The sequence below is a fragment of the Ammospiza caudacuta genome, chromosome 2 (assembly GCF_027887145.1).
Source record: "Ammospiza caudacuta isolate bAmmCau1 chromosome 2, bAmmCau1.pri, whole genome shotgun sequence".
NCBI classification, from domain to species: Eukaryota; Metazoa; Chordata; class Aves; order Passeriformes; family Passerellidae; genus Ammospiza; species Ammospiza caudacuta.
Window position 1 is genome coordinate 32,439,805 of NC_080594.1, and position 68,018 is coordinate 32,507,822.

Consider the following 68,018-nt stretch of genomic DNA (forward strand, 5'->3'; position numbering starts at 1 on the left):
TGTAAGCTGAGCCTAGCTCTGGGTCCTGGTGTAAGCTGAGTCTAGCTCTGGGTCCTGGTGTAAGCCCAAGCCCGGCTCTGGGTCTGGGTGTAAACTGAGCTTAGCTCTGGGTCTGGGTGTGAGTCCGAGCCCAGCTCTGGGTCTGGGTGTAAGCTGAGCTTAGCTCTGGGTCTGGGTGTGAGTCCAAGCCCAGCTCTGGGTCTGGATGTAAGCCCGGCTCTGGGTCTGGGTGTGAGCCCGAGCCCAGCTCTGAGTCTGAGTGTAAACCTGAGCCTAACTCTGAGTCTGGGTGTAAGCCTGAGGCTAACTCTGAGTCTAGCTCTGCTGCATGGCTCTGGCTCCTGGGTACTGGCTGTGGCTTTGGCCCCGACCTCAGTCGTGGCCTTGGCCACAGCCCTGTCCTTGGCCTCAGCCTCTGCCTCAGCTTCATCTTCAGCGCTGCTGGAGCTCCCCCGCCCTGCCAGGTCCCGCTGCCCCAGGAGCTCCCACAGGACACATCCCCGCTCCTTGGCTCCCGTGGCCCAGCAGGACCTGCTTCCCTCACGGGCATTATGGCAGCAGCCGTGCAGTGCCCTGCGCCTCAGTGTGCCACAGCAGCAGGCACCGTGTCAGTGGTGCTCAGCGGCCATGAACTAAACTAGAAAAAGTTCTGCCTCCATGATGGAGAACTTCTTTACACTGAGGGTGACAGAGTGCTGAACGTGCTGCCCAGGGAGGTTGTGGAGTCTCCCTCTCTGGAGACCTTCAAAGCCTTTGTGGATGCATTCCTGTGTCATGTGCTCTAAGTGACCCTGACTGGATAACCAGAGGTTCCTCCCAGCCCTAGTAATTCTGGGATTCTGTGACTCTCTGGTCACACAAGAGCTGGGCCCACACAAACTCCCCATAACTCAGCTGCTGGATGGTCTTTTCTGAGGTGTGTCCCCTCATGCAGCTGTCCATGTGTGCACCCCAAGTTCTCCCCAGCTGAAGTGTCAGGTGCAATGGATGTGATCCTCTTCCCTTGCTTGTGTTCCCATTTTCCTGCTGGGTCACTTGGATGTACAAATACAGCTGAGGGGCAAACACAGGCTCGCACAAAGGTTTGCATGAAAAGAGACCTCTGGAGTTCTCTGATCCAAACTGCAGCTCGCAAGCAGAACTCAAGGCTGGAGCCATTTGCTCAGGGCAGTGCCTGGGTAATTGCTGTACATTTTCATGGTTGGAAAGCTCCCAGCCTGTCTGGGCTCCTGAACCAATGCTGAATCATCCTCTATCCTGGTCCATTCTCCTTATCACCACCCTTTAGGTAGCAGCACCAGCACCTGCTAGATGCCATTTCTTATCAAATCTGGCTGGGAAAGGGACTGACTGGCAGCACGGCCACATAGACCTCATTTACTCAGGAGACCAGGCTAAAGACCTTGCCTCACCTTGCCCTTCTCTTTTCCAGGCTAACCAAATCCAGGTTTCTGAATAATGAAGTTCTAGTCACCTATCCACAGGGCTCTTTCCATTTGGTTCACACCTCTCTTGCACTGGGGAGTGAGGAAGTGTGTGAAAAAGGGGAGAGCCTGGCCTTCTCCTCCAGAAGTCCCCTGAAGGCAGAGTAAGGCGCAGAGTAGCAGGACAAGATGAATAACAAGGGTTTAAAAACCCTCCTGGGTAGCTGACTCCGTCAGGTTAGACTCTACAAACAGGTTGCTGTATTTGTCCACCCTAACTAGTGGACAAATTTGCCAAATTTTTTGCAAAGCCTGAGGACTGGCTTGTCAAGGCATGTCTGTCTCTCACTTCTACACTCAGTTGTGTGTTTATGGTGTTTAGGCCACTTTCCCAAGTAAATCAGTTCTATGTGAGCGTGACGGCTGTCTGACCCTGCTCAAGGCACGTTTGACAAGAAATGATCTGCTTAGTCCTGTAATTTACTGTTGTCAAAGAGTTTCAGAAGCAGCATCTGTTCCTGAGGTTGCCCAACAATTTCCATTGCAAGATTGTTTCCAGTTGCTTGAAATGTTGCTATATTTGACCTGTTTAGATTAAACTCTTGATAGTCACTCGGAGGCCCAGCACAGTAGCTCTGAGAGTAGGTTTTAAGTGTCAGAACACGATGAGTGCACCAGTACTTTTCAGCAGTATTATTATTATTATTTTAATAATCAAGGCAGTGTTGTCCTTGGGAGGAGGGGTTGCAGCCATAACTCTTGATTTACTGTCCTTTAGATATACCATAATTTCGTAACATGACACGGGCATTAATGTGAAGCTCGAGGTTCACATGAGCTCCATGAGGCACAGTGGGAATGCAGCTGCTGAAGCTTCTGAAAATCCAGTTCCACTGACTGTGTTCCAGTGGCTCCATGCAGCTTTCCCACGCACCAGAGCCACAAGACCCCAGATGCTTGTTCAAGACTTTCCTTCCAGGACCATTTCTTCCTTCCAGGACCATTTTTTGTGTGCTGAGGAGCTGGAACAGGAATGTTGTGCCCTGCCTTGACAGTGCCTCTTCTCCCAGCAGGCACGGGAGCCTATCCTGATCGAAACGGCCATGGGAGAGGAGCTGGCTACTTGGGGCAAGGTGTCTGTCTGGGCAGTGGGATTAGGGCTGAACACTGATGGGGAGGAGGAAGATGCTGGAAAAGCCAGAGTCAGAATAAAATTAAATATGACAGAAGTCTGCTGTTGTCAACAACCACATCAAGGGAAAAGCACAGAGAGGGTGCGGAGAGAAATAACCATTAGGAAGAGATGAAGTATAGAGGGAGAAGAGAGATTCCTTGGAATAACAGGCAGGGAAGGACATGAAAATAAGCTTTCATTAGAAGGATGGAATTGGAATTGGTGGCTGTGGAGCCAGAGGGGGAAAAAAGCTAGGAATGGGTGAATGATAAACCAGAGAGATGGAGAAACTGGAATTTGGTGGATGTTGGAGGCAGGAAAGGAATAGTATACTTGAAATCATGTCACCTTTTCAGTGTGAAGATTACTGAACAAATAAATCATAGAATCATTAGGGCTGGAAAAAGCCTCTAGGAACATTGAGTCCAGCCATTAACCTGTCACTGCCAGGTGCACTGCTAAACCATGTCCCTAAGCACCACACCTACACATTTTCTGCACACTTCCAGGGATGGTGATCCCAGTATTTCCCTGGGCAGCCTGTTCCAATGTTCGATCACTCTTTCAGAGAAGAAATTCCTCCTAGTATCCAGCCTAAACCTTGGCGAGCCTGAGGCCGCCTTCTCTTGTCCTGTGCGCCGCCAGACCCCGTTTCTCGGGCGCCGCGGGCTCCGTTCCCCAGCCCCGCTCCGCTGATCCGCAGCTCGTGTCCCCGGTCACGGCGGGTGGGCTCGGACACTCCGTGCGGGGACCAGGATTTGTCACCCAGGCCGGGTCCGGGGAATTCCCCCCCCGACACCCGTTCTGCGGCCGGGCGGGGCGCTCCGGGGCCGGGACTCCGCGGGGCCCGCCGGTCTCTGCTGCCGCCTCTCGGTGCCGCCGGGACCGGCGAGGCGGGATTCAGTCCGGGAGAACCGGCGGCTTCTCCTGACGCGGGAATGTCGCCACGGCAGTTCACAGTCAAGCGGTATCGAGGCTGAGAGAATTGAGGTTGCCCAGCCTGAAGAAGAGAAGGGTCCTTCCTCGCCATAGTACCTTACAGCCCCTAAATAGGCTACAGGGGAGCTGGAAAGGGCAAATAGTGATAGGACGAGGCGGAATGGCCTTAACCTGAACAAAAATAGGTTTAGAATGGATATTAGGAGAAAATTCTTTGCTGTGACAATAGTGAAGCACTGGCACAGGTTGCCCAGAGAAGCTGTGGACGCCCCATCCCTGGGAGTGCTCAAGGATAGGCTGGATGGAGCTCTGAGCCCCTCCGTGGTCTGTGGAAATATCCCTGCCTATAGCAGGGGGGTTGGAACTAGATGACCTTGAAGGTCACCTCCAATCCAAACCATTTCATAATTCAGTGAAAGAAAGCACAAGTATTTAGGAATATTTTACTGTAATGGATGAAACACCCAGGGGTGTAGAGGAAGGAAGTCAGAAGGCAGCAGGCATCTCAGTGCACTGAGCAAAGTGTTCCCAAGCCCCAGATTTTACTGGGAGATGGTGGAAGCTTTGCAATGAGACTCAGTGATGGAGGGAATAAAAGAGGTGAACAGACTCTGGTGAAAATCCCCCTGGTACAATTTGCAGAGGTGGAAATCAGGGAATTGTATTGAACGGTTCAGAACACACCTGCACTGCCACGTTTTCCTGGGGTTTATCAAAGGCTCCCAGTTTAATGACTGGCAAAAATGCTGGCCTGGGTCTCAAGAGGGAGGTGGGAAGTGCAGGGTGCAGGAAACCCACAAAACTCTCTTATTACCAGAATGGGAAACAGGCAAATTACTGCTAAGGTTTTGGTAAATTGAGGATATTTTACCTCTTACTTCTATTTCCTTGATTCCCTGCCACTTATATTCCCTCGGTTCACTTCGTTAGTGTTGTTTTCTCTTTTGATGTTTATGCCCTTTTTTTCAATGCTCTGACTCAGTGTTTCCAGATGGAGATGTGTGGCTTTTCTTAAGAACTTGGGAAAAAAAGTTTTTCCCCAACTTCCTGGGGGAAGACAAGCCAGTCAAGCCCGTTTTAAATGGTAATTTTATGAAACCTGGAACACTGCTGTGCTTCATAACATCTGGCAGAAAGGTTACAGCTCCACAACTCTGAGTCATTTTAAGGAAAGGGTTGTCTTATGCAATTTGGGAAAAGTGGTACATGGTCGTGTAATTTAGGAATTTAAGAGAATGTGTGTGCCTCTGAGCAGAGTTATATTGCATTGGTGAATTTAATGTTATCACTTATTAACCTTAATGACATGACTTTGCCTCCTTTAAACTGTTATCTGACATAGCTGTAGCAAATTGTGAAATATATTACCTAACTGTTTCATCTTAAGAGTTAAAAAAATACAGATTTAAGAAAATGCAATCAAATGTTGTATATATATTCAGTGTAAATATATCAATATTACTAGTCTTCTGCACAAATAGTTAGCATTATACAGATATGTGACCAGATAAAATGCAGCTACTTCTTTATTTAACTATCTTCAGCAATCTTTTTCTTAATTAATAGAAATTAATTGATTAATAATACATATATCTTAATTTCTAAAGAATTATGAATATTCATACACATATGAATCAACGACTGCTACAGATTAGTTGAGTCAGATTTATATGAAAATACAGAATTCCCTTGTGATAAATGACATGCATAATATATCAGTTCACACTCATTTTATTTCCACCATACCCTTTTTCAAATGTGATTGTGGCTTGAAGAGTCACTCACAGGGTTTTTACGTTGCACAGCTCAGAGGAGAAAACATCTTCCTGAGATTTATTGTGTATCTTTCATCCCTGTTTTCCTGTTCTCAAAATTCCAGTTCAAAACATTGAGCTGTGCTCCCAAGAGACATCAGAGGGGAGATGACACTCTGTTTTCTTTCTCTTTCCATTTTCATTTTGACAAAGAAAACAGACTAGGCATGTTCTTCCAGCAAAGCCTTTATCCTGACTACAATGAAGTCATTTATGATTCATCTGGAGGTGTTTCTCTCCCTTGACATTAAAAAGGACTCTTTCAGATAGGCTGTGCTAATGCACTTTGCCTATGGCCTGTTGAAACTTGAAGCACTTTTTTTTCCTATCTAAAACAAGCTCTGGAGTGTGCTGTGCTGGCAGTAAAGGGTAGAGGCTGTAATGGAATTTTAGATTTTCATTTATAGTCCAGTTCCTGTGCAGCTGGTTTGGGAGGAGGGGGTTTCTAGAGTATTAGTGACAGATAATTTTGCTTGCATTTTGGCCTTGGCTTGTGGGCAGTGGCTGGGCTGGTCCTACCTGGTGTAAGTCTTTGAACTCCTTTCCGCAAAGGTCTTGCATCTAACTTGCTGCAGGGCATGTCTGATGAACATGAACATGATGAACGTGCTCTTTCTTACACAAAGCTCATTTGGAAAATAAAAATGTAGTTATGTGTTACTAGTCCTAAATGTGTCCCCATACTGAACCCAGCAAAACCATGTGTCCTCCTGCTGGTAGCCTCAGAGAGGCTCAACATGGAATAGGCCACTATTTTTTCCTTATTTTTTCCCAAAAAAAGGGTCTCTGAAGCATCCCATGAGGAGCAGTAGCAGCAGCCCTGTGGCCATCAGGTTGCAGTAAGACTGAACTGCACCAATCTCTGGACATGATGATCAAACAGGGTTTTCTGTGCAGAAACATTGGACTCTCCCTTTTCTACACCCTTTGGATGTTGTTCCCAACTTTAAAAAGGGAGGGGAACAAAGAGGAGAGGGAAGGCAGTCGAAAACTCTATTCCCCTCCCTTTTCCCCAAAGTCACCTGATTTCCCGAAAATACAGCCAGACTGGTGCGCTCCCTACGGCAACTTCAGCCAAGAGGATTGTGCAAGTCTTTCTGGAATTCCCCTTCCTGCCGAGAGCTTTCGAAGCCAGCATCTCACGCTAGAGGGGAGGCTGGAAGCCGCATCCCACAGACAGAGGGTGCTGCGATATTGGGAATTAGAGCTCCCTTCCCAAAACTCGGCTTTGGGCGCGTTTGGAGGAGGGTGTGCACAGGAAGAAAAAGCAGAGAAAGAAAAGAGAAGAGACAAGGAAACCAGACGTGAACTATGGAGAAAAGGTAAATTTTGCAGGCATTATAAATGAGAGAGGAGGATATTCCCCAGTGTCGTTTTCTGACAGCTAGAAGAGTGGGGATAAGGTTCTTCCCAGCCTCAGGGTCTCAGCATGATTTTTGAGGTGCTGGGAAGAATGGACTGGGTACTCCTGGGGGATGTGTTCTCTGTCTTAATTTGCTGTGCACCAGAGTGCTGTCTAGATTCACTGGTGGTCACAATGGGAGAGCACTGGTGAGTATCAAGAGAGAGATTTTGTCCTTATGGATCTCAGCCTCCCTTCTTGATGCTTGGGTTTGCTCTGTGCAGGAAGGACCAGAGATATAAAGTTGCTTTTCAGGCAAAACCTTAACCTAGTCTCTCCAGGGTGGGGGTTCAGGGTTTTCAACCTGCTTAGCAGACACACAAACATACAGGCAACATTAACCAATCACAGTTTTTTGTCCCAGAGCATAACTCCAAAGTCCAATTCCTGAAGGTTTTCAGAAAGGAAGAACTGCTTTTCCAAGATGTGGTGAGTTATTAAACTGCAAGGTTTATTAGTAATTGTATTCTATAAATCATGTGCTTGCCCTATAAGACTCTATTGATTTTCAAATCTGAATGTATCTATAGTCCAAATAGCTTCCAGAGCAGGGCAATGAGTAAGGAAGAGCACTTATGATCCCTGTGTTCAGCTCCTGCAGCTTTACCAGATCCTGCAGAGGTTGAGACAAGCAGAGAGCACGACTGAGGTTGTACTCCTGTGTGAAAAGCTGCAGGAAAAGGACAAGCCCCATACAGCCACAGCACTGGCCTTTGAAACTCGGGAGCCAGGAACTCTGCTGCATGCCATGTGCAGCCAAAGTCTGGCTGTTCACTGGGGCTCTGCACACATGAAAATGGAGAACACTGCTGCCATGTCACCTTCCCTTCTCTTTCCTCAGGTCCCTGATCCTCTTCTGTCTCCCTGTCTGGGCTGAGGCAGCCTCCATGTATGGAGAGATCTTGTCACCCAATTATCCTCAGGTGTATCCCAATTATGCCAACGAAACCTGGCACATCCAGGTCCCTTTGGGATATGGCATTCACCTCTATTTCACACATCTGGATCTCGAACCATCACAGGACTGCGAATATGACTTTGTGAAGGTACTGTCTGTGTTCTTGAGTGAGAAAAAGACAAGAAAGCAGCTTAGAGTACAGAACAGCAAAGCTGTGCACACAGCTCAGAGCTGGGAGAGGAGTTATGCACAGCCTTCCTGTTCTGAGCTCCAAGAAGTCCAAATGGCTGGTTGTGTCTCCACTAGCAGCCATGAAATCAGCTCAAGTTTGTTTTATAACCACATGAGTGTTGGCTGCCAACTGAGTGTCCCATTTCTGCCCCCCATCCCATGTTTCTCCATATTCTTAGGAAAAGTCTTCTTAGCCATCACTGACACATCTCTGTGTGGCAGTGCATATTCCTTGCCATTGAAGAGTAGGTGTAAAAAGACCATTTTCTTAGGGCAATAGTTGTCTGTGCCTGAAATTATTTGGAATTAATCAATGAGTGGATATAGATGATTTATTGCAAACAGAAATTGATTGGAAAGGATGGAGGTTAAAAACAATCTATCTGTGTAGGGATAGTGGCCACACAGTTTTTTTATGATCCATGCACCACAGATTTCTTAGAGCCAGCTCTGCTCTATGTTGCCCCACAAGGCACAAAAGATCAAGCACTTCCACACAAATAGACAGAAACACGACCATCCTGTCCTGCCATAGCTCAGTGTGAACAGGGGCAGTAAGGTCAAGTGCAGCACCAAGACACCTTTGAGGAGGATGAAGGTGGGACAGGAGGATGAGTGTGCTCTGTAGTAACCCCTGTGCCCTTTTGCAGCAAACCAATGAGCCTGTTAGGCTGCTCTGTGGACTGTCATGGTTGGTTTTACTGCTTTGAAATAGTGTTTTGGTGATTTTTTTTTGACAAGTGGGCCTGAAGAAGAGATGTTAACAGCAAACAGTGTGGATTAATTTGTATCTGAGAAATTAAGGCAAGTATTTCACTAGGAAGATAGTAGGAGGAACACTCTTCAAGTGTCTTATGAACATCATGAAACTGGCTGTCCAGGGGCTCCACTTGGCTGCACCTGAGCACTAAAAGCTGAAAGACTCAAGTGCTGATAATTCCAGATGTTGCAGTAGTGAGGTGAGCTGTCTCTCAATTCTTCTGCAGATCCTGTCTGGTGGCTATGTCGAAGGCGTGCTTTGTGGGCAGAAGAAACCGCGTGCCCCTGACTCCAGGATTGTGGAGGAATTTCGTGTCCCTTACAACAGCCTCACTATGAGATTCCAATCAGACTTTTCCAATGAGGAGCGTTTCACTGGTTTTGCTGCCTACTATGTGGCAGTGGGTAAGGTTAAAACAGCCTCCTCTGAATCTCTGTAGTTTCTAGGCTGGGAGGAAAGGTGACAGGAAGGGTTTTTCTTACAGAAATGCCTTATTTAAAGAGATCCTAGCAGAGAGAGCTGCATTCCAGTATGGCCAGTATAAATACTGTTCCTTGTTGTCCACTAGTGTTTGCTTCAATATCTCCTTCCCTCAGGGCCCTCTCCTAATTTGGCTGATTCATCTTTTCACACTTACAGATTTGGATGAGTGCATGGATTTTGTGGATGAACCCTGCAGTCATTACTGTAATAATTATATTGGAGGTTACTTCTGCAGCTGTCCACCAGATTATTTCCTCTATGAAGATAACAAAACTTGTGGAGGTAAGAGATGTACAAGACCTGTGATCAACAGCAAGAATTCATTTAGACCAAGTGAGATATTGCACTTGGAAGACTTTATCAATCTTCTCAGGCATTTGTGATGGTATATTTTGGGAGAAAAAACCTATCCCAGTGCAAATCTGAGCTGCAGTAGACAGTGGTTTGAGGAATTTCTATTAATATATTCTTAACAATTCTATTTCTATTTCTGTGTCAGGAGAAATAAGAAACTATTGAACGACCTTCTTTAAAGACTATGATGGAAACCCTTCTACTGCTATCTGTGAATCTTTAAATCTCTGACAAAACAGGGAAGTTCCATAAGGACAAAAAAATCACCAAGGGCCTGCTTGGCTTGAACCAAAAAGTTGCAAGATCACAAACGGTGCATGTTGAAAGGAGTGTAATATGAGAACCTGAGAATGAGGAAAGGAAGCCTAAATCTCCCTGGCTAACTGGATAGAGAGTGGCCCTAGCTTCAGTTCCTGGGCTAGATACAATGTTGTGCCATGGTTATTGCAGGTAGCTGAGCATACTAGGAATGTAGTAGAAGAGGGAGAGCTTGTCATGTGCACACATGGACATCCTTTCTGAATCCTACTCGTGTTCCTTCCTCAATCCTAGTGAACTGCAGTGGGAATGTCTTCACTGAGCCAACAGGGGAGATTGCCAGCCCCAACTATCCCAGCCAGTACCCGGAGAACTCTCGCTGTGACTACCGAGTGGCTCTGAGCCCAGGCTACTCCGTGGTGCTGAACATTCGCAGCAGCGACTTCGACCTGGAGCCCGCCGACTCCAACGGGATCTGCCACGACAGCCTCACTGTAGGTGTGCAGCCCAGGGAGCTTAGGGGTCAGGGTGCTCTGTCTCCCATCCATCTCCTCATATTCAGAACACTTTGGTGCTGCTTAACTTTATTTTCAGTTATGTTGTCTTTTGGAGTTTGTGGGAATACATTTGCATATGTATGCATTGAGTGTGTGTTTTAATTGCTCTCTCAATACATTTGGCATTTCTCATTTAATCTTGTTTGGTATCTTCACAGATTGTCTCTGGAAAACAGCGTTTTGGTCCCTATTGTGGCAGCAAATTCCCAGGTCCTTCTGAAATCAAAACCAGGAACAACATTCTTGACATAATCTTCCAGACAGACCAGGGCATACAACACAAAGGCTGGAAAATACGCTACTATGGGGACCGTGAGTACACCCTTGGGAATGTGATCACTGCTGATGAGTTAGGGACAGGATTTGTCCCATGTCACATTTGTGGCACAACAACATGTTAACATGTTCACAGCTGCTGGTACTGAGTAAGGGTATGCCTGCTTACTGGGGGAAAAACATCACTGGGGAGAAAGAGCTTGGGAGCTTGGAAGGAGAGTGAATCTTGAACCAGTTCACCACTGACTTCCATCTATCTTTTCAAAGCTGTAACCTGTCCCATGAGTGTCATCTCCAACTCTGTTCTTGACCCAAAGAAGGACAGATATATCTTAAAGGACATTGTGAAGGTGACCTGTGTGGAAGGCTACGAAATAGTGATGGTAAGTGAAATAAAAAACCATATGTCCTCTCTGGCCTGCTCGGCAACATCTGGAGGCCATTCCCATCAGGGGTCCCGAGTACTTTTGGGAACCCAAGGTTTTCAACATAGCAGTAGTAAGAGGAATCCTCTTCCAGCCACTGCAGCATTTTGAGGCCCCTCCACTGGAGCACCTGTGTCAGAGGTATTTCATGTCCAGAGACTTACATGGATCATATGTTTTATTTCCTAGCAACGAGATAGCATCACAAGTTTTCTCTCCAGCTGTGAGGAAAATGGTGAATGGAGCAACTCCCACTTGAGCTGTGTTCGTAAGTGACCTGTGTCTGTATTGTGGGAAGGGAATTGGAATGAGTGTTTAGGCTCTAGATCCACTGTATCTCCAGATTAGGAGGATGCTGAAATACCGGGATGTGAGCATGCTGAAAGGACAGAGAAAGTGAGCTCCCATGACTGTACAGGGATTAGAGAAGCTGAGTTGTTCCCTGTCATACAAAATAATCACATTGTTGAGTGAGGGTGCTCCTTTGATTGGGTTTGATCCTTTTTTTTCTCTACAGCTGTGAACTGTGGTGATCCCCCTAATGTTGACAATGCCCAAGCCTCATACATCTCCGAACTCCAGGAGCCTCTGTACACAGCTGCTGTCCGCTATGAGTGTGAGGCACCCTACTACACCCTGGAAAACAAAGGGCATGGTGAGCATTGCCTCTGCTGCACAGTCATATTCCTTGGGTTAAAGGCCCAAGAAGTGCTTCTGGCACTGTCATGGGGCTGGGATTTTGTGCTATCAGGTCAAGACTGGTTTGGGGTCGCAGGCAGTAGTTTAGTTTTGCCTCTCTGTGTAATACACTCCAACAGTGCCTGGGCTGTTGACCTTAAATTCATTAGCAAGTCCTCTCTCTGTTTGCCATGTGAGTGAACCATGCAGGTTTTTGTCACATGTAACACAGAGTTCTTGTAGAAAAGTAAAGGACTCAAGAAATCTGTTAAATGAGGTTTCTCCCAAAAAGGCATAGAAGCACCCTGGTAGGGAGATAACAGCAATGTTTACCAAGCTGTGCTTGCTTTGGAAATAAGAATGTTGATATATCATGTACAGTAGTGTTATTTATCCTGTGTTTATCTTGACTGTGTCCTTACGGAATTCTTTTTCCTCTCATGTTTTCCCAGCGGTATATCGGTGCTCAGCCAGTGGAGAATGGGTCAATGAAGAGATGGGAACAAATCTACCAAAATGTGTCCCAGGTACTACCAAATACTCTATGTGCATGCAGCATATGAAGAACACTGCTTATTTCACCTCTGTATTTTTCTTTTCTTAACTTCCAGCTGATAGAGAGAATTTTAAACCCTGTGTACTGCTCAGTTTACCCTCATAGAGGAGGCAGCATGACTTGTCCTAGCTGTACATGATGCCTGTTCACCCCTTCAAAGCGCCAGATCCTCACTGGCAAAGTACAAGATCCAGGTGGAGGAGATTCAACCCTCTTAAAAGTCCAGTCACAGCTTAGACAGTGGTTTGGATTATACAAGTACACAGTAAGAAAGGCAAACTGAAAGATAAAGCTCAGGGAATTTACTACCCAAGAGGAGGCTACAAAGCATATGAAGCGAAATTCTTCTCAGTGGGACACAGCAATAAAAGGCAATGACAGGCTCAGGTTGCAACAAAGAAAATTCTGATTGTATCTAAGGAAAAATGCTCCCCCAGAGCACTGGAACTGCTGTCCAGAGAGGCTGGCTAATCACTACCCTGGGAGATGAGCAGAAGTTACCTGTCAAAGCCCCTGAGTAGCCTGGCTTTGGAGTTAGAAGGCAGGGGGAGGGCAGTTAGGGAGGAACAGGTTGAGCTAAATGCACTGAGAAGTACCTTCCAGCATAAATCTCCCCATGATTATGTGAAATTCTTTAACAAATTCTGCTTCATGCAAATTAAAAGTTATCTGCTGGCTATAGTTCCTTATTCTGTGATTTTCTGACTAAGGATTCAATAAAAACAAGACAGTGTGATAAGAAACTGATTTCTTAGCAATGTCAGAATGACCAGTCTTATTTATATCCTTATTTTTAACATTCTGCAAAATATTACTGAGCATTTTGTTCAAAAAAACATGGAATATCTTTGCACTCAGAAGACCCACAGATAAGATCCCCTACTGCTTAAGATTTTACATACTTATAGAATGGAGAGGCAAAATGGTAAAACATCAGTGACAAACCTGACCTCTTAACCTGAGAGTATCTGGAGTTCACAAAAGAAAAACCAAAACCAAAACCAAGCAAACAAAAAAAGGCAACAAAAAACCACCACCACCACCAAAAAATCAACAACAAAAAACCCCAACCAAACCAAAAAGATATATATTTTAAGAGCAGTGTCATATTTATAAGAAGTAAGTATTTTTTCAAAGACTTAATCTAAAGAGCATAATTCAGCAAAGAAAAAAAACTAGAAGGCGAATAAATTGCAAGCTTTGATGTACCTAACACTGTCAAGGTGACAGCTGCTTTCCAGAAAACTGAATTTGAGAATGAGCATTTTAAATCTAAATTGAGTGCTGATGGCATTTATTCTAGAATTTTCTTTGATTTCTCTGTAAATATTATTTGCAAGCTCTGTGGCATAAAATATAAACATGGTTACTCAGATTCCAAAGTTATTTCGAGGACACAGGAAGGAGGAGACCATGGGCTTTTTAGCAGTACTAAAGAACCCCCACTTTGTAACTGCTAATTCTCCCATCTTTCTCCCGTTTTTCTTTCTCTTCTTTCTAGTCTGTGGGGTGCCTAGCAATCCCATCCAAGACACAGGGAGGATTTTTGGAGGCACCCGTGCAGAAAAGGGGAACTTTCCGTGGCAGGTGTATTTCAATAACCCCAGAGCCAGTGGAGTGCTCATCTCTGACAGATGGGTGATGACTGCAGCTCACGTGCTGGAGGGGTACGACAAGCCCACCATGTATGCTGGGGTAATCAATGTTCGTAGAGATTTCCTGACGCAGGAAGCTGAAAAGCTTATCCCAGAAGCTTCTTTCATCCATCCCGGTTGGAAGGAGGAGCCTGCAGAAAGCAGGGTCGATTTTGATAATGATATTGCACTGCTGAAGCTGAGGAATCCTGTGAAGATGGGTCCAGACATCTCACCCATCTGCCTTCCTGGTAAATCTCCTGAATACGAGCTGGAAGAAGGGACTCTGGGCTACATTGCTGGATGGGGCCGGAGGGAGAAAGGAAAGCTCCCTGCTGATCTTTTGAAGGCCCAGATTCCCGTGGTGAGCATGGACAAGTGCCGGTCTGTGAAACCAGACGGCTTCGATGGCTCCGTCGTTTATGTATTCACGGACAATATGATCTGTGCTGGCGGTGGCAAGGACAGCTGCCAGGGGGACAGTGGTGGAGCCTATGCCATCCAGGACCCTCTGAATGCCACCCGGTACTACGTGGCAGGGCTCATCTCCTGGGGGCCAAAGTGTGGCACCTTTGGCCTCTACACCAAGGTGGTGCGGTACCTGGACTGGATCAGAGAGACCATGCGCCAGCACGAGGGCGAGGAAGCCTGGCAGGAATAGCTGCTGGTCCTCTCAGCACCGTCACCCTTTCCAAACGTGAGGGCTGCGTGTCTGGGCTGGCTGTGACACTGTGCACTCTGTGTATCCAATGGGCAATATGTAACACATTGTAACTCATCCTGTCTAGGCTGAGCGGAGAGCCAGGGGTATGGACCTGCTTCTCCCACTGTCATCATGTCTGGGAAGGGAAATTCTCCTTCTTCCACTCATAGTAGTGTAAAAAGGAGACATTATTCTGAATAAAAGAGACTTCTTCTGCTTCCTTTCATTTTTTTCTGTCCTATTTTTTCTCACTTGGAAAAGACCTAGCTGTGCCCCATTGAAACCTGACAGGGAGGTTTCAATGAAGACGAGAGAGAATAATGGTTGGTTCCCATGGAAGGTTCAGAGCCTAGTTTCTGATTTATATATTTCCTGACCAGTTCAGAATATCTAACAGCATTAAAGAATGTCCAAATTGCCTTTTGTGCAATGCGCTATTGTGTCTGTAATGCCTTTCTTCTTCTCCGCCTAGACCTGGTTCTCCTTGAAACTCCCTAAATCAAATGTCTAATCATATTCTGACACTGCTAGCTTTCATCAAGCTGGAACTTGTAGTACCTCACTCTCTACCAGAGTCTTTATAAAATTCTTCTGAGATAGTTTCATCTCACTCATCAACCATTACCAGCAATGAGGATTCAGACTTCTGAATTAGGCTGCAGAGAACAAACATTCAAAAGAATTTCATTCACCTGTTCTCAGGCTTTTTAAAATTTTTTTTTTAATTTAGAAAATAAATAAAACTTGATTTTCTCCCAAAACACTGCATTCTCTTGATTTAGGGAACAAATATTTCCTGACATGTGTTAGAGGTATTTTCTGCTCTGAAAAGTCCTATATCATTCACAGACTCCTTCCACTGAGCTGATCAGGGACCTGGTACAGATGGCACATACTGAAAGACTGTGGTTTGTTCAGCTTGAGGAGGAGAAAGCTAAGAGGGATATCTAACTGCTGTATTTAGACACTTTAATTTCCAGCTGGGCTTTTTCCTAGCATGCGGGTCAGCACTGGAAATGTGCCGCAACAAACTGTCCCCAGATCTCAAAAACTTTCCCTGAAGCTCTGTCAGCAGTGGAGTGAACAGAGATATCTTCTTCCTGCCTAAGTTTTTATAGGAATTTAAGAAATGGTGAGGAGGATGTGTACAGCTCTTGGGAGATTTCATATGGAATCCTGCACCCAGCTGAAGTGTCCTGGATTGCCAGGCAAATTCTATTTTATTTGCCATCTGTGTGGCAGTGGTCTTCTCTTAAGTGGGCAGTTTTCCTCATCTCTTCCACATCCAATCCTCTCTCAGGGGGGGACATCTGCTGATAAAGGCTATTGAATGTCACTGCATGACTGATAAGAACTATAACATCCCATTGTGAGATGCTCTGCATGGAGGGAGGAGCCAAGCATTCCTACCCAGATATAATCTGGAGATTCTGGAACACCAGCACGGCTTCTCCACTGGATTTCCCAGAGCAACAGCTGCCTCTTCCACTGGATCTTCAGAGGAAGACTACACCGTTTCTACAGGATCCCTGCTCCAACAGAACCACACCTGACACTCCAGGAGAGCTGCAGCCACAATCCCAATTGGACTGCTACCAACATCCTGACCAACAGGGCGTCAGGTTGTGCTCTGACTCTGTCAGTGTTGTTTTAGTTTATTGCATTGTTTATTTTATTCTTTCATTTTCTTCCCTAGTAAAGAACTGTTATTCCTGCTCCCGTATTTTTTGCCTGAGAGCTTTTAAATTTAAAATTTTATAGCAACTCGGAGGGAAGGGGTTTACATTTTCCATTTTAGGGGAGCTCCTGCCTTCCTTAGTAGACACCTGTCTCTTGAAACCAAGACATGAAGCACCTTCAGTTTTGTGTAACAAGCAAAACATTATTGGATTGTTGGACTAGTAACCAAGTATCTTATATCTTGTTTCTCTCAGTGAGTCATAAGAACACAGTAGGGCATTTTGCAGTAGAAAAAGTAGTTAAGAAGACAACTCCAGAGAATACCCACAACACAAGAGCGGTTGGCTTTACTCTGAGTGAGCATCATTTTAGAGCTGCTGTCCTGCAGCTAAAGCTTTATTTCATATAGTATAAAAAAAAAAAAAATCCATCCTCAACTTCTGATCAGTAAAGTTTCCTGAGCTCCCTTCTCCATGAGATTGGTTGTTGCCTTCCCTGGTTTTGGAATGTGGCATCACACAGGCAAGTTATTTTTGCCTCCCTTGAAGCCACCTGGGATTTCAGGCCGTGTAATCCAATGATTGTTTTGGGACAGATAAGCAGCTGCCATATGCCATTGCAGAACTGGAAACACTTTAGTGGTAGGTAAAGCAATCCCTATACAAAGTCCAAAAGTCCAGGTCAATCTTACACAAAAGTTGCTACCAGTGCTGAAAAGTATTCAGTTGTTAAAAACATAGACAAAAAAAACGTGAAACACCTGGTTTATTCAGCAAGTATTTTAATATTCAGACTCATACTGATGCCAATGGGCTTACGCACACTGTACTCAGCAGAAACTACCCCATCCTTCAAGGAAGTCTTCTCCCCTGCAACCTTCCCACAAAAGAGAGTACAAAAGTAGACTGCAGTTGTCTCATGATATCATCAGCATTTCAAACCTTAACATGTTTGCTGCCATGAGATTTCCTGAGACAATTAAGGCTTCATCCGGTTATATGATTTGTATGAGGCAGAACACCCACAAAGGCGTCTCCCAAGCTGCCAGTGGTACAACCAAACAGGATGGCAGCTTTCAGAAGTGCTCATGATGAAGGTTACATGCTTTGCACATTCAAAAAGCCTTTGGGACATCATGAAAAGCTTTGGCTATGACTTGCTGTGTCTGGAAATTGATATGCTAGTGGTGCTCAGGTAGTAGGACAGCAATACCTAGGGCCTGTCCTCCTTTACTATCCCATTGATCCAGTCCAGATAGCTGAGGATCTTGGTGTAGAAGCCGTAGCCCGTGCCACAGCCGATTCCCCATGAAACGATGCCGGTAGCCACCCAGCGACTGCTTTCCCTGTCCAACACCGTGAGGACACTCCCGCTGTCCCCCTGGCAGGTATCCTTCTTGCCTTCCAGGAAGCCAGCACAGAACATGTTCTCAGAGAAAACCATTGGGATACCTTTCTTATTACTGTCTAGCCAACTCTGACACTTCTCTTGAGCCACTGCTGGTAGGCTCACGTACTTCAAATCGCTCGAGATGCGGTTCTTGTCCACACCAAAGCCGCTCACGTAGCCCATGTGCCCGTGCGTGTAGAACGAGGTGTTGGTGGCATCTGGGAGACAGATGGGCAGCAGTGTAGGGCCCAGGGTTACTGGGTTTTTCAGCTCCAGCAGGGCTATGTCCCCGTTGAAGTTGTGCTCATCTTTAGGGTTGAAATCCGGGTGGACAAAGATCCTGCGCACAGGGTGGTTACCCATCTTGTGGAGCTCGTCTACGTTGGTGTGGCCGAGGAAAATGTCAGCCTCCTCTGCCAGCTGCTCCAGGCTCACATTGTTCTGTACTCCTCCTTTGGGGAAGATGGTGTGGGCAGCAGTCAGGATCCAGCGATCGCCCAGGAGCGCACCACCCCCTCGTCCATTGATGCCAGTCAGAGCCTGCCAAGGAAAATTGCCTCTCTTTGCTGCTTTGCCACCCAAGATCCGCTGGAGTTCAAAAACGGGATGGACTGGCTTCCCACACACTGTGGAGAAACACAAGAACATGACACCTACCCTCTGTTGTCCTGGCTTTTCTCTCTCTTTCCTCACCATCACTGTTTGATTTCACTTTATTTTGGCTTTCTGGACAGTTTTACCTTTTCCCTGCCAGATACCGCTATTCTCACCCCCCTACCTGCATGCTGTCCCACTTTTGTACTGATTGTAAGCATGAGTCAGAAAATACCAGGTGAAGTCAGAGTTTTTACTGACCTGGCAAGCAGGATGGAATTCTCTTCTGGCCATCTTGATCCAGCCAGGTTCCCTCATGAGAACAGGTGAATCTTTCTGTAGGATGAGAGGGAAGGGAATGAGATCCAGGCCTGCAGGCATGGGGTGAGAAAATGGAATGGAATGGAATGGAATGGAATGGAATGGAATAGAATAGAATAGAATAGAATAGAATAGAATAGAATAGAATAGAATAGAATAGAATAGAATAGAATAGAATAGAATAGAATAGAATAGAATAGGAATATTTTCAAGAGGTTCCTTAGCCCTTCCATCCCAAAGCATCTTTCCTGGGAGAAGCTGCCTGTGGTAGGGTGTGAGATGTTTCTGTCTGTACATTTTGAAGCAGGACCTCAGTTCCAGGGGAGCAGTAAAGCTGCAGTAAAGCAGTAAAGCAGGCACTATAGAAGAAAACGTTGAAGGGCCATCTGCTTGAAGTCTTATCTCCACTGGGTCCACAGGTGTACAGAGCACTGTTTAACCTTATTTAGCACAAAGAAGAGAGAGAAGTAGTAAAAGCATGGGTTTTAGATTCAAACTTCTGGTATCGGTAGTTTGCAGAGTAGGACAAGGTGGTTTGTCCCAGAAATGGGAACCAGATAAGTCAGGTGCTGTACATGATAGGTATCTATTTCTGAGCCTAAGTTGCAGGTCAGCTAAACTTCACATGTCACCTCTCAACACAAACTCCACTACCTCCAACACTCTTGCTTTTCTTAGAAAGTTTGTGCTGGTGACCAAAAATAATTTTTGTACAATTTGTCTTAACGCTGAAGTAAATGTTTCTAAGAAAGTGTTTGTTGTTCTCTTTCAAAATTGATTAAATTAGAATGACTCCCCACAGGAATTTGGCTGCAGCTGATATTTGCTTGCTCCTGATTTTTCTTCTGATGAGACTGATTTCTGAATTTATATGAAGGAGTTAAACTCAGATGCAAGAATAATCAAATTCAACATTAATACCAACTTAAAGAACTCTTGAGTAGCATGTCACCTCTCTCCAGCACAACCGTGTATCTATGCTGGTAACTGTATCCAGGAACTGATTCAGATTAATTTTTTTTTCCTTGTGGAGGCTAAATGAGCAACCAAGGCAAGGAAATCATGATCTCCTTATGCTGTTCTTGGAATCAAAGGTCCTGCGTCATCAAGCAATGTCTCAGGTGTAAAAAGAAGGAATGTGAATGGTTTGGAATGATGACTTAAGTTTTCTGAGGTGCTGCATTAAAATAGCTTTTTCTGCAAGTATGTTATTTAGCTGTTAGATATCTCTGAAGCTGAACAATATTCCAAAGAGCTAAACAGCACTGCACTGGAGCAGAATGTGTGTTTATTTATTTGCCTCTGTAACAACTCAGACTGATGCAGTGAGCTTTGTGAATTTTGGTGATTCCCAGGCACCATGCCCTGAATTTCAGTGAAAGAATGCAATCCACCAGAAAAGAATGAAATCAACTAGGAAAAGAATGAAATCCAATAGAAAAAAAAAAAAATCACAACTGTAACTGAGAGAATAAGACCTTTGGCAAAAGTTAAGGGGAGCATGGAAGAGGGATGTGATGGGCTCTGGGCTCTGGGAATGAAGTGGGGTGGGAATAGGCTGAGACAAGAAGACTCCAGAGATATGCTGCAGGGTCAAGAAAAGACTGGAGAGTCTTCACAGGAGGCAAGCATGAGCCCTAAACCTGGGGAGAAGAGCCGATTCTAACTGGAAATGTGGGAGGGCTTTCCAGGCACAGGTGTCCGTGGTGTCCGTGTGGGATCAGGACTCACCGCCGCCCGTCCCGGTGACGATGTGGTAATAGGGCTCATTGCACCGGTATGCGATCACCGACTGGTACTCATTGTTTGCAGGCTCCTTCAGGTAGCTGAATGCACCATTGGTCATGTTTTTGGGGCTGCCACAGTTCACAACTACAACAAAGGGGAAAAAATAAAACATGAATCAACAGGAGACTGACTGCAAGTCTGGGCATTGGGGCCAGGATGTGAAGGACCAGTTAGGACAGTGGGCAAAGAGAGGTTGTCCCAAAAGAGATCCCAGATTAGGATCTTTTGCTTTTAGATATTGCAATATCATAGTAATTTGTGAGTGATATTTAGGTATTTTTGTAAGGGAGGAAAAACATTTGAATTTTTGCAAGCAGAAAAATGTGAATCAATGGTGGACCTTCATAGGTTCTTCAGACAGCACCTCCATGAGGCTATGGATTAAGTGAGTCAGAGAGGCTGAATTTCCCAGGTTCCTGGAGGAGGAAAGCCACAGCAGAGGATGTTATTCCCGTTCTCAGATCACTCACCTTCACAGCGGGGCATGGGTTGATGCCATGTGCCATCAGCCTGGCAGACAGCCGTGAAGGACATCAGCTTTTTGTCACCCTACATGGGAGAGAAAAACATCTGTTGGTTGTACAGATTCCTTCCCCACATCTAAATATTATTCTGTGTGCCCATCTTTTCACTGCTGTCCAATATTTGCCCCTCTGCAGTCTGTTCCAGTTGCTGTCTCCTCTTTGCCCTCTATACTGTAATTGCCACGGGCTACACATTCTTCATAGCAGGCCAAGATGCCAGCAGCCAGCAGCTATAAACCCACAATGAGTCAGAGGTGCTACCCAGCCCTGGCAATAGGATGGCAAGGGAGGCAGGTAACATCTGCTTTCATCTTCTGGTTTCATATACTTCCAAAGGGGTGTTCCTGTCTACCAACTTTTCCTGGGATCTTTGTCTTTAGTTTTCTACCAGGGCTTCATGAAAGAGTAACTGCATAAGGAAGAGAGCTGGGGAAAGAGAAAGCACTGGAAGAAAGCTGAGAGAAGCAAAGAAGAAACAGAAATGACAAGAGGTTGCCATGAGTGAAATCTCCAGAGGAAGTTCAACCAAAAGTGAAAGGCATGAACTGAAAACAAAAGAGAATACGGCTGAAGGGAGTGGAGAAGGGATCTCACCTCCATCAGGTGATACCCAGTCTTGCAGCTGACAACAACATAGTCCTGAAATTGGTACACAGGCTGCAGGTCTCTGATGATGGTGAACTGATCCCGTGGGACAGGCTGTGGGCACCGTATTTCTGTGAGACAGTGGGACAGGTTAGGCTGGGATTAGCAAACAGTGTCAGTGGGCTGTAGTAGCCTCTGGGGGAGAAATCCCTTACTCTCTGAGGTGTAGTGGATCTTCCAGCCACGGCTGAACCCTGAGTCATCAGTGAGGAAGAGTATATCCACCTCATTGCTGTTGGTTTCAATGACGCCAGGTGGTTCCCTGCCACAGAATTCACCAATCTCTCTCCCTCGGGCTTGGATCTGATGAGGAAAAGATGTATCACAGGGACAGAAACAGAAGCACACATGCCTTTCTGCCTCAGTATGCCTGTTTCAACCCAGAGCAAATTTACCAACGCCTGTGATGGTGAATAGGTCTGGTTGTCAGACCCGTCTTTGCTGATGCCTTCACTGACAGATCAGAACTACAGACTGATCCAGCACAAGCTCTGCTTCTCCCTTATCTGGGAATCAGACCTATCAGTCCCTGAGATTAAATCAAAGGGAAATTAAACTGGAAGAAGGATGGGTTCTTTTCCTTCACTCACAGGGGCCTATGACCCAGAGCCTCTGACCTCAGGACAGTGGTAATTAAATACACTGAGGGGGAGACAGTGCTGGGGCATTCGTGCTGGGGCATTCTGCTTGCACTGATCCCATATTTCTCGTCTTAATAGTGCTGTCCCCACAACTCCTGTCCGGGTCTGGCAGCAGGGTTGGGAGGAGAATTTGCTAATCTCAGTACCTTGAGCTGGTCATAAGGACAGTGGACTTGCTGGTGATCATCAATCTCAAAGGGTTCCAAGAACCTGAGGGCGATGGACAGGCCCTCCTGCAGACGGATGCTGTAGTTACACCGCAGGGACTCGGGGTAGGGCTGCGGGTACTCGGGGCTGCTCAGGTACCCAGAGGCCTCCGTGAACAACTCAGTGCTGCACTCCACTGTGAAGAGGAGGAAAGGACAGGTCACATCGTGGGGATGTGCCTTCTGCAGCCCCGCCATCTGCTTCCTAAGTCACTTCTCCCAACCCGCCTGCTCCTCTGATCTTACAAAATTTCTCTTTACCTTTGCAGGAGTGCTGGTCACTCTGAAGCTGGTAGCCAATCCGGCAAGAACAGAAGTAGCCACCCACATAGTTGTGACAGAAGTGCTGGCATTGAGGCCTTTCATTGTTCTCGGGAGCATTGTTAGGATCACATTCATCCAGATCTGAAGACACAGGAAGTCAAGGGGCAAGGGGAAGAAAGTGTTAAACCTCCCTGCTCTACAGTACTTAGAGATCCATATCCTTGGCTGAAGCATCTCTATTTGCCTGGCAAGGAGGGAAATTGGTTGGAGCCACACAGGCTTTTCCTTCTGCATGCCGAGGGTATTTCCTACTCACCCACAGCTCTATAGGATGCCAGGAAGCCCCTGTAAGGAATCACTGTGCCGTTGTCTTCATTGGAGAAATCAGAGTGAAATTGCAGGTGCATCTTTCTCCCCTTAGATACAAACTCCTTTCTTCCCGGGTGATTGCCTGTGGTCGACCCAAGCCGGCCACAAAACCTGCCCAAGTCCTTCTTGTCTGCTTTGATCTGTCAAAGTTAAGGTGAAATCAGTGCAGCCTCAAAAAATTGAGCCTGCTCCACACACTGATATTACCCAACCATGAGTTGTCAGTGTTTGCTCCTCCCATTTCTATCATTAACTCCTTCCCTTTCCTTTGTGGGAAGCATCAGATGAGGCCTGGTGGAAGAGGAGCCATTGCACGTGGTGGCCCCCGGGCTGCCATCTCCAGGCACCCCCTGGCCCAGGAGTCTGTGCACGTACCTTAACATAGTCATAGAAGCAGGACTCAGATGGCTCCAGGTCAAAGTATTTGAAGGTCAGCTTCACCACATAGCCTTTTGGGACCTGGATATCCCAGCTGCTGATGTTATCGTTGGGATATGGCTTGGGATAATTGGGGGATTTGATCTCCCCAAAAAAGGGAGAACCTCTTGGGACAGGACTGGAACCGATCACTCCAAAAAAGAGGAAGACCCATGGGAGACAAGGAACATGCCTGTGAATACAACAAATAAACGATGACATTGCACAAAATTAGGTCATTCAAAATCAGGAGAGACCTCACAACTGATTTGTGCACTGTCCAGAGGAATGCAAACACAGGAAGCCTGATTGCAGGACCAGCTCTTGGCTTGGATCACTCAGGAACAAGAAGGGCAGCTGAAATGAAGACACCAGCACTAGCAAGGTTCCAGCAAGCCACTGTACTAGCCTCTACAGAGAAATTCATTAACCCAGGAAGCAGCGTGGAGGAGCATGGGTGAATTCCCTGAGTAAGGTCTGCATGTCCCCAGAAGCTGTAGGGCTGATTCTTATAGAAACAGGAGAAGGTTGGTCGCCCTTGACCCCGGACCAGTGAGTTGTTTTGGGTTATCACTAGTTTAGGATCCTTGGCGAGGATCTGAAGATCTCAAGCTCCGTTTGCTGTGGAGCAATCCTGCCAGTGTCTCCTGGGCAGCCCTCTCGCACTCATGCCTCTAAAAGTTGGCACTCACATTTTTTATCTCTCATTCTGCGCATCTCCCCCCTCGCCCTCCGTGTTCCTCCGGGACAAGCTCATTGCCCAGCGCAGCAGCTCAGCCCCGTTGTCCTGTTCTCCTCCCTGGAAAGGTCTGAGCCCCAGGACCCCCACCCTCCCCCAGGGCTGTGCCCCTGCCCGGAGCCCGACTCACATCTCCGTGCGCTCCCGCTGCCCGTGCAGCCCGGCGGAGCTCGGAGCGGCGGCCGGCGGGGAGCCGGGGCGGTACCGGGGGAGGAGGAGGAGGAGGAGGAGGGAGCTCGGGAGGCAGGAGCGGGGAATAGAAAGCAGGACTGCGAGCAGCCTGGCCCCGGACCAGGCCGGTCCCAGCGCCGGCTCTGCTGCCCTCTGCTGCCGAGCGCCCCGGGCCCGGGCCGCCAACACCGAGCCGGGGGAGCCCCGGGGGAGTCCCGACCTGGCCACGCAGAGCCGAGAGACCTCTCCTGGCCCTGGAGGCAGGAAAACGATTGCCTGAGACCCCTCCGAGAGCTTGGTCTTCAATCCACGAGCTGCTCCGAGTTTGTTCCCGCAGAAAATGTCCTCCTCGAAAGACCCTCCCAGTCCCCCCGGGCTCTTTTCTGATTTAGAAAGATGAGAAAATTTATAGTCTTCACAAGTTAATTCAAACTTTAAAAAAATCAAGCCGAAATGAAGCTGTCAAAAAAGATAAGTTTTCTCAATTCTGACCTGCTGAAGAACACTTCTGAGATTTCTGGGGGGTGGGAACTGGGATCATCCTCAAGGAAAGCAAGAAGCATCAGGCACTTGAGTTAAAAAGATATTAAGAAAAATGAAAGTCTACAGAATTAAAGGCATTCTGAGAACAAATCCCTTTTCAAGGACCCCTCTTGATGTTTCTTCTGCAAGCATTTTTAGGAGAACCAAGATAGATAGATAAGGCCCTCTATTTAATGGGGAAATGAGAAAATATAGAAACTTGAAAACCCCTTTCAGGCTTTTAACAACATAGTGCCCAAGACATGTATTTATGTCCCCAGTTTTATGAAGTTTAAAATTTCTTGGCTTTCAGGCTTTGGTGGAAGAGATAAAACACAATTTTAGTGTTTTTCCTTGGAATTATGAGTGGCTTCAGAGAGGTTAGGAAGTGTCTTGCATTGAAATCAGAGGAAGCAATTCACAGCCACAAAAACATGTTGAATGAAGATGAAAATAGTGTTAAAAAGAATGAAGCAAGCAGCTTTGGGATATTTATGGAAGTGTACTAGAGAACCTGTTCATCAAACCTCTTTGAATTATTATCCCAAAAAGATGACATAAACACATAATTAATGCCACTGCTATAATACCATATGGCCCCACATATCAGATTTAAGATTAAAGATGGAACATTATCCCAGTACTTCCTGATGTGCTCTGCATGATGAACACACTTGGGCAGGCTCACTGCTGTGCTGTGCCATGCTGGAGCGGTTTCTTACTCAGAAACCACACCTGGAAAGCAGTGGGAAGAGTGTTCTCTGGGAAAGCACGGACAGACAGACAGCCCTGGGGATCCTTTGTGGAAGCAGATAATTTCGCTGTGTCCTTGACAAGCAATCCTCTATCCAGGGGGCACTTACTGGGAGTGCCCCGTGACACTTTCAAAGCACATCTGCCATGTCATCAATGCCTTTTCCCGTCCCGACAGCACCATCTGGGATGACAGGAGACGAGTTCAGCCGGTGAAGCAGGGGTGGTTGGCTGGGGACACATCCAGCCCGAGCAGCTCTCCCCTAACACACATCCCAAAGCCGCCTGGCTGGGACAGCACAGCGGCACCCTCAGCGCAGCTCCAGCACTCCCACTGCTGGCCTGCCCTTCAGGGGCTCCGGGCAATCCTCTTCCTCCTGCTGGGCTGGGCCAAGAAATAGCATGGTTTTTCCTTGGAAGGACGTATGTGCCCATCTTTGCTTAGGGGCAGAATTCCTGTATGACCACGGAATATATGTAGGACCACAGAATGCCAAAACTGGCCCCTGTATGCTGCCTGTGGGCCTCAGCTGCATCACAAGTGCTCTGGACAATGAATACAGACAATATCAGAGAAAAGTAAAAAAACTGTAGATCTTCAGCATGGTCAAAAATGACAACATCCTCTTATAGAGCAAGAGCCCTGCTTTGAATACAGTGTCTTGCAGGAGGTCGTTGGAAAGAAATCTGCTTTACAGACTCAGAAACCATGAAAATATCTTCTGGCATGTGGACTAGATCCTCTTGTCCACAGTGAAGAAGGAGCTGGATACTTTATCCTCAAGCCTGAGTAAAGGAGGACAGAGAACTACCTCTGTTTGGTCTCTTACAGCTATACCACCTACCCTACAGCACAGCAGGGCTGCAGACCCAGGCTCACCTATAAACACTGAGCTGCTTCCCCAGGGCACTCTACATTCAACCCCATAGGTTTGACTACCCAAAGTACCCAAAGGCTTGGTTGGAGCCTTCTGGGGACACTGCCATTGGGCTTGGCCTTCACACAGTCAGGCCTGTGAGAGAGTGGCTCTTTCAGACAAATCATGCTGCTTCTGCAGCTCTGGCCGGTAGGGAGAGGATGATCAAGACCAAAAGAAGGTTCAGGACTCAAACAGTGGGTCTTTCCCCTGATATGAGATGGTGAGCAGCAGCAACAGCACCTTGGCAGTCTATTTCTGTGTCTTCTAAATCAAGGAGCAGAACCAAGTGTAATACCCTGAGGGGTACACAGTTCTGCAGCACCAGCCACTCACCAATATCACACCTCCTCCCACCTAAGTCCTCCCAATATCACAACTTTCCCCTGCTTTACAGTGGCATCCTCACTTCCCATAGCCTCATGTCTCAGCAATGCAGTTCTGTGGGGTAAAGTCACCATCTGACTTAGGCATCACACCTTTCATGATTATGAAAGGAAAAACTGGATTATTAATGCAGGTAGTTACTACCTGAAGGCCTAGAATATGTTGCAGTACTATCCCCTATGATTATCATTAGTGTGGGGACCACATCAAGTGAGTAATGACTCTTATCCGTGGTTCTGGCCCAATCAGATGATTCCTGAAGAAGAGAGGCTGTCATGGATACATGATGGCTGGCAGTGAGTCAGAAGCAATCTACTTGGCCTATCACCTCACAGGCTGACGGGAAAATTACGTGGATGGCAGAAAAGTCTGGCTAATCACCTGAAGGCAATAGTGTCTGCCATCCAACCAGAATGAAGGCTCAGAAGAGGAGAGTTTGTACCAGCTTGTGGTGCAAGGCCTGGAATGAGCAGATTAGTTGTTGATCACACAGTCTGGAAGATGCCGGTCTGGACATGGTGAGGTGGGCTCAGTGCTGGGCATCAGGAGCAGCTCTGAGGGTGTTCTTGTGGCATGGAAGAGTGCAAAGAGGGCAGCAGTGGAACCAGCTCCAGCTGCTCTGCCTTCTGCAGCTTCATGATACAACAAAGGTCATGTAGAGGTTCCCTGTGGTAGAAGGAGTGATGGGCTGAGGAGGTCTGCACACAGCAGATGTGCTGGATGGCCTCCTCTGACTGCTCACTGGCTTTGATTGTGGCACCCAAATTGTGGATTGTGGATACTGACAGGGTGCTCCTGTCTCATATGTTTCTAGATACAACCATAAAGAGTCAGAGGTTGACACTGTAGGCACAGCTGCAGCTCCCCAAGCCTTTGCCTATCACATGTTCTGAAGTAATGCTTTTCTCATGGCTCTCATCTTCGCAGTTTCCTGAAAAGAAGTTCTCCAGAAAACACTATTTTTAAATGATTGCCGGCAGAAAAAATAAAGGGCTTATATTTTAAAAATCTGCCAATCTCTTGGCTCTTTGTGGTGTCAGCAGTTGTACATTTTTGTGTACCCTGTCTTTCAACCTTCTGTTGGGGGGCAACAGAAGGTTATTTTTCAGGAATAACTGCCTGTGGACTTGTGCCCAACGCGTAAAGTGTCATAATTAAAGAAGAGCTCTCTTTGTGGCATGGGTCTGGATTTTCAGGGGACCTCACCTCCTCTGGTTGTGCCCCTTGGTCTCCAGATGCAGAAAGCTGTGAACCAGCGGATGGTTGTGAGGAGGCCCCACCAAGAATGCCAGAAGGAATGCTGGGGCTAGAGAGGTGGCTGTGGTTTCTGACCCCACAAAGAGATCCTGACCCTTCCTCACCCATGGGACCTCCTCAGGAAGGTGGTGAACATGGGGCTGAGTACTCCAGCCCTCCCCTTCACACCACCAGGTGAGAATCCTAGACTCTGAAGGACAAGTTCTGATCCTACCCATCCTGCTCGAGGACCCCAAGAAGCTGTGGCTGCCCCATCCCTGGAAGTGCTCAAGTTCAGACTGGACAAGGCTTTAAGCCACATGATCTAAGTGAAATGTCACACAATCACAGAATCACTTAGGTTGGAAAAGACCTCCAAGAGCATCAAATCCAACCTTTGACCGATCATCAACCTTTTCAAAGAGACCATGGCAGCAAGGGTCGCATCCAATCATTTTGTGAACGCCTCTGGGGATGGTGACTCCACCACCTCCTTGGGTAGTCCATTTCAATGAAGAAGAATTTCTTCTGAATTCCAGGGGAGGCCTGGAACTAAATGATCTTTAACATCCTTACAACCCAAGCCATTCCATGATTCTATGATCCTACAATCCCGGGAAGAATGCATCATCCCAGAGGACCAGAGAAGACGGCAGGTGATGCCTGCAGAAGCAGCCTAAGCTACCCCTGCCCACTCGGGCACAGATCCCCCAATCCCGGCGGGCACGGCGGGGTCCGGCCGCGGTGGGGCGGCGGGAGGAGCGCGGGAGCTGCGGGGCCGGGCCGATGCCGGGGCAGCCCCCGCCCCGCTCCTCCCCGAGCGCTCTTATTCTGAAAGGAGCCTCCGCGCCGCCGGCGGCCCAGCGGTCCCGCCCCGGCCCGTCCCGCTGCCCGCCCCGGCCCGTCCCGCTGCCCGCCTCCCGCTGCCGCCGGCCCGGCCCAGCCGTGACCCCCGGCCGGCCCGGCCGCCGCTGGCCGGTGGGCGAGGCTCAAGAAAACACGCTGCTACGGGAGGGCTCGGCTCGATCTGGTCGTGTTTCTTTTTCTTTCTCGCACTGGGGAGCGCGGGTCCCGCCCGGGCATCTCTGCGGGGAGCGCTCACTTCACCTTCTGGAAAACCTGGACGCAGACCTCGTCTTCGGCAGTCATGCGCTGGGAAAGGGGAAGCAAGAGAGGAGTTGAGGTTGGATCCCCTCCTGCCTCTCCCCAGTTCTGCCAGCCCTCCCGCTGCTGGCTGGAGCCCTCCCAAAGCCCCTGCGGGTCTGGCTGCAGGGCAGGGAAGGGACATCGCCTTTGTGGAGCTGTTGAACGTTTAACTTTTAAACCCTGAAGGCGGATGTTTGTGTGCAGCGGTGGCTGCCCCCCGCAGAGCCGGGGATGAAGTCTCAGAGAAGGGGGAAGGAAACTGCAGGGCCGGCTCAGAGCCAACACTGTGTCCCCCCACTCGCTGTGACCGGGATTTTGCAAGCTGCACCGGATCCCTCCTCACCAGATGCAGCTGGTCCCCCTCCAACCAGTGCCTCCAGCCGCGGTTCCTCTTCTCTCCGAGCTGCTCGCACACCAGCTGATCCCCCTCCCAGGACACGGTTGTCTGAAGGGAAGGAGAGGGGAGACATGGTCCTGAGACAAATGGATCAGCGTGATACATGTTTCCAGCGCTGACACTGGCTGTTCGTCTCCGATACAATATCAAATGCAGTCCCTGATCTGGTGTCTCTTCAGTGGTTCCTTGGGACAGATGGTCTTTGTTGGAGGTGAATGACCCTCTGGCTTCCAAGTGCAACAACAGAGTTCTTGCCAAGTGGCCCAACATTCTATCTTTTCAGGGCTTTGCTCCAGAGGATAATATCCTCCGGATCCCAGAGAACTGGTTTCTGGCTCTCTGCTGCTCATTCTCTTGGCAGTGAGTGATTTACTCATAGAACCACTTACTCCTGGACCTGCAGGGGCATGCCAGCTCTGGGCTTGGTTCTCACCTGGGTATTGAGTCGAAAAGCTGAGCAAGTCCCTGAACTCTTTAGCACACCCCAGTCCCCTGTGAAACTGCACTGCTCGGCTTTCTCACCTGGCACTTGCGTCCATCCACGGGTCCCAAGTCTTCCTCAAACTGGACTCCCACGTCGAAATCCATAACATAGTCCCGCAGGGAGGTGATGGTGCGGATGACCATGTGATCTCCCGTGTGGATAATCTCTTTGTCCGGCTTCAGTAGGCAGACCAGCTTTCGCAGGACCACGTTGATATCTAGAGGATGAGAAAGAGGGGAGATGTGTGGACGACCCAGGTCGCTCCTCCAGCAGAGCTCCTCCACTCTTTTAGCCAAGGAGCATCAGCCATAGTACCTCTTTTCCTCTCCTACCACAGCGCAAAAGTGGTGGTAGGAGACGAAGGACCAGAAGGTTCCCAATTCCCTTCCTCTTTCCCCTTTCCGACTCCTAACTTTTTGGAGATACGGAACTAAAGGGGAGGAGGAAGCGCGATGGGGAGGGGAGCGTTACCTAAAGCGCGCAGGTAATTGTCCATGTTCTCTTGGGAGACGAAGCGGTAATAGCCGGTGAGGTTGGGAGGCATGCCGGGGCACAGGGACGCGGCGGACGGTGCGGAGGAAGGAGCACAAGCAGCCGGGCAGCAGCGGCGCCGGGACCAGGCTGGCTCTCCGGGCGGGCCGGTGGCTGTCCCGCGGCGCGGAGCGGCCCGGTCCCCGCGCCCCCCGCCGCAGTAAGAGTCCCCGCGCCGGGGGGCGCGGAAAGGCCCGGGACGGCCCCTGCTCCAGCATCTCCGCCTCGCCTGGGCAGGACGTAGGGACGGCGGGTTGCCTCCTCACCCTCCGCCCTCCTCGGGGGCTGCTCGTGTTAAACTCTGGACTTCCAACCAGCGGCAAGGAGCCCTCCCTCTCCGGACCCTCCACACACCGTGGCGCCGGTGGCTGCGAGCTTCGTCGGAGCAGCGCCCCGGCCTGCGCTCCCCACGGTGCGGACACTCCGTCGAGGAGAGGCGGCGACAGGCTGGCAGCTCCGCCCTGCCCAGCCCGAGCCGGGGCTCCGGGTGCGCTCTGCGGCCCCTCGCCCCCGCATCCCCCCCGACCTCCACGCCCTCCTCGTCCCGGTGTCAAAGCTTCCCCCCTCCCCGGACAGGCGCCCGCAGCCGTCGCCGCGCTCCGCGGACAGCCCGGCCCGCAGTGGGGAGGCGAGGAGCGGCCGGCGCGCCCCGCCTGCATCCCGGTCCCGCATCCCCGTCCCGCATCCCCGTCCCGCATCCCGGTCCCGCATCCCCATCCCGCATCCCGGTCCGCATCCCGATCCCGCATCCCCATCCCGCATCCCCATCCCGCATCCCGGTCCCGCGGCACCTGGCGGGCGGCCGCGCGCATTGGCTGCGCCCCCCGCCGCCCGTGACGTCATGCTGCAGTGCGGGGCGGGGCCGGGCGGGGCGCGGAGCCGCTGCCGGAGGTGCCGCCGTCCCTGCGCGCCGCCGCCGCCGCGGGAGCGAGGGCGTGGGTCCTGCCGGGACCCGCCGCCGCCGCCGCGATGGGGGACCCTCGGCCCCGCGCCGCCGTCCTCCTCCCTCTGCTCTGCCTCTGCGCCGCGCTGCCCGGCAGCTCCTCCAACAAAGGTGAGCGGCGGAGCGCCGCGGGCACGGTCCGGGCGGCGGCGGGAGCTCCGCTGGGACCCACCAGCAGCCCCCGCCGAGGGGCTCTGGAGGGACACGCTGGCCGGGGCACGTCCATCCGCCCCCGCGGTGGTGGTGCGGCTCCGCGCTACCCGCCGCCTTCGCCCGACACGTTTTTGTCGGGGCATCTCCGCGGTCCCCGGCGGCCCCGGCTTTCTTCGCCCCTTCGGGCGCTCTCATGCCACCCCATCTCCATTCTCTACTTTGTCCATCTGTTATCCTACCACCGCTTTTTTCTCCATTCTTTCGTCTCTTGGCGCTCCCCTCGCGTTTTCCCCTTTTCCACCCACTTGTCATGCTTTTGTTTAGTTATCGCTGGGCGGATTTAGATTCCCATCCCTTCCCTAGCATGCTGAGAGAGAATATGTTGTTTTTCCACAAACCCCTGCAGTTCATAAAACTCGTTCCCCGGCTCCATCTTCCAGTCCTAGTTCATCCATCTACAATCTGTCAATAGGAACTGTTTATGCATAGTTATGCGTTAGCGATGCAGGCTGATTTTATGTATTTCATGTGACAAAGATGAAAGACCCCCAAACCACCCCAGCACTACAGCTGTAACCTTCTGAATGCAGATGTTCTTTGAGCACACAGAGTGATGGAGAAAGGTGTAGGTTTCTGGTAGATACAAGCCTGGGAGATTAATCTGAGGGCAGTGAGCGTGTTGGTAATCTGACAGGGTGGGAAAATCTGTGAACATTTGAGGGACGCTGGGCTCATCGGGGAATGTGACACCTTTGGGTGCTTTCCGTGCCTTGGAAGAGCCAGGGCTACGGGGCGGGTGCGCCGCAGAGCTGTGTGCACCCTGACATTGGCAGGGGCATTTGTTTGTTCTGATCTGCTTCCATGGGGCTCGGTGGCAAGGAAAGGCCCCTCACGCTCTGGATTCTCCCTCTCCTTTGTGAATTTGCACTCGGAAACACCTACTCACCTTTGGCAAATTATATTAGATTGACGGGAGCTTTCTTGAAGCTGGTAGGAGTCTGTATCCTGGTAGGAGTCTGTATCCTAAAAATATTCCTAAAATGTTTTTCTGTTCTCCAACAACTCATTTCCCGAGAAATCAGATTGGTGATCCCCAAGTTGCAGGTGGATGCAGCAAAGGATTTATCTCTGTACCATCAGCTTGTTACCCCAGCAACAGGGCACATTTGGCATTTATAGCTCTGGATCCCCACCTCAGTGGTGTGGCGCATGGATAGAGCCGGAGCAGAATGGAATCCAGTGGGGACAATGGGCGGGCAGGGGGAGCCGCGGGCATTTGCACACAGGGAGGATTCCACCTGCATACTGAGCAGGATGGATGTTGCTCTGGATTTCCTACGCAATGCTTTATAATCTCAGTCGATACGGTGGTGGTGAAGTGCCAACCCATGCTCTTCGCTGCCACTCCAGGCTGGATCTGCCCACTCTGCCCTGCTGGGACATCCCTTCGCTGACCTGTCACCCTGCCTGCTGCCCCCCTGCCACCCCTGGCAGCCCCTCCTGGCCCCAAAATGCACAAGTGCTTGGTTGGTTGCACAGGATGCCTCCTGTTTTGAGCCAACACACGAGGCCATGCCAGTATGGCCTTTCAGAGGACACTGTGCTGCAGAGGATGGATTCAACATATTGGAAGTAGTGCCCTTGAGGGGAATGGCTCAGTATCCTACTCCCCACCAGCTCTGAGCCATGCTGTGCTCAAAGTGTTGCTGGTTGTAATAAATCTTGGTCTCCAGGGGGTGGGAGAGTGGGGGATTATCTGGGAATGGGGGTTGTAACTAGGCCATGTAATATAATCTCTGAGGCCCATTTGGCAGGGAGTGGGCATGGGGGAGGGGTTTGTAATTTGTAATGATTTTTTTTCCTCTCTCCCCTCCGATCCCCTCCCCTTCCCTCCCCCCCACCCCTTTATTTCTCCCTTTCCCTGCCCCGGAGCCTGTGTGATAAAGATTAATTTGCTATTTCTGGGCCTGTGACATTTTTCAGAGCCTCCTGCTGGCTGCTGCCTCCATGCCAAGCCTGGCTGGGCTCCAGCCAACAGGATTAGCAAGGAGGGCCCAAAGGAATATGGTGCTCACCATTGGAGTGGGGAAGGAAAGAGCAAAGGTCTCTCAGAATAGGCTGCTATTTGCATAGGATGGCTGACTGAAGGTGTGCCTGGGCATGTCTGTGTAGGTCCTGGGCCTTAGTCTAGAGGGTGCTAGGCAGAAGTGATAATGGCTGCATTGTCCCCTGGGGTTACTCCAAGGGAAGATGTAGCCTGGGTCCTTCCATTATGGCTTCATTGAGCTTAAAGGATGTAGTATTTGGAATCTGTCTCCAGGCTGAGGCTGCTTCTGCCTCTTGACTTCACTTTTTTTTTAGCTGCTCCAGCTTTTCTGGGCAACCCAGGTGTCTCTCCACCTATTTCTAATAAGATAGTAACGAGGACACAAGAAGGAACACATTGTTTCTGAAGAGGTCTCCCATGAGTAGAGCTAAATAAAGATAACTTTTTTCTCCCAGCCTATTTTAGATGTCTTTATTTCTAGTGAAGAAGGTAGTTGTTACTTGCCAGGGGATGAAATTCTTCTCTTTTCCTACTGAATCTGCAGTTGTTGGCTAATACATTCCTGTCCTCCAATCCCTTCCCCCAAATCTGCCTCAGCAAACAAGCACAAACCATGGATTGAAGCCGAGTACCAGGGCATCGTCATGGAGAATGACAACACCGTCCTGCTCAACCCGCCGCTGTTTGCTCTGGACAAAGATGCCCCACTGCGCTATGCAGGTAGGTGGGGAACAGCTCTGGCAAGGGTGCAAGGCAGGGACACACCTATGGAGAGGCAGGGACACAGTGACATTCATCCCTATACTGGATCCTACCCCTCTTCAGGAAACAGTCACCTCCAAACCTTGTTCCGGAGGAGGTCCCTAGTGAAGTCGGGAGGCAATTTGGGCACAGCTTGATTTAGGATGCTGTGAGCTGTTTCCTCGGGGAGAGGAACTGAGGGTGGAGCCAGCTACTTTTTGACGCAGTTCTGCTATTTCCAAAGATCACATGCACAGTGCTGAGTCTGTGAGCCCTGGAGAAAGCTGGTAGGGCACCCTTCCTTGGCAGTGCTACATCCCCTCACAGTGAGCACAAATCCCGGGAGCAACAGTCCAGGCTCTCAGTGGTTGTATTTCTAGTGCTTGCTTAGGCCACACCTGGGGTTTCCTCACATGTTCTTCCTCAGCTTTGGGAGAGTAAATGTGGTGCCTGGGAACTGAATTTTAGGGTTTAGGTGACCCTATCTGCAGTTCCCTGCGGTACTCTGCGCATCCTGCACGTGTGGGTGGATGAGACATCGTGGATCTTCATGCTCTGGCTATCTGCAGTGTCTGGCCCGTTTTGCCTCCCTGAGGGATGCAGAGGAGAAATAAGGTGCTCCCCCAGGTCTGTGTAGCACTAATAAATGTAGCTTGAGCCTTGTAACCTTCAATCTTTCCTGATGCTGGCCAGGACTCCTTGCCGTGGGAGTATTCTCCAGTAGATGGCAATCTGCACCGTTAATGGCTGTAAGGGATAGCAGGAGGAAATCCTAGGGAGCCAAAAACTGCTCAAAATGAAGGATTATAGTGGGGGAGAATGGAAAGTGTAAGTTAGAAAGGAAGAAAATATGGGAAAGGAAAGAAAGGGATGTAATGTGTTCTCCTCAGTCCTTTTCTTTCTTCCCTTCCTCTCTGTTTTTGTGTGTACCAGGTGAAATCTGTGGGTTCAGGATCCATGGGTCAGGGGTACCTTTTGAAGCTGTGATCCTGGACAAAGCTACAGGAGAGGGGCTGATCCGGGCCAAGGAACCAGTGGATTGTGAAGCGCATAAGGAGCACACATTTACCATCCAGGCCTATGACTGTGGAGAGGGACCTGATGGAGCAAATACCAAAAAATCACACAAGTATGTTCATGTAGACATTGCTGCATGGTACAAAATGTGATCTGTGACAAAAATGCACAGGAAAGTTGCTGTGGAAACACTTCCTTTAGCCAGAAGTATTTTTCTCTGGCCATGACATTGTAACTCAACATGCTGAGAAGACCCAAAGAGAAATGTTCACTGGCTGTCACATGAGTGAATGCAGAAAGGAGGGCTGTTTGACAGCAGCTTCTGAAAGTGCTGTTTTACATTGCTGCATATTGGTAGGAGGTCCAGATTGCATTATTATTACTTTTGCTCTTTCTGAGTGCTTGGAAACCATTGTCCAAGCACCTGTGTGACGGCATCGCTGCACTGAAATCAAGGTGTCTTTCCTTGTCCTTGCTTTTGACAGCTGGGAATCAGAGTGGTGCATTTTAAAAGAGTGACTTACTCTGAAATTTAGGTGGTGCGTGGCTCATAATCAGCCCATCAGTTCTTACCGATGTCTCTCTGCATCAGGGCCACAGTGCACGTCCGAGTGAACGACGTGAATGAGTTTGCCCCAGTCTTTGTGGAGAAGCTGTACCGCGTGGCAGTGACCGAGGGAAAGCTCTACGACCGCATCTTGCGTGTGGAGGCCATCGACGGCGACTGCTCCCCGCAGTACAGCCAGATCTGCTACTACGAGATCCTCACCCCCAATATTCCCTTCCTCATTGACAACGATGGTAAGAATCCTCACCCACCACGTGCACATCACTCCTGTTCTCCTGCTCTGCTCCTTCTCTGCCAGCCCCATCTGAAGGCAGAGCAGTGCTGTATAAATTTTCCAGTGCTGCTGATCTGTCCTGGTGAGAGCAGCAGCATCCATTTTGTGGGATGCTATAACTTTTTACAAAGTGACACTGGGCAGAGTGACTCAACTCTTTTTTGGTTGTTTTTGTCATTGATCAAAGATATGAGTGATTTTTAGAAGGAACGTCTTTGAGGAGACTGCGTGTCCTCTACCTTGATCTCTTTGTTTTGCAAACCAGGGAACATCGAGAACACGGAGAAGCTGCAGTACAGTGCGGATCGTGTCTACAAATTCACAGTGACAGCCTATGACTGTGGAAAGAAGAGGGCTTCTGATGATGCTGAAGTGGAAATCCAGGTGAAACCCACCTGCAAGCCCAGCTGGCAGGGTATGAAACCTCCAAACACATTTATCTCTTCTCTTCGCTTTTCCTCAGCTACTACTCAGTCCTGCTTATCACAAATGTTTGTATATAAAAATATAAATTTGTGTGCCCACATATATGGTTCAGTTCTGGCACCAGCTCATCTCCATCAGGGGACACAGTAAATGTCTAAGTCTGTTGCAAAGCCACTGGAAAATCATTCCTTGGATTACTGTGAGCTGCCATGTGTTTGATAATGCTCATAGACTGTATTTAGCAAAGATTGTTTTTGGGGCTGCTCTTCTGGAAGATATTTGTCTTTTCCAGTGGTGGCGTGTTCCTGCAGGTTCACCTTATTCTATTAGAATTAAGGGGAAATCAATGCAACTAAACACCTGCTCTGCCTGATAAGAGAGGCTGACCAACCACAGAGTGATGACACACCAGTATTAGCTGTGGAAGCTGGGGCCTGGGACTCTGTGATTCTAGGAAATCTTCCCATGCGTTGATGCCAGCTGCATAAAGCTGTGTTTCCAATGTGGAAAGGGCCAAAAATTTGGACTAATCCATAGATGCCACTTGTGTGTATGCCAGGTGTTCTGGCCCTGTGTCCTTGGCAGATCCTAATCCCTCACTTTCACTCCTTTCCATTAGGCTGGAACAAGAGGATTGAGTACACCCCCGGTGCAGGCAGCCTGGCACTATTCCCCACCATTCACCTGGAGACCTGTGATGAGCCTCTGTGGAACATCCAGGCCACGGTGGAGCTGCAGACCAACCACGTGGCCAAGGGCTGTGACCGGGACAACTACTCGGAGAAGTCCCTGCGCAAACTCTGTGGTGAATTGGTTCTTTCCTGGACTGAGGGAGGCTGTGGCACAGCACCCTGCCCCTCACACAGCAGAGGTGCTGGGGAACACATTTCTCATGTCTGCTTGTGTGTTGCACTGAGGGGCAATGGGTGTTCCTGCCCATATCACGTGGAATTTGGAATGGTTTGGAATGGAAGGTACTTTAACGATCCTCTAGTTCCATCATCCCTGCCAGAGACAGAGAGACCTTGCACAAGGCCAGGTTGCTCAGAGTCTCATCCAACCTGGCACTGAACACTTCCACAACTTGCTAGTTTTATAAGGGACTACCTGTGCTTTCCTTGCTGGGAATCCAGAGATTTCTGTGCATTTTCCCAGTATGCAGAGTCTGTGGGACTTCCCTCAGCACTTAACAGAAAGTTACCGTTCTTCTCCAGATAGGAGAAGGCCTTTAGGCAACTCCGCATCTCCCTGTGCACTGAGACATTACAGTGAGGTTTCCAGTGCCCACTTAATCTGATCCCCAGTTCTCAAGCTCCTTATTCTCCCGTGCCAACATTCCTGACTCCCTCCCTTCTTGGTAGGTGCTGCCTCAGGAGAGATTGACCTGCTGCCAGTGCCTAGCCCCACAGCAAACTGGACGGCGCGGCTCTCGGTGCACTACAGCCAGGACAGCAGCCTTATCTACTGGTTCAATGGCAGCCAGGCTGCCCAGGTGCCTGTGGTGAATGGCCCGAATGGCCACGAGGGGCTGAGTGACCACTTCACCCTGTCCCTGTGGATGAAGCATGCTGTGGTGGCAAGCAAAGGCAGGCGGGAAGAGGAGACGGTGATCTGCAGTACAGTGCGGAGCGGTGAGACTTCTCCTGGGGTGGTGACACTTCTGCCCGCTGCCTCTTAGCTCCTTAGAAGGCATTGTCCCTGCAGGGGTGAATCTCTGCTGTTCCAGAGCAGGACTGGGGCAGGGGTTCCTCCTTAGGAACATGGCTTCTTTAGGTGTCCCTTTTCCTCGGAGCGCTCAAGTGTCTTTTGAGCACACGGTGCTGAGTGCCAGTCATGCATGGCATGGTGGGATTCTGGGTTCTGGCTAGTGGGACTGCTTGGAGTGTGACATGTAATTCCTGTGCTTGTCCCCGGCAGAGGATGGCTACTCTCACTACTCTCTGGCTGTGCATGGCTGCCGGATTTCTTTCCTCTACTGGCCGTTGCTGGAAAGCGCGAGGCCTGTGAAATTCCTCTGGAAGCTTGAGCAGGTGAGGAAGGGTTTGCATCCTCCCCACATCCCTTCTCCTTCTGCCCTTTGCCGATGCCGTGCTCTGCTGTCTGCTGCAGGTCTGCGATGATGAGTGGCACCACTACGCCCTCAACCTGGAGTTCCCCACGGTGACGCTGTATGTGGATGGCGTCTCCTACGACCCTGCCCTGATCCACGACAACGGCCTCATCCACCCGCCGTGGCCCGAGCCTTCCCTCATGATCGGGGCCTGCTGGGCCGGTGAGTGCCCGCTCCCCAGGCCGTGCCTCTCCCACGAGGGAAAAAGGGGTGGAGGGAGACCCAGGAGAGGGGAGAGAACCACCACCCAGTACTAAATGATGCAGACCATGCTGCAGCCATCTTGCCCGCTTGGCACCAAAGCTAGTGTGGCTCCTTCCTTCCTCATGGACCAAGGTAGTAACAGCTCAGGGGAAAGTGTCACTGGCAGCTTCCTGGAGAGCAGGCACAGAATATGCAATGGATAACCAGCTTTCAGGCAGAGGAGAGTTGAAATCTGTACCTCATTCAGGCACTGGCGTTTCTATCAGTACTTTCAACAGGCAGCCCTATTTGTGCTGCTGATTGTGTTGATGGGGATTTCTGTGTCTTGACGGTCTATATGAAAAATTCATAAATCCTTCTGTACAGGAATTGGGTTGAAAGACAAAAATCGGGTAAGGAACAAAGTTAGATCACTACTAGATTAAAACCTGTTCTATGGAGATGCGAGGCTGCACTTCTCGGATCCTTCAGTTCTCCTGCTAGACTGAAGCAGGACAGAACTAAAGGAATTTTCCTACTGCTTGCCTTCACTCCAGCGGAAGTTTCTAGCAAGATCAAATCTTTGCTGTACTGCTGCTTCTCTGAGGTCAGAGATCTTCCCGCAGCTCTGTGCTCTCTTGACTCGCGTTTTGCAAACAACCAATATTGATCAGCTTGGGACCATTTCCTGGAGCTATCTGTGTCTCTAAGGAATATTGAGAACATAGCTGGCTGTGAACATGGCTAATTTCAAAAAGAGATAACATTGGGAAAGGATTGAAAACTGCAAATATTGTAGTTTATCCCTTAAGTCAGTTACTTGTCCTGTGGTGTCACTATCAGCCTCATGAGAGGAACTCTGCCCTCTGTCATCTGTGATGTGCTGCCTCTAGGGCTGAAGTGCGCACTGCCTGGCACAGAGCTGTTCGTGGGCACCGGCCAATACAGGCCCTTGTAGAGATACTTGCCTGACCCTGTAACTACCATCTTCCAATGCCTTATTGCTCATCCAGATGTTCTCCTTTTGCAGAGGAGAAAACCAAAGAGAAAACCAAAGGAAGCGAAAATGCCACTGATTCTGTGCAAGGTAGGGAAAAGAAAGAAGATGGATCTCTTCCCCTCTTGACTGTGCATGACTATCACTTTTTGCATGGTGCCTTCCTCATACAGCTTCCCCAGTCCTGTCCTGCCACCTCCCTCCACTGTGGGAGGAAACCCCCTATTTGGCAGGTTGGTCCTTGATACTTTGCTACCCGTGGAGCATGAAGAGGCTGATGGAAGGACTGCAGCCTGCTTTGAGAGTTGGAGAATGCTTTTTGTGTGGATAAAGAGTACTCATGCCTGATCATTAAAGCTGGTCTCTGAAGAACACAATAGCCATTAGAGACATCAGGAGATGTCACCTCATCCCTAACTATCTGTGGAATGTGTAGTTTCTTTTACAAGCCCTCACAGGAAGCAGAGTGAGAAGGGGACAAGAAATTGTTTCCATCTGGCATTCAGCAGTTTGACAGAAACTTCTCTATGCTACCCACCATTCGCTGTCCTTGTCTTTTTGTTGGTCTGTTTTTCTCGCTTTCCCCCATCTGGAATTTCAAAAATGTTCATCTTCTTTCTTCAGCATCCCCTGTCTTCTTGTTGTCTTTGCTTTTCCATATCCTGTTCAATCCTCTGTCCCCCTCTACCTCTGTTAATATCTTATGTCCCTCACATTGTTGCTTTTGTTGTCTGGGCTTTTCCATGCCCCATGCCCCCTTGTGTGTCCCTCCACATCCCTTAGCTCTGCATGGCCCTCACACTGTTGCTGCTGTGGTTTTGCTCTCTTCCTCGCCATGTCTCTCACACCCTCCGCCTGCCATGTTTCCCTCAGGAGATCCTCTGTCGATCCACCACTACTTCCATGGTTACTTGGCTGGCTTCACTGTGCGCCCTGGTAGCTTGGAGAGCCGGGAGGTTATTGAATGCCTGTATGCCTGCCGTGAGGGGCTTGATTACAGTGACTTCGACAGTCTGGGCAAAGGGATGAAGGTATGCCCATCTGCCCAGCTTGCATGGGTCTCCTCCACTCTCCTCCCCAGCCTTGCTTCCCAGGACTTTGCCTGCTCCCCCACCTCAGACAGCTCCCCACCTTTCTCCTATGTGTCTCTCTCAGCCTGGATTCCTGTCATTTGCCAAGGAGCCATGAGTATTTTCTTCTCTTCCACCTCTAGGTTCATGTGAACCCCTCTCAGTCCCTGCTCACCTTGGAGGGTGATGATGTGGAAACCTTCAACCACGCGATCCAGCACGTGGCTTACATGAATTCACTGCGCTTTGCTACCCCTGGGGTCCGGCCACTCAGGCTCACCACTGCTGTCAAGTGAGTGGGCAAACCAGCACCTCTGGCTCAGTTCAGCAAGAGGGTTGCCTCTCTTTTGACTTAAGTTACATTGACTCACTTTGTATTTTAAATAATTGTATTTTAAGATGGTCTCAAAATGGGTAAAAGTCTTCCTGAGAATAAATGATCAATTTTCCAGTATCCAAATGGATACTGTAGTACTGCTTCCTAGTCCCTATGCAGAACTTCTGCCTCTGCTCTCAGTGTTCCAGGCATGTGGACTGGTTTTAATTTTCTCTGTCAATGTGACCAAGTCACCAGATCCCAGTGGTGTCACTCCTCTCACACGTCTATGCCTTGCTCAGCAGGCTGTAGGGAAGCTTTAGGAGGACTGCTGGAAAAAGGATATTCCCTTCCCTGGAAGTGATGGGCAGGAGGTGATCTTTTATAATGTTGTTGTTGGAAGCTTAGGCCACTGATGTTTTCTACTGCTGTCCTTCAGGTGTTTCAGTGAGGAGTCCTGTGTCTCCATTCCTGATGTGGAAGGCTATGTTGTGGTGCTACAGCCTGATGCCCCCCAGATCCTGCTGAGTGGCACTGCCCACTTTGCTCATCCTGCGTCAGACCTTGAGGCTCCAGAAGGAATTCCCCTGTTCCCCAACCTCCAGATCACCTGCTCTATTTCCCACCAGGTGGAGGCCAAGAAGGATGAGAACTGGCATGGCACCGGTTAGTGGAGCACAGGGCAAGGTGTAAGAGACAAGAGTTGCAGTCCTGCAGAGGAAATAGAGCCCTGTAATTACACCCAAAAGCGAGAGTTTACAAATTTAGAAGCAAGGCACATTGTCTGTCAATATGTAGGCTAATCGGCTCTTATCCTTTTCTGCTCCTCCCTGTACTTTTTCTATCCACTCAATTCCTTTGCCTCACTCTCTCCTAATTCTTTCCCAGGCTGCTCATTCCTAATCCCTTTTACATTTTACCTACATTCCCCTTTATTGAATCCAGTGCTGGATGGATGTCCTGCCCGTTACTCGCTCTACTCCTGCACTAACTTAGTCTCATCCCACTTCCTTCTCTCCTGCTTTCTTTTTTACTTCTTGCTCCCTTCCTTCTCTTCCTGCCTCACTTTTTCCTGTGAATTCCCAGCCAGTTTCCTCACACCCTACAGTATCCTGTCCTTCAATTTCTTTCCATCATGCTCAGATAATTTCTCTACAGTCTGTGCTCTGTGTCCATTCACTTCTTTCATATCTCTTCTGGTAATAGGATTTTTTGCTCCTACTTTTCTGTTTAGAAGCTTTGCTTTTCCTCACACAATGATGAGTTCCTTGACTTGAGAGCAGATTTTTCTCAATCCTGCTGAAAGTAGTTAGTTATTGAATGTGGTTGCCATTTTAAAGAAGATAAGATCTCAACCATGGTAACCAACAGTGTGAGACAGGGAAAAGCTTTCAAAAGCGTGCAGGGCCTGGGAATGTGTGAGTGTTGTTTCTAATTTGCACACTGTCATTGTCAACAAAGTCCTTACAGCCAAGATTCGTTATCATGAACTAGACTGATAATAGTATGTTGTTCCAAAATAGAGTGACTTTATTATGTGCATAGATAATGTCATTAGAACCATCCTGAAACAAGTAATTAGACTGACAGTGATTTTACTTAAGGTCAGTGCTAGGTGGAGAAGGAGAAGTAATTACATATGATGTGAGCACTCTTAGTTAAGCAGGTTCCCCTCTGGGTAACTCCTTCCTTCTCTGATGGTTGTCTGGCTTTCTGGCCACATCTCCTTTCTGTCTGCATCTCAGTGACAGACACACGAATGTCAGATGAGATTGTGCACAACCTCGATGGCTGCGAGATCTCATTGGTGGGAGATGACTTGGACCCAGAGAGGGAGTACCTGCTCCTGGATGGGACCCTGCTGCAGCAGCGGGGCCTGGAGCTCGTTAACACCTCTGCCTACCTGACCATCACAGGTATGTCCTCTCCATGGTCACAGCTACCTAACTATGCCTCTGTCACCAACTGTCAGGCATCACTGGGAGAAGCACTTGACCTTAGGATGTGTTGGTGTACTTTGTGACACTGAGATGTCACCGTTTCTTGAACTCCTGGCTTTTGGAAGTCGCAGACGTTTTCCTTGGGGAGATGACTTTTCCTCCAGTATAAAGTGCTGGAACATGGTATCAGCTCTCACCCAGGCTTGTATCACTCCTCCTGACTTACTCCTTGGGGTTTGGTGTTCTCAGGTGTCAGCAGCATTTTGCATGACATGACAGGGATATATCCCACAACTTGTGGACTGGTACAACACTTTTGTACTCTCCAGAACAGGGCTATTGCTCTCAATCATTCCTTCCCTTCCACTTGTTTTAGTGATGCAAGCAGGGATTCCATCTGGTCCTCCTCAGCCAGCTCCGTCTCTGAGCCCTTCCCAAAATTAACGAACCCAGCACTCCCTTGGATCCCTCTGCAGCCTCTAGCTGCTGCAGGGTTAGGATGCCAGGTGACTTTGGAGCAGGAGCTTGCTCACCCCACCCCTCTCTTGCTGCCTCAGGTGTGGAGAGCATTGCAGTTTACGAGGAGATCCTACGCCAGGTCTCCTACCACATCAACCACGGTGCTGCCCTCTATGAAAGGAAGTTTCACCTGTCCTGCACTGAGATGAACGGACGCTACTCCAGCAACGAGTTCACTGTCGAGGTACAAGACTGATACATGCACAGAGATTCTTCTGCATGTGTGGGGAGGACATGGTGCATGGGAATGCATAGAATATGCCATGGACACAGGGCTGAGTCCCCTCACTCTGGTCTTTCTGCAGGTGAATGTTCTCCACAACATGAACCGAGCTGCTCATCCCAACCATATCATGAGCTCCCAGCAGTTTGTGCACCGAGGCCATCATTTACCTGCAGAGCTGTCTGGGCACAGTTTGGCAAGCACCCACAACAACCCAAGTATGTAATACTATCTTTTGGGTTTATTCATTTAGATCAGGATGCTCATTTTCTGACATTCGGGCAGAACCTATAGTGGAGGATTTCTCTCTGGCTCCCTACACCCATTATCCTTATTCTCATTTTATTGTCCTGTTCCACTTGTCGTTAGCCAGCCAAAGACTGCAGTCTTTGTCAGATTGTATTTTAGAGCATGCTGCAACAATCCTCTTGTGGGATATTATCTTCTTGATGTAGAAGCCGACTGAATTCTACACCTCAGAGGGTCTAAAAAGAGTAACTGTAAGCTGACTTCATTCATGCACCTTGCAAAGGTGCTGTGTGGGCTTGTGTAAAGTAATTTCAGAAAGAAGCTTCAACAGCAGGAGAGAAAAGTGAGTCAAGACTGCCAGTGCTCTAAAGAAAGAAATGGGAGTGGGTGGTGGTCAGCAAGGCAGGAAAATACAGGAGATGGCACCACACAGACAAGAGGAGAATTCTTGCCCCCACAACAGAGGAGAGAGAAGCTTGAAAGCTAGACTAGATGTATGTTTGTGCTGTTAGCCCTGTGCCTCAGGCATGACTACACTCCAATCGATTCCTCCTGGGCTGTGAAAGCTCTGGACTTTACAGACATTTTGGTTCCCTGTCATAGGGAACAAGCAAGGCACCTTTGAGCTAGCTTTTGCTGCAGCTTGCAAAGTAGCTGACCCCAAGCTGTTCCAGTCCTGCAGCTGGCACTGCAGGGGCAGCCTGTGCATGTGCCAGCCTTTGCCTCTCCCTTCCCCAGCTCTGCCTGATGGCAGCAGCAAACTTTCCCTGCTGAACAGAACCACAAACAAATTTGTGGAGGGCCTAGATAGATTTTGCAGGGAAGGTGGTTATCTGGGGAGTTGAGGGTCAGTCTACAGGCCTAAAACAAACACGTAGAAGTTGGGCTAAGGGTCTTAGATGAACTTCAGGTTTTCTCCTGTGGAGAAGCCACGCTTTTGCCACAGCACTTATTAGAAGTCTATCATAGAATTCACATCTGCTCCATGTGCAATGCAGGCATCTTTTGGCTTCTTGCTTTCTCTACTGCTTGCATAGAAGTCACACTCTGAAAACATCCTCAAGCCCTTAGAGGCTGTCCCCAGCACACATTTCTCCCTCCCAAGAGCAGGATACAGATATATGTGATGCAACATATTCTGGCAAATTCTGCAGATAGAGATGTGCAGAGTCTCCATAGAGTCTACATCACAGGAACTGCCTGTGCCCAGGGGCACAGACAAGTCAGGCTGTCTTCCTGCATAGACCAAAAACCCAGGCTCTGCCCAGGGATCTCAGTTCCTGCATGTCAGGTTGGAAATGCATGTTTCTGTGAGAGACTCTGGACACAACTTCTCGTTTTCTTTCTCCAAAGTGGTCCCCAGTGCTGCCACCGTCATCATCGTGGTGTGTGTGGGCTTCCTGGCACTTATGGTGATCCTCGGCATCCTGCGCATCCACTCGCTGCACCGCCGGGGAATGGGGCAAGAGGTGCCTGGGGCTGCTGAGTCGGGGCACAGCGGCACTGGGGGCAAGGAGAGCGACATGTTCTGGGACGACTCGGCCCTCACCATCATCGTCAACCCCATGGAGGTGAGGAGCGGCCACCGCGGCCGGGGCTGGGCGGGCAGCTGGCTTGTCACACCCTGCCCCTCACCCCGTATGTCACCTCCCCAGTCCTACCAGAGCTGTCAGGAGAGGGCAGCAGGCAGTGTGGAGGGCAGAGCTGGCGAGGGCATGGAGGATGATGACGACAGCACCGACTCGGAGACACCCGACTCCCCGGACAGCAGTGACATGAATGACCGGCACATCATCCGCAAAGGTGACGTCTCTCACCGCTACTAGGAGCTTTAAAACACCCGCCCAGTGGATCCCCCAGAACATATGGCAGGAAGGAGGAGGTGTCTTACTTTCAACTTCTTTCCTCCCCCACCGTGTACACATGTGCTCCTCCCTCATTGATCATTTCTGCGTCCCATGTTCCTCCATCTTCTGCCATTCTCATTGTGGACATTCCCCACATGATTGACCCCCCATCTGGCTCTCCAGAAACATGTGTTAGGGCACTTACACATGATGGTGGCACGGTTCAAACTGGGATGCAGGTGTTGGAAAGAAGGGAAATCCGAAAGGCAGAGCCAGCCATAGGGCTCAGAGTGGGGTTTCTCACAACCCCTCCCCAGATATTATATATATATATTGTATATTTTTTCAATGTTGTCATTTGAGGTTTATTCTCGTTTCATGCAAAAAAAAAAAAAAAAAGAAAAAAAACAACCAACAAACCACTGCAGCTTTGTGTCGCTTTGTAAAATTGTCAATACTCCTAATACTAAATGAATGAAGGTAAGAAAGATGAGGAAACAAAGTGGATTTTAAAATAAATGGATTTCAAATAAAACATTCAGGACTTCTGCAGTTTTTCACTACAACCAGGGAAAGAAATAGTGTAGGCTCTAATGTGAAACTGGAGCTTGTCCAGAGCATGTATTTACTGAAATTACTACCTTATCTCGGGGAAGGGTTACATTTTTTAGCATATGTGATGAAGCAAGTAAAACACATCACTCATGACCCTACCCTGAGCCTTTCTGAGAATCAAAATGCTCTGTAAACACAATATAGCCTTCCCCAGGACTCAGTGCTAGGGACCCACAAAAGAACAGAAGGCACTCAAGCCTGTCGCAAGCAAATGTAGCACATGGAGCAAACTGAATTCTTGAACACAGGAAAATAAATAAGGCTCTTTAGTGTATCAACAGAAACAGGCCAAATGTCCTTAGCTTCATCCATCTTCTCACATGATCTGCTTTTTTTATCACTATGATAAGAGTATTTTTTATACCAGGGGTTCCAGCTTGTAGAACAGCCCCAGCACTTCTGGGAGAAGGAGGCATCTCCCTCTTTCTGCTGAGCATGGAGGGGATGGAAATACAACAGATACTAGCACAGCATGGCTCTGAGCCTGGCAGTAGCATGAGTTGATAGGATAGTGCTTTAGAGCAGGTTGTGCTTCTTCCCTGGATCTACTTGGTCTGGTTTTTCAGATTCTGCAAGACAAAAAGGGGCTGTCAGCTGATTGACACATCTTGGGGCAATGGCTGCAACATGTGAGGGACCCAGAGGAAAATTCTGCAATTTGTTGGCAGCCAAGGTTGAGAAATCCTCCTTAGGGGCAAGAAGGCAGTACGGTAGGTGAGAGTGGAAGAGCCCCTCTGAGGGCAAAGGTTGCAGCACAAGATCTCTGCTTGCTGCAGTTCTCTCAGATGTTTCAGCTCTAGCCTGTCTTCATGCCCAACTGTGCCCATGTATGGTTGTTACTGGGTCCAAAAAAAGTGAACGTGCTGGGATAAGACACTCTTAAACTTTTCTGCTTTGTCTCATTCCCAGCAAATTCTATGCCTTTGTTTCATCAAGGGAGTTTACAACAGGAACTGTCAAACCAGTACCCTGACATCTTGAAGCACTGGAATAATTCAAGTGTCCAGAAGGAAAAAAAAAAGGCTACACTGTGCACATTGGAGCAAAAAACTTGCCACAAAATAGTCGTTGCATCCTGAGAATGCCTGACCCAGATCTGATCTGTGACAAAAAGCACCACCTCTCAGAGCCCTGCAAAGGACCAGGTCGTGGGAGCACGATGTCCCTGTACCTCCACAGCAGCCTCAGCCAAGTGCTACAGCTTACAAGGTGGGAGAAGCCAAATGAACGATGAGTTCGTAGGTGGCCATCATGATGGCAGCGTTTGGGATCTGGCGGATCAGGTGCGCCAGGAGCCCCCGGTACAAAGCCAAGGGTCCCTCTTCACGGACCACCAGCTGCAGAGTCTGTGCCAAGGAACGGTACCGGGAGCCCTCCTCTCGCAACCGCGTCCGAATGACCTCTGGGGAGACAAGAGGGGAAGCCACATATTAGCAGATGGATCCTGCAGGCATGGCATCTCCCACCAAGGGGAGCAGCAGCAAGGAGAGAGGAGCCACTGACCGTGTGGATATGCAATGCACGTAGCGCATGTTTTGGAGACAGCGGCAGCGCTCATTAGTCCAAAGAAATCGTTGTTGTTTTGTGGAAGTGTGAGTGATGGGGAATGGGAATGCTGGCTGTTTCTCAGCTCCTTTTTCAGTGCTTCATAGATGACAAAGTGTATGATGGTCTCTGACACTCCAGCATAGGAGGCAGTGATCCCACGGTAAAATCCACGCAGGCCTTCTGTGCGGTACACGTGCATGGCACACTGGAGAGCGCTGCTGGCCGTCTCCCCCTTCACCCTGGAAAGAGGGGAGAGGGTGAGGACAGCACACTGCACCCTGACCTGCAGGGCTGTTGTGAACCCAGGCTGGCCTCTTGCCCAGCCTATGACCTGCCATGTTCTGATGAGAAATCACAGACCTCTCTCTGCCCACCAAGCCCCAAACCAATCCTGATGTGACATGGAGTGGCTCTGCACTGCAGGCCTGCCTTACCTGGCTTCCAGCTGCATCCTCGTTTTCACTAGCCAGATGGGGTTGGTGAGTGTGGCTGAGCTAATGCCTGGGGAACAGAAGAGGAAGACAGCCATGAGTGCCAGGATCATGCTGACAGTTTGTGAAGAGGTGCTGATCTATCAGCTCTCAGAGCTCTGCTTGGCAAGCTGTAGGCATTCGCAATTTGAGAATGACCTTGAGAAGAGATATTTAGGGCAGACTATTTGATTCTCCTCCTCCCCTATTCCAGCCTTTGTCTAGTGGTAATTAGCTCCTCTGCCTCCAACAAAACCCCACTACAGGCCTGGGTGTTACAAAGAGGCAGGAAACAGAATACTAATTTTTCAAGAGTAGAGGATTTTGTTAGAGAACTGGAATATATCAAGAGGAATGGTTCTGTGAGTGGTCTAAATTACACACTGCCTTCTCCCTCTCACAGCAGAATAGAGCTCATGGTAGCAGCTGAAGGGGTAAAGACAAGACTTCAAGAGATGAGACTAAGAAGAATTAAGAGTGAGAAAACATTTGGGTTACCCAAAGAACTCACTTCTCCACATGCGGAGGGAGAAAACTTCAGGGCAGCAATGGAGAAGGAATGAAACACATAGGCATTTCTAGACAGAAGGACTTCTTGGCTTTGATTTGAGACAGAAAAGGCTCACCTGCACAGGCTGCTGCTAATATGTGTACTTCTTTGGACTCCGGCACCAGGACGGTATTAAGCCTCTCCTTAGTAGCAGAATAGGCAGCAAAATATATAGCCCTGATTGGAAAAAAATGCAGAAGAGGTTACAGCTCCCCTAGGAGGAGCAGAGACACTACTGTACAGGCTCACTCCAACTTTCCACACTTCCATCACACTTCTGTCTAACATGACATCAGATACCATTTTTACCTGGCCCCCAGCAATTATCTTAACACTACGATCAGAAGCTCCAGAAGATGTCTGTGTGAAGGGGTCCTGTGGCACGTGAGCACAAGGCCCAGACTGCTTTCAGGAAGTGGGGTGACAGCTATGACACAGCCACAGTTAGGAAGTGTGCAGCATGAGGCACTTCCAGGGAGCAGAACTCACCGGGAAGGAGCAACCCCAGCGAGGTTTGGACCCAGACCTCGGAACAGGGACCGTTTGCCTTCCTTCTCAAGGATGGCCCTACAGAAGGAAATGAACAGAGAAATCAGCAGAGTAACTAAGCTGGGGACTCTTCTGTTCCTTCTCCTTCTTTGCTCTTCAGTATTCCTTGTAGCACCCCCTCCCCACCTCTCATGTTTTCCTTTTTCTGCCTTGCTCTCATTTTCTCTCCAATCACTACTCCTCTCTCCTTCAGTCCTAGAATCATGGAACCCCTTGGATTGGAAATGACCTTAAAGATCATCTAGTTCCAACTACCCTGCCATGGGTCACTAGTCATTGCGTCCTATTCTTGATAATGCCATCCCTCTGGGTTGGATCCAATCACTAGCTGAGAAATTTCTCCCAGCCCCCTAAGCTGCCTTGCAGAGCACAGATCACTAGTGAGAAGCAGATGTACCTGTGCTCTGATCAAACTTTCTATAGCACTTGTGGCTTCCAGAGCCTCAGCCCAACTCTCTTTCTCTCTTCCCCCAAACCATCACTTCCCTGGTGCTAACAGGCACACTGCCCTGTCCTGCTCACCTCAGCAACTTGAGCACTCCAGGAGATGGTGGGGTGGGATTCATCAGCCTCACACTCATGCCTGGCAGCTGAATCTCTGGGAGGCACAGAGGCCGCAGTGCCAGCTGGGATGACTGCAGACGTGTCTTCACCACTTCCAGGGGACAGGTCAGGATGGCTCCAGCTGTTCCACCACATCTAGGGCACAGCAGCACACGTGAGAATGACCTCTGGGCCATAATAGGGCAATAAATCTGACCCTGCTTGTCCACAACCTCTCCCCTCTGGGAGAGGAGGCTAGGTGCTCCAGTCTGTGTCACACATGAACTCCTGCTCTGACACTGATTAACGTAACAGCTCAGCTTGGGACATCATCTGGCAGCCTCGCTCTGAAGCCCTACTCAGTGTTTGAGACAAAGAGTCCCAAGTCCATGGGGACTCAGCAGTCTCCCAGAGCAAACATTTCTGCTGCCCACCCTCACTGCAAAGCCTTCTGCTGAGGTCATCAGGCACCGTGGCCCACACTTCACCACAGCCACACCGGCTCACAGAGGGGCAGCACAGAACTCTGCCACCTCTCAGCCTGCCGTGTCTTTAACCCACAGTTACATCAGACCCACATTGGCAAGGCCCTGTAAGCAAGATCTGTAGTTTCTGCCAACAGCCAGGCTCTCTCCAAGCCTGGCTTGCTTAATGAAAGAGGACTCTGACCTTCAGCAGGCAAAACCTATTTTTGGAACTCATGAACCATCTCCATCAATGGCTCTCGTCACACTGCAGGAATGCTGAAAGGACACATATCCCCTTTTTCCCTTTCCACAACCCAGGGACAAGCCATAACTGACACATTTGGTACTCAGCTCCTGTCTGTCTAAATCCTTTGACTGATAACTCTGCTCTTCTAGATAATGCTCAGTACCTGAAAGAGCATTTTGAGATGAATTTGCATGCAAGCCATGCAAGAGGCTTTGACAAACGGACGATCGTTCACATCTGCAACAGCCAAAGCTGCTTTGTTTCACAAGAGATGGAGGCTTAATAAAAAGCTCACTCTGCTCCAGAGAAAGAAAAGCCAACAAAATAACTACAAGATACCAGGGAAGAGTCAGGTATATAATCAGAATTACATATAGAATGCAGGATAGCAAACAGTTAAGAGTTCTGAGAAATTATTTTGAAAAAGTCTATACAGCTCAGTAAACATACACTGTATTCTCACAGCCTTTGCTCCTAGGCCTTCATTATCATTGCCAAGAGGAAGAGGGGTTTAAAAAAAAAAAAATGCCTGGATGCCTACTGCACATCCAAGAGTTGAAGCTATGGCAGCTAGGACATTATGCAGCGAATGATGCCCACAACTAGCTATGCTGTTCCATAACACTCCTGTGGCTTTGTCAGGCCCTTGGCAGATGTACACAGTGGTAGTGACGACTTGCAGAGCAGTCCATCAGCAGCAATTTCCCTCAGTAGGTGTATGATTAGTGGTGGGAGTCTGGCAACATCCTGACTCCTGAATTTAGCTCCAGCTCAGAAGGCAGCACATGGCAAAGCAGCGAACAGCCCGGCTCAGGTTCTCTGGGTCAACAAGCTGACCAAGCACGGACTCCAAGACACAGCCTACGCAGCAATCCAGAGCCGCATGAGGCAGGGTCTGCTTTCACAAAGGCCATGTTGATTCTTCCCATACAGACCATATTCCCTCAGGGGTCCAACAGTCCTGTTCTTTACCTTAGATTCTATTAATTTGTGTTATACAGGCTCCAGACTTGCATGCCTGTTTTTTCTTTGGCCAGAAGTACAGTCTCCAGTTCAGGAGAAGATTGAGTACAGTCGTGACAGATCAAGGTCTAAAAGGTCCAAATAGGGCAGTTTCAACTCCTTATCTAAAAGCTGAGCAAACAATACATCAGGAAAACACTGAGAGAAGCAATTGCTTGGTATACTAATAATTCTTCTCTTTAATAGTGCATAAGGAAGCAAAAGTTTATTTAATGTTCTCTTAATATATAATTTCTTCAAGAACTCCCCACCTGCAATGGTCAGGATCTGAATATGAACACACGCTTCCAGTATACATAAAAGTTTCCTGAGGTCATGTTCCTGAAGCTACTGATACATACAGAAAACAAAAAAAGTATTACAAAAGAAATAATAACAAAGAAATTGTTGCTCCTTAGCCTAGTGGCCATTTAATCAGCAGAAAGAGAGTGTGAGGTGAAGGGCCGCTATGAGCCGCTGTGCCTCAATGGCAAGATTAAAAAGGCAAAAGAACACCCATTATTTAAAGCTAAGGAAATGAGGTGTACCAGTTGTTCAAAACTAGAAGAAATCTCAACTGTGATGTATTATCATGCATTAGATGATGATACAGCTGCTTACACTCTATGGAAGACGTAGGTCTGCAAAATTCTTCTGTTTCAGGAGAAATGGAAAATTATGTGTCATTACTCTAGAAGCAGGAACTAAAGCAATTTCTGCAAAATAGGATGAAGAGCAGCAGTGAAAATGAGTACAACATGTACTGTCAGAGGAAAGCCCCAGCAAAAAGTGCTAATTGAAGAAGGCGGGTAATTTTACCTCAGAAAATGGTACTTGCCTCTAGATCTTGCTTTCACATTTTAAAGGGAAAACCGACAAGTTTGAGGTGACTGAGAAAGAGGATTAGTTGAGAAATACAAAATACACTGGTAACATTTTTAAGTTATCTAAAAAGTGTATAAGCACATGCACAGAGGTGACAAGGTTTACTGGTAATTCATGTTAGCTCTTATTTAGGCTAGTCAAAAATTAAAATGGCTTGAAGATCTTCATTAAAGAATAGCAGTGCTGGGTCAGACAAACCTGCAGTTAAACCAGATTTCTGCCTAGGACACAGACAAATAAAGGTCACCTACAGAAGAGGAGGAGAAATACCTCCAGAACACTCTCCCAGCTTCCCACAATTTTCAGTTCAGGGATTTCCTCAGCCAAAAATGTTGCTTTGCTTTTAGTAGCCTTCAACACATTCTTTTTCATTCATCTTTTTAAAATGCTTCCTGGACACATAAGAAGCCTTTACCTTCTACTATCCTGTTGCCAGGAGCCCCACAGTTTAACTGCACACTGTGGGAAGAACTGTGTTCTTGCATTAGTTCTGAACAAACCTCTCACAAGTTTCTTTGGCTGCTCCCTGGTTCTTTTACTGGAAAATCAAGTGGAGAACTGCTCCTTCATGAATGAGACCCTGTTTTGTTTCATTACACAAACCAGTAATATCAAATATAGTGCAGCAATAAACTGAACTTGTCATTCATCTCTTACTCACGTTATTAGCCCCAGGGTTTTAGTTAGCTGTAATTCAGGAGTATTGCTTAATGGACGAGGACGAGATACAGACTGACAAAGTTCCCATGAGTGATATTCTTGTCACAAGCCAAACTCTCAGTTTAAGAAGAAAGCTTAGGAAGATAAATGTATTAAGAAAGTCTAAGATACAATGAATATATATAGTTCAAAAGATAAATTAATGTAAGAGAATAACATATACAAAATAACAATGGGAACAGAGAGGATGGGTACGCATATGCTAAGATTGACATAGCACAAGAACTGGATTAGCTGCAGAAAACTGGAAATCTACTAATTAAAAGCAATTAAATTGTGTGCGTTATTGTACATGCTGTATCACAGGCCTCACTGTCACACAGACTCAGCAGGTTGGTGGGATTTGGAAAAGGATTAGATGGATGCCTAAGCAGGACTCGTGCAGTTACTCAGCAAAGTCTGGAGGACCACATTATTTTCTGTTTTAGGGCACCATAAACTTGAAGCTGATTGTTTTCAGATTTTAAAAGAGGAAGGGGGAAAAGCCACGGGACAAATTACTTGCTCAGGGGCACGCTTATAATACAGAGGGGCACGGCTGGGATCCAAACACCTGACTCACCAGAATCAGCTGCACTATTTAAAGCCAGAAAAGTGACGCAGGAATCTCAGCCATGCGCTGATGGAGAGAGCTGGGCGCCCTCCCGAACGCATGGATGCCTCGTGGCGCTCTCGTTCAAGGGAAACACCCCGCTTCCCTTGCCCCGCATCCCCGGCAAGCTCCGGCCGGACCAAACTCCGTGTCCCACAGGGAGGCTCTCCGCCTTCCCAAGTCGCGGAGCCGGGAATTCCCCGCGGCGCTGCGGGGCTGCTCCGCGCCCCGAGCCCCGATCGGGACCGGCACAGCCGCGACCGCGCGGGCCGGCACGGCGGAGCCGCGGGGGCTGTTCTGCCCGGCGGCGGCCGCTCTGCCCCAACGGGAGCTGCTCTGCCCCAAGGGGGCTGCTCTGCCCCAAGGGGGGCTGTTCTGCCCCAACGGGAGCTGCTCTGCCCCAAGTGGGGCCGCTCTGCCCCAACGGGAGCTGCTCTGCCCCAAGGGGGGCTGTTCTGCCCGGCGGGGGCTGCTCTGCCCCAAGGGGGGCTGTTCTGCCCGGCGGGGGCTGCTCTGCCCCAACGGGAGCTGCTTTGCCCCGGCGGGGGCTGCCCTGCCCCGGCTGCCAGGCGGCGGCTGCGGAACCCGCGGCCCGAATCCCGCCCCCGGGCGCCCTCCTGCCCCCGAATCCCGCCTCCCGGGGCACTCACCCTCCGGCGAGCAGGTGGAGCAGCGTGCTGTGCTGCGCCATGGCCCCGCCGCTGCCGCCCGGCCCCGGACCGGGCCAGCCTGCCGCAGGAGGAGGCGCCCGGGCGGTGGCGGTGGCGGTGGCGGTGGCGGTGGCGGGAGGGGCGGGCGGGGCGCTGCGAGGGGAGCGAGGGCTCCTCGGTGCAGAGGTACGGGTGATCATTCACACAGCTCCTCTGGCCCGGCCACTCAAGGCTCTTCCATTAAAAACAAACGAACAAACGTCCCCAAGCCTCCAAACCGACCCTCAAACTTAAACAAACTTGTCTCTGTTTTGCATGTAGGGGAGCCAAGGCAAACTGATTTTTTCCACTACGGGAAAGCAATGGGTCCAAGAGCAGAGCCAAGTGGTTCCTGACGCTTGTCCTCGCTCACGGGACCCATGAGTTATTCCTCTCTGCAGATTCACTTCCTACATTTGTCTCTGTTGTAGCAGCACTGTACCCAAACTGGACACTCAGTCAGTCCTGTGTCACTCAGTGTTATAAGTGAAGTCACAGCAGTACAGAATGTGATATAAATACAGAAAGATGCGTCTTGGGATGTTTGGGTTTATATATAAAAAAGGGCCAATGCTCTCCCCAATCCTCTGAATAAATTAGACCCATGACTTTGAAGTTCAGAGCATCAGTGTGAGAAAGACAGGGAATATTCAGAGGCAAAAGATGCTCTGTTGCTTTTCCAAATGCACAGTTTCAGAGCGCATCAGAGTTCATCGAATATTATCTTCCTTAAAAAAAGCAGAATGTACATCAACATGATGCTGTTGCCACAAAGGCACACATCAGATCAGTTTATGTGTTTAGGAGGATAGCCTGTGGGTCAGATAAAAGGAGCTGTCAGAACAGCTCTGTACTGCTGTGACTTCACTCACAGCACTGAATGAGTGTCTGACTGACTGAGTGTCCAGTCTGGATACAGTGCTGCTACAACAGAGACAAATGTAGGAAGTGAATCCACAGAAGGGAATAACGACCTTGGCCACTCAAGCAGAAGGATTGAAAAAAAATTGCAGCTTTTAGTCTGGAGGAGAAGGAATTAAGGGAGACACGGCAACTGAGTCCAATTCAGTACAAGGATACTTTGAAAAGGAAATGAGTACCTTATGTGTGGTGGAAAAGAACAGAACTATCCGCTCATCAATAGTGCCTGGGCAATGAGGGGTAGACCAGTAAAAAGACTGGCTTTCTGGTCAGTGAAATTGGAAGCTGGCCAAAGATACCTAGAAGCTCCAATCATTTTTTACTTGTCTTCACTGTGGTGGTGGCTAGGTGAATATCTTAAATAGCACCAGTTGCAAGTGGGGAAAAAGTTATTCTAGATTTCTAAGCACTTAAGCAAAGTCAAGGTTTTCAGACTGATTAGGGCTGATGAACTTCATGCTGTGATGAGAACTGGATAACTGGAGAATGGGTCACTGGCCATTATCTTTGAGATATCTAGGCAGTGGAGAGGTTCAGAAGACTGAAAAAGGCCAAATATATTGGGCATTGAAAAAAAGAAAATCTGATTAATTACAGGCCAGCCAGCATCATTTTACTGCCTTCCCCTGTGACACTGGAACAAATAAAAATTATGTAGACAACTCACATTTTCCATTTGCAAATAGAAGAGATCAAGTTAAACCAATCTTTCATGGCAGACTTGTCCTTGTGGTCAAGGAAGTAACAATAGATATTAAATTTTTTATTTCAGTAGGATTTTTACTCTGTGTCATCTGACAGTCATTAGGAAACATGGGAAACTGGATCTACTGAAATCACTGTTGGGAGCATCTGATGCCAATTGGAAAATTCTAAGATTAGTTTTTGGTGTTATGCTGTGTGTCTGGAAAAACATATTAAGGAGTCCTGCAGAGATCTGTTTTCAGTGTGCTATCAGTGTGCGTTTTTTTCCCAGTAATTTATACAGTGGACCAGAAAATTCTGTCTATTAAAATCTGCAGACAACATTTACCTCAGAGGGGTTGCAAAGGAGTTGGTAGAAAAAAATCATATACAAATGTTCTTGATCAATGGGAGAAATAGCCTGAAAGTGTAGAGCACCATTTAATAAAAACATGTACTAAGTTTTGCACTTGGAAAGAAATAATGAATTTCACGAAGTTAGGATTGGGAACAGTTAGACAGAGACCTCCATTTGTCACTGGTTTCCATCAGGCCCAGGACCTTCAGCAGAGTATTGGTATTGAGAACAGCTGAAGGATGCAGAGCCTGGAATAGCCTTTTCAGGAACTGTACTATTTGCCTTTCTCATCTCTCCAAGAGTTTTTGGGGCCCCCTGATATTTTAGTTCTTGCTGCCAAATTATTTTCACTTCACTTGCAGGAGTGCATTGACTGTGCTTCTTTTCCTGTTGACTTTTAGATCAGACCCTTTGCTTTCTGCCTGCAAGCAGAAACAGTTGTGGCTTCAGCAGGATACTTATCCATCAACAGCCATAGTTGTGGTTGTCCTGGATGCTCTGCCACCACCACCACTTCCTGTCCTTCCAGTTGCATCAAAGCCTTTTGGGACTCTAAGGGATTAAGGGCCATCCAGCCCTTCAGAAGGAAGGCTGTGGGGGCTATTTTTTACAGAGCAGTGTTTCCCTGTCCCTGTCCTGAGCCAGAAGGCCAAGCTGGTGTCACAGGCTGGTGTCATGGGCATACCCCAAAACCTTATTGCAAATATTTACAAATCAAAATTACTTCATTTCTTCCTCCTTGCCAAGTCTGTGATGGTTTTTGGATTTCTGTCCATGCCTTATCTGAGTGCCTACACTCTCCTTCTCCATGTCTTTGTGCTGTCTATTGGTTTTCCTTAGGAGCAGTGCTGCCCCTCTCCTTCTTGAAAGCCTTTTGGGATTCTGCCCCATAGCATTCTTCATGCCTCTCTCTTCAAGTGCTCTTGCTAATCCCTGATCACACTGAGCATACATAGGATTTGGTAATAGCAGGTGAGTCTTATTTTAACCTTCCAGGATGCCAGAAGTGTGCTTTCAAAATGAATCTTACAGTAATCCCTTTGCTGGGCTGGGGTTTGTCCTGCAGGACACCCTGGGTGTGCAAATGAAATTCCGTTTGGGTGCTGCTAAGCTGCACAGAGGGCACGTCACCCACTAATTGGTGTGCCTCCACAGGACTAGGGGAGACATGGTCCAGAGTAATGCTCCCCAAGCATGTCTGGTGTGGATGTTGTATTTCCAGCCCCAGTTCTAATAACTTTAAGAAGTCTGCTCCTGTTGAGCCACACATACTACTTGCTAGCACAGAGCTGGCTGTAGATGCCATGTGAATTTCAAAGCTGTAAGGAGAGCAGGCAGGAAGACCAACTGTCAAAGAATTGTGTCTAAAACCCCACCAGATGTCACATTTTGGTCAGATGAAGTGACCCAGATAAATCTGGAGAGGACCCTGCAGAGGAGCATATTCCTTTGAAAAGAAGAAGATGGGATTTGATTCTGAAAACAATCTATTTCTAGCAAGCTAATGTCACGGGAGTCAGCACACATTGTGCAACCCCCTCTTGGTGCTTTTCCCATTCTTTTAGAGGCTATACACAAATGACCTCTGATTTTCCAGGTGGCTTGTCCTTTGGAACCATGAATGTAGGAGGATCAAGGCTGGGAAGGAGTTGGCATTTCTATGGCTTATCTGAAGGTATCACATACTTTTCAGCTAAATGTGTGCACTCTCAACCTGTGGCTGCCAGCTGCAACATTTTAGCGATCCCAGAGCAAACAGTAAAATATCTATCCATCAGCTGGACAAATGGCCATATACTGATACAGTATATGCTCATCTATGCATATGTACCATATACATGTCATTGAATATATATATGAACATATATATTTATGTGTATTCACAAATAAAATGAGATTTGCGTGGGGCATACATGTATGTATCTCTTGTATGTACATAAACATATATACATACATGCTGTGAAAAATGCCAATCACTTGTTTTTAAAATTTTAAAAGTTTAATAGCAATAAACTGGTTATAAAAATAGCAATATAGTTAGAGTAATAAAAATTTTGGACAATTTGGATTAGAACAATATGAGCCAACAGAAACAAAGAGTTATGGATGTCCGGGTACCTTTTTCTGGGCAGCATAAGCCTGAAAAAGGACACCCGTTAACAGAGGATTAACCCTTAAAAACAACAGCCTGTTGCATATTCATACATCTCATACATGATGCATAAATTCCATTCAAACACAGGATTCTGTCTGGTCATCCTCAACATCTTCTTCTTAATCCTAATGCTGTCTTCATAGCTGAGCGAGGTGGGAAGAAGTTCATTTCTTCTGATAAGAGGGCAATAAATTATTTTTCTCTGAAAAATTTAGGTGTCCTGTGGCTGCTATCTCACTGCAAATCCTTTTTTTTTTTTTAAAGTATCTTGGATAGCATAGTTCCTATTTTAACATTTTGTTATAACCTAAAACTATATTTAACACACTTCTTAAGAGAATTAATACAACATAACTTTCTAACATAACACATGTAATATTAATTTCAATATTTGCGAAAAGCCAATCATAAAATACGCATTTTTCACACATACTGTACACATTGACTATATATATATATTAATGCAGATATATATGCATATATATATGTTTATGTATATTTGCATTTTTCACACATACCATACACATTGACTATATGTATATATGCATTTATATACGTATTTATGTATATTTGCAGATACAATGGGATGTGTATAAAACACACCATATACATGTACACACCGTTTCACGGCCGGCAGACGGGCACACCCCTCGGCAGCCGGCTCCGGAGCTGCGGGAGCGGTGCGCGGCGGGGGGACCCACCGGGCGGACGGGTTCCGGAGCGGGCGGTACCCGGGCGGGCGGGCGGTGACCCGGGTGACCCTGGCGCTCCGTCCCTTTAAGGCGCTCCGGCGCCTGTTCCTTTAAGGCTGGCCCCGCCCCGGCGCGCCAGCCCTGCGCGCCCCGGCGGCCCCAGGTACGGAGCGGCGGGGGAGCCCCGCGGCCCCTCCGGGCGGCGCCGGGCGGAGCGCGCCGGGGGACGGGGGACGGGCGCGGCCGGGGGACGGGGGACGGGCGCGGCCGGGGGCGCGGGGCTCAGGGCTCGGGCCGGGGGCCGCGGCCTTGCTGTCCCGGCGGGCGGGCGGGCGGGCGGGTGTCCGTGCTCTGCCGGGCCGGGCCCGCGGGGGAGGCGGCGCTGGCGGGTGGCAGCCGGGTCGGGGTCAGGCGGTCGCTCCGCTCGGCGCTCACCCGCTGTCTGTGCCGCCCCGGTGCCAGGTGCAGGCGCGGCGGGTTCGGCGCCGAGCCTCTCTCCCTCCGTGCCCGGCGCCATGGCCATGAGGGAGCTGGTGGAGCCGGAGTGCGGGGGCTCCAACCCCCTGATGAAGCTGGCGGGACACTTCACTCAGGACAAGGCCCTGCGGCAGGAAGGACTGCAGGGCCCGCTGGCCTGGCCCCCCGAGACGCCCGAAGCCGCGGCCGTGAGTATCGCGCTGCTCGCCGGGCTGGCTCTGGGGGCTCTCGGTGCAGCCGGTGTCGTGTAGTGGTTTCTTGGGGAAAAGGCCCAGGGGTCACCCGAAGCAGGGCTGTGGGGTGAGGGCACGTTTGTGGGCGCTCAGGGGATATTGGTGGCTGTGGTGAGCTGTGTGCCTTGCTGTCACAGGCCCTAAGCCAGACAGTAGTGGGAGGGGGTTGGACAGGATCCCTCAAAGTGTTGCTGCTCCCTTGGCTGGCAGCTAGTGCAAGAAAAATGTTGACAGGCTAAGCTCAAGGAAGAGGAAGATACAATCTAATTGGGTCACACTGTCTATGTAGAGAGGGGCATGGGATCAATGTTGACACAATTGCCCACTATTCCCTGCAGGTATCCAAACCACTGGGAGTAGCCACTGAAGATGAGGTAAGAACAGATTTATTGGTCTCCTTGTAGCTTTTGATTAATCTTCTTTAAGCTTTTCTCATCCTCACTGTTTGTTATTTTACCCCTTACCTGATGCTAATGTTTTTTTCTGACAAGCCCTTTTCTCACACTCCCTGGCTCTGCCTGTTCATCTTCTGTGCAATGTTTGCAATCCATCTCTGTCTTTGGCAGCTGGTTGGAGAGTTTCTGCAAGCTCAGAATGCCCCTTTGCTGTCCCGTGCACCCCAGACCTTCAAGATGGATGACCTCTTGGCTGAGATGCAAGAGATTGAACAGTCAAGCTTCCGACAGGCCCCTCAGCGAGGTGAGGGGAGCTGAAGTAGGTGGAGAGCTGGAAAAGATCTTGATGTTTATGGCTAGGCTCCTAGCTGGGTGGTTCCTAGCTATTGATCTTTTCTGAGATTGTATCTGGGCTATTGTTTCTGGATTTGGGCTTCCCAGTACACTGATCTGCTGGAACAAGTTCACTGGGGATCGATGAAGTACTCAAGGGACAGGAATCCATGTTGTAAGAGGAAAGGCTGAGGGGCCTGGACATTTTAACCTGGGGAAGTGGAGTCTGGGGGGCAGGGGGTGGAGTGTTTTGTTGCTATCTTCAGCAGCCATGGTTGGGATCTTCACAGCAATAGTCAGGAGAAGGACAAGGGGTAATGGACACAATTTGTGGAAAGGGGAACTGACTAGGTGTGTGGAAACATTTCTTCCCTTGGAGGAGGCAGTTCAGTACTGGAACAGGTATCTAGGGAGGCTGGAGAATTGGCAGCCATGGACAAATTCAGAAGTTACCTCATAAATGCCTTGAACAACCTCATCTCTAACTTTCATGTTAATCTGCTGTGAGAACTCTAACAACCTTCAGAGACTCCTTCCAAGTGAAATATTTCTGTGATTTTATTCTAACAAAGAGAGAGATCAGAGGTGATTAGGGCTAGCCTAGAACACATAAATGATGCCTTTGAGTGCTCCAGTCCTCACTTCTGTTTTTTTTCCCTTCATGTAGCTCCAGGTGTGGCAGCCTTGGCGCTGTCTGAAAACTGGACCCAGGAATTTTTGGCTGCAGCAGATAATGCTGGTGATGTCTCTTCAGATTACAACGAGGCTGACTGGTCACAGGAGTTCATTGCTGAAGTGACAGGTGAAGTGTCCTTTTTTTGGAGTTACTGTCAAGGTGATGTCCAGTCACATGCCTGTGTGAAGTGAAGAGCTCCTGACTGTGAAATTGGAGTATTGCTTTGGGCCCAGCAGGCAGTGTTTCCTGTAGCAGCCCTAATGGGGTGGGGGATAGGAAAGCTGCTTTGTGATGGTGTTATGGTTAAGTCAAATTATGAGCAATGAGGTGTGGAAGCTTTTAGTTAGATGCAAGGGTCTTTTGCTGTTAGCTTAGGTTACTTAGGGAATTTTGGAGAAGTGTGCTGTTCAAAACTGCTTTTTTAAAAGTGATGATTTAACTGATGCAAGTTGGAGATGGCCTTGTACTGCTTCTTAATTACATGTTTTCTAATTCCCTCTTGTAAGGCTAAATTTGCCTTTGGTACAAAGGTAAATTCTCTTTAGTGTGCTTTGGTCAAATATTTTTTGTCAGTTGTATGAAGCTGGAGGGATGTTACAGTCTGGAAATGTGCAAAGTGAGTGTTTCTGGCCCAAAGGTTAAGCTTTATTTGAAAAGCCATCCTGTGTTGAGTATAGATCAGGCTCTGGAATAAAGTCCTGTTACCACACGTGCCCTAATCTGGAAATTATGGAAAAGAAACAAGTATATGCTATTTTCCAGGAGTGGCCACTGTAGAAAGCTGGGTAGTTCCACTCTTTGACCTTCACTCTTTACATTTCTGAAAATATAAATTAGAGTTACAGAGGTCTTTGAGAAAGTTCTGATGAAAACCTAGTGCTTGTAGGCTGTGCTTTTGACAGACTTGTAATGCAGTGCTAATTTTCTTGACCTACATAGTATCCCACAGGGAGCAGATTAATAAGTTGTGATATTAAAGTAGAAAATCACACATTTATCATCACCACAGTGGCATCTGTATTAATTCACTGTCTGAACCAAAGGCTTGATTTTTAAATCAGCATAAACAAAGGTAGAAGAAGCAAACATAAACAAAGGTGCGCTAGTCTGCCTGTCTTAATTTTCTCCCCATTCTTCCTTTGCAGATCCACTGTCTGTGTCTCCTGCCAAGTGGGCAGAAGAATACCTAGAGCAGTCAGAGGAGAAGCTGTGGCTTGGGGAGTCAGAAGATCAGTCTTTGGCAGATAAATGGTGAGTCTGACTTCTCAAGGCAAGCTGTTGCTGCTAGGCACTTGGGTGGGTGAAGCTTGGAAAGGTGATAGATATCTGCTGTGGCCTGAATGCTTTTGAGTAATTTAACTTAGACTGGTGTTCTCAGGCCTTTGGTGTCAGAGAAAGGCAGAAACAGTGCTTGCAAACTGAAATTTTTAATAAGAGTGTAGTTTTTCTGTTCTCTAGTTCCAGGAAGACACATTGATCATGTAGGCTAAATTATCTCATGCCTGATGCAAAACTCCTTAAAGTAACTTCAGGAGTGAGTTCAGGAACTTTTTTTCCTGCAACAAATGCTTTTTGATTGTACTAGTTGTAAACTTTCATCATGTAATTCTTCCTATCTGACAAACCACTTCCAGCCTTTCCCCGACATATTTATGGGTTCAGCCTTCTGCATATTATTTTAATGTGGTTTTTTGTGGTAGGTTACGCTTTGTAGGTAGCTGTTGGGTACAATCAAGTTTTTCAGTTAAAGAAGCAAAACAAACACACAAGCAATTTGAGCTTCTAAGATCTTTCCTTACAAAAATTTTGTATATTTGGACTCTTGTTGCACCTGGCTCTTGGCTTCTCTGACAACTTTCTGCAAATAATGGACATCCCTGAGTTACTGCTACCAGTTCCAAAACTTCCCCAAGATTTGGAGGTAGTGGTACCACTTCAAAGTGGTCCTATCCTGCTATAAGCCAGACAAGACATATTGACTTGTGTCATTGCTGTAAGCCCTCGATCCTCTGCAGGGCTGATGCTTTTCCAAGGCACTGTTTTCCTCTTCAGTGGGCATGACCTACTTTCTTTGTTCCTAGATATATGACCTTGTTTCTGGTAGTGCTAAAACTTGCAATGTCTGATGGCATGTGAGCTTGGCAAGAATCTAGACTGCTCTGCAGAACTGTGCTGACTCTGTAATTGTTTAATTCTGCTGCTGTTTGTGTTAGTCACTGTCCAGTGACTAGTAGTATTTTGAACTTTTACGGATGGATAATGGTAGTGAATCACTTAGGAGAAGCCCAGAATCTTTGAGGAGGGGTTGTATCCTTCAACTCTGTTGTCTGCCCCATTGTGTAGACTCTTGTTAGTGAAAGAGTTTGCTATTGCCTGGTATCAGACTATCTCTTTCCCTTTTATTGCCTTGGAACACAGGTATGAGGAATACCAACCTGAGGATGATCTTAAGAAAACTGTTACTGATTTCCTCTCCAAAGTGGATGATCCGAAACTCAAGAATACTGAGGTGAGAAATCTGACTGGGGCTGAGATTAATTATTACTGTGAATTAGTAATTAAGTAATTAGTAGTAATTATATTACTGTGAATAAAGGGTGTGGGGAATTGAGATGGCTGAAGATAGTGAAGGAGTAAAGCCTCCTGGTGTCCCATGTTTCCATTTCTTCCCTGATTCCTGCGAGTTGAGCTCTACAATCCACTTTAGATGTTATCCATCTCCACTCTTGTGAAGTCTGGTCCTTCCCACCTTTCTGGGCCTTTTGTGCTCGCTCTGCAGAGAGAAGCCCTCTTAGTGAAGGAGGGGGGCATGGGCTGAGGGCTTGTGGGCACAGCATCTGCCCAGCTCCACCCTTGTTTCATTTCTCTGCCGCAGTTCCTAAAGTTTGTCCGCCAGATCGGAGATGGGAGGGTATCGATCGAAGCTAATCAGGTGACCCACAGAGACCAAGATCAGGCAGAGCAATGGGCAGCTGAGTTTATGCAGCAGCAGGTAGGACCCCCAGGCCTGTATGCTCTGAAGGAAGAAAGCATTTTGCCACAGTGCACAGTCTGGGAGCAAAGGAAAATGGCAAGTCCAGCTCTCAGCAGTGCTGAGGGAGACAAGGGAGGGGCTGTTGGGCTCTTAGCAGAGTCTAGCCAGAAGATGAGAATGTATCTGGACAGTTTGAGTTTTCTCATCTCCCACAGCATCTGTGAGGAAGAGGAGATTCAGATGAATTCGTTTCCACTTCATAGGCCATCAGTTTTTACTGATGGGGAGGAAGGGTCACTACAGACCTTCCTGCTGTTTTGGGATGTGCCCTGAGGTTGCCAAATTCTAAAAAGAAAGGTGTGTTTCTGTTTCCAAACTCCCAGGAGGCATCCGATGCCTGGGTGGATCAATTTGCGCGATCTGGGAACATGTCAACTCTTGATACGGAATTTGAGCAGGCAAAGGCTGCTGTGGAGGTAAAGCTGGCTGAGAAGGAGGGCTGGGGTGCCAACTGAGAGCCCATGGTAGGGTTACCTCTCTCCTTTGCATGCTCTGAGGAGGGCTGGAAACATCCAGGAGGGAGTTCTCTGGCATGTCTATAGATGTGAGTTTATAGCTGAGGTACTCCAGTCACACTTTGTTCTCCCTTCAGTCAGATGTGGAGTTCTGGGACAAACTCCAGGCAGAATGTGAGGAGATGGCCAAGAGAGATGCAGAGGCTCACCCTTGGCTCTCTGAATATGAAGACCTCAATTCCTCATCATACGACAAGGTAGGGGAGAACAGGGTCTCTCAGCCCTAGCACTGTGGTGGGCTGCCCTGGGGGAGACTGGCAGTGCATCTGCCTCGCTCTGAGCTCCACAGACTCCAAATGCTGCTGGGATTTGTTCTCACACTGATGCTTTGCTGTCACTTACACCCTTGTCCCAGATCATCTAAGGGTTAAAAACTGTTCACTTGGGCTTGTCTGCAAATGCTGTCTGGTTCTTGTCCAGCACCAAATACCAGTGAATAGAGGGATTCTTTGCAATGAGTTCAAGTGTTGTGTCCCCTGGCCCCATCCCTGCCCCCCATCTGGCCCCATTCCCCTCCAAGCTAATAAGATACATACTAAATGTATGTATCTTATAAATACATACTAAATACTTTTGTTTCTCTATCAACTTACTCCTGGTTTGGTTTGGGGGATTTTTCCAGCACAGAACAGGCAGGAGGAACCACCCTTGTTCTCTGATCTGCTACAAATTGGCAATAAGGATGAGGTGCTGGCTGGTCTGCGTCTAGAATGTTCCTGATGCAGCAAGACTAGACTGAGCTGTGCTGTAGAGAGTGCTCTTCTCCCTAAGCCTGTCTCCTAGCTTTAGCCCCTGTGTGTCTGTCTGTCCTGCTAGGGTTACCAGTTTGAGGAAGACAATCCCATGAGGGATCACCCGGATGCATTTGAAGAGGGTCGGAAGCGCTTGGAGCAAGGTGACCTCCCCAATGCTGTGCTGCTCTTTGAGGCTGCAGTGCAACAGAAGCCAGATCATATGGAGGTGAGTGGCACAGAGATAACAGGCTGAGCTGTCAGGACAGCTGTCCCTGCAGTGTTAGGACTTGTGCAGGGTGTATGAAAACACCTCTTTTTCTGAGGCCCTGGGCTTGTTGCTGATCTGTGTGAGTCCTCAGGGAGCCTCTGAGGGAGGAGGTTTTCAACTTAAGGTAGTTACACGAAGCACAAAGTCGTCTGGCTCAGAGCTGTGTAAAATCTTTGGAGCGCATGAGACTGTGCATGGAGCCAAGGCAAGGAGTTCTCATCTCTCAAGTTGCTTCTGTGAAAGTCTTTATTGGCATTGTAAGTTTGGAGGAGCTTATGGTGGATCAGTGCTTTCTGTATCTGTATTAAAATCTAATTGTGAAAATCTCATTAGACTCTAAGTCTTTCATCTAGGTGCTAGGAAGAGATGTGACCCAAAAAGATTGGGTGTTTTCAACAGTCTTAATTGAAGTTGTGGGCCAAAGAAGGATTTTTACTCTGAAGACAGAGTTCCAGCTCCTTGTTAAGTGAATACTTTTTTCCATAAATCACTTCAGCTTCTGCAGGATGAATTGAGAAATGGAATAGCCTGTGTGCCTTTTTCCAGGGGTAGAGAACATGGATATTCTCAGGAAGAATGCAAATACACTCATGTGGTGCCTTTCTGGAGTGCCTGCCTCAAGGATCCAGGGCCGTTAAATTTTCAGCATGTCTTGTTCAAGCCCTGCTAATTATATATGACTGGACATACATAATTTGATTACCCTGAGACTTAAATATGAGTGACATTTTGGAACAGAGGTTCTTGGCTTCTAAGAATGGCCGTCTAACTTTCTAGGGTACTGGTAATAGGTGAAAAGTAAGCAGAAGGTTTGAAGATTTTGCTTTAGCTTTAAAGTGGTCAAAAGGTGTTAATACCCTTCTAGAACTGTTGCTTTTTTCTCATAGACAGTGTGGGCTGCAGGCTGAGCATGATGGAGAGGTAATTGAAACCTTAGGGGAAGAAATCTTGGCCATTTCTGACTAGCTGCATTGGAAACATTCTGAATTCTTCAGGGAAGGAATCTTGGGCCAATTCTGGCTAGCTGTATTAAAAACATTCTGAATTCTTCTACTGTGACTGCAGAATGTACAGGAGAAGCCAAGACTTCACAAATGGTACAGTGATCAAATAGACATGAACAATTGCTCTGAAGGAGATGTCACGTTTGCTTTGGTCCAAGTCACAACTTTACCTTGAATCTCATCAGCTCTTCTGCTGGCACTGCAGTTATTGCTGGTCAGCTCTGCTTGAATTGTAGCTAGCTATGTATGGTGAGGCATGAGAGATTCGGGGGTGTAGATTGCCTTCTGCAGGGCTTCCGTGTCTTTGCTAATGAAGCAATTTCCTTCCTTGAGGCAGTGGATACCTCATTTT

At 48.4% G+C, this 68,018-nt stretch overlaps 6 protein-coding genes across 9 annotated transcripts in view; 3 read left to right on the forward strand and 3 right to left on the reverse strand.

The window, feature by feature from the left end:
• The first annotated feature begins 6,472 nt into the window (after positions 1-6,472).
• On the forward strand, positions 6,473-15,388 carry C1S (complement C1s). The gene is made up of 12 exons (XM_058824872.1): positions 6,473-6,673; positions 7,118-7,182; positions 7,595-7,799; positions 8,869-9,046; positions 9,282-9,407; positions 10,032-10,231; positions 10,453-10,606; positions 10,838-10,953; positions 11,185-11,263; positions 11,513-11,650; positions 12,126-12,200; positions 13,731-15,388. The coding sequence occupies exons 2-12, from the start codon at positions 7,178-7,180 to the stop codon at positions 14,522-14,524; spliced, it is 2,070 nt and encodes a 689-aa protein (XP_058680855.1). The 5' UTR covers positions 6,473-6,673; positions 7,118-7,177; the 3' UTR covers positions 14,525-15,388.
• Positions 15,389-16,993: 1,605 nt separating this feature from the next.
• On the reverse strand, positions 16,994-23,626 carry C1R (complement C1r). Its single transcript, XM_058824227.1, has 10 exons — positions 23,363-23,626; positions 22,935-23,127; positions 22,616-22,759; positions 22,295-22,491; positions 21,663-21,810; positions 21,457-21,578; positions 20,809-20,887; positions 20,282-20,422; positions 18,491-18,565; positions 16,994-18,261 (listed from the first exon to the last, which is right to left on the reverse strand). Exons 1-10 carry the CDS (start codon positions 23,624-23,626, stop codon positions 17,459-17,461), a joined length of 2,166 nt encoding a protein of 721 aa, XP_058680210.1. The 3' UTR covers positions 16,994-17,458.
• Positions 23,627-29,146: 5,520 nt separating this feature from the next.
• On the reverse strand, positions 29,147-30,861 carry RBP5 (retinol binding protein 5). Its single transcript, XM_058800148.1, has 4 exons — positions 30,628-30,861; positions 30,195-30,373; positions 29,619-29,720; positions 29,147-29,281 (listed from the first exon to the last, which is right to left on the reverse strand). Exons 1-4 carry the CDS (start codon positions 30,698-30,700, stop codon positions 29,228-29,230), a joined length of 408 nt encoding a protein of 135 aa, XP_058656131.1. The 5' UTR covers positions 30,701-30,861; the 3' UTR covers positions 29,147-29,227.
• A 667-nt stretch (positions 30,862-31,528) lies between these two features.
• On the forward strand, positions 31,529-46,827 carry CLSTN3 (calsyntenin 3). The gene is given in 19 exon segments (XM_058800509.1): positions 31,529-31,564; positions 31,567-31,741; positions 34,428-34,550; positions 35,505-35,700; positions 36,181-36,389; positions 36,696-36,845; positions 37,476-37,661; positions 38,218-38,487; positions 38,774-38,886; positions 38,966-39,128; positions 40,180-40,236; positions 41,020-41,177; positions 41,360-41,508; positions 41,972-42,198; positions 43,278-43,448; positions 44,030-44,175; positions 44,297-44,432; positions 45,817-46,034; positions 46,119-46,827. Coding segments are annotated over 19 exon segments (3,054 nt in total). The 3' UTR covers positions 46,290-46,827.
• On the reverse strand, positions 46,700-52,652 carry LOC131554908 (solute carrier family 25 member 33-like). The gene is made up of 8 exons (XM_058800511.1): positions 52,574-52,652; positions 52,272-52,433; positions 50,565-50,741; positions 49,983-50,060; positions 49,570-49,670; positions 48,908-48,974; positions 48,429-48,712; positions 46,700-48,327 (listed from the first exon to the last, which is right to left on the reverse strand). The coding sequence occupies exons 3-8, from the start codon at positions 50,621-50,623 to the stop codon at positions 48,128-48,130; spliced, it is 789 nt and encodes a 262-aa protein (XP_058656494.1). The 5' UTR covers positions 50,624-50,741; positions 52,272-52,433; positions 52,574-52,652; the 3' UTR covers positions 46,700-48,127.
• Positions 52,653-60,435: 7,783 nt separating this feature from the next.
• PEX5 (peroxisomal biogenesis factor 5) overlaps positions 60,436-68,018 on the forward strand; it is an 11,333-nt gene continuing 3,750 nt past the window's right edge. Inside the window, exons 1-10 of one of the 4 annotated variants that reach the window (XM_058824188.1) lie at positions 60,436-60,662; positions 61,046-61,081; positions 61,274-61,406; positions 62,103-62,237; positions 63,257-63,362; positions 64,530-64,620; positions 64,987-65,103; positions 65,469-65,561; positions 65,738-65,857; positions 66,477-66,620. In XM_058824188.1, coding sequence (XP_058680171.1) covers positions 60,513-60,662; positions 61,046-61,081; positions 61,274-61,406; positions 62,103-62,237; positions 63,257-63,362; positions 64,530-64,620; positions 64,987-65,103; positions 65,469-65,561; positions 65,738-65,857; positions 66,477-66,620 — 1,125 coding nt within the window. In that variant the 5' untranslated portion in view covers positions 60,436-60,512. The remainder of the gene's footprint in view (positions 60,663-61,045; positions 61,082-61,273; positions 61,407-62,102; positions 62,238-63,256; positions 63,363-64,529; positions 64,621-64,986; positions 65,104-65,468; positions 65,562-65,737; positions 65,858-66,476; positions 66,621-68,018) is intronic. The other 3 variants (XM_058824197.1, XM_058824207.1, XM_058824216.1) reach the window with 3 other exon arrangements.

What these genes read in the sequence shown, in the direction of transcription:
- RBP5 (XM_058800148.1), bottom strand. Translation starts at nt 30,700, where the DNA reads ATGCCTCCCAACCTCACCGGCTATTACCGCTTCGTCTCCCAAGAGAAC. An exon ending in TGGATGGACGCAAGTGCCAG is followed by an intron (nt 29,721 to 30,194) that starts GTGAGAAAGCCG and finishes CCTTCCCTTCAG; the next exon opens with ACAACCGTGTCCTGGGAGGG. An exon ending in AGGGGGACCAGCTGCATCTG is followed by an intron (nt 29,282 to 29,618) that starts GTGAGGAGGGAT and finishes CCCCTTTCCCAG; the next exon opens with CGCATGACTGCCGAAGACGA.
- C1S (XM_058824872.1), top strand. An exon ending in GCGAATATGACTTTGTGAAG is followed by an intron (nt 7,800 to 8,868) that starts GTACTGTCTGTG and finishes ATTCTTCTGCAG; the next exon opens with ATCCTGTCTGGTGGCTATGT. An exon ending in TGCCTACTATGTGGCAGTGG is followed by an intron (nt 9,047 to 9,281) that starts GTAAGGTTAAAA and finishes TCACACTTACAG; the next exon opens with ATTTGGATGAGTGCATGGAT.
- LOC131554908 (XM_058800511.1), bottom strand. Translation starts at nt 50,623, where the DNA reads ATGAGTGTGAGGCTGATGAATCCCACCCCACCATCTCCTGGAGTGCTC. An exon ending in GCTGGGGTTGCTCCTTCCCG is followed by an intron (nt 49,671 to 49,982) that starts GTGAGTTCTGCT and finishes TTTTCCAATCAG; the next exon opens with GGCTATATATTTTGCTGCCT. An exon ending in ATTAGCAGCAGCCTGTGCAG is followed by an intron (nt 48,975 to 49,569) that starts GTGAGCCTTTTC and finishes TCTGTTCCCCAG; the next exon opens with GCATTAGCTCAGCCACACTC.
- C1R (XM_058824227.1), bottom strand. Translation starts at nt 23,626, where the DNA reads ATGTCATCGTTTATTTGTTGTATTCACAGGCATGTTCCTTGTCTCCCA. An exon ending in CTGGGTATCACCTGATGGAG is followed by an intron (nt 20,888 to 21,456) that starts GTGAGATCCCTT and finishes TCTCCCATGTAG; the next exon opens with GGTGACAAAAAGCTGATGTC. An exon ending in CGTCACCGGGACGGGCGGCG is followed by an intron (nt 18,566 to 20,281) that starts GTGAGTCCTGAT and finishes CTCATCCTACAG; the next exon opens with AAAGATTCACCTGTTCTCAT.